At 42.8% G+C, this 69,892-nt stretch overlaps 2 protein-coding genes, 2 long non-coding RNA genes and 2 other non-coding genes across 9 annotated transcripts; 4 read left to right on the top strand and 2 right to left on the bottom strand.

Moving 5' to 3' along the window:
- Positions 1–28,940: 28,940 nt before the first annotated feature.
- On the top strand, positions 28,941–30,081 carry LOC115151455 (uncharacterized). Of its 2 annotated transcripts, XR_003867295.1 has the most exons (6): positions 28,941–28,991; positions 29,070–29,147; positions 29,187–29,281; positions 29,614–29,709; positions 29,800–29,861; positions 30,005–30,081. It is a non-coding gene; the product is annotated as an uncharacterized LOC115151455 (long non-coding RNA). The 2 variants fall into 2 exon arrangements; XR_003867294.1 differs by lacking the exon at positions 28,941–28,991 and having other exon boundaries at positions 29,013–29,147.
- Positions 29,702–46,727, bottom strand: cep63 (centrosomal protein 63). Of its 3 annotated transcripts, XM_029695401.1 has the most exons (15): positions 46,446–46,723; positions 45,904–45,990; positions 45,605–45,782; positions 42,436–42,531; positions 41,754–41,849; positions 41,167–41,289; positions 40,169–40,282; positions 39,686–39,865; positions 38,624–38,868; positions 37,586–37,688; positions 35,531–35,728; positions 33,219–33,305; positions 32,865–33,067; positions 32,364–32,739; positions 29,702–30,391 (listed from the first exon to the last, which is right to left on the bottom strand). In XM_029695401.1, the coding sequence occupies exons 2-15, from the start codon at positions 45,969–45,971 to the stop codon at positions 30,224–30,226; spliced, it is 2,235 nt and encodes a 744-aa protein (XP_029551261.1). In that variant the 5' UTR covers positions 45,972–45,990; positions 46,446–46,723; the 3' UTR covers positions 29,702–30,223. The 3 variants fall into 3 exon arrangements, with proteins under 3 accessions (XP_029551261.1, XP_029551262.1, XP_029551264.1); XM_029695402.1 differs by lacking the exon at positions 42,436–42,531 and having other exon boundaries at positions 46,446–46,721; XM_029695404.1 differs by lacking the exon at positions 29,702–30,391 and having other exon boundaries at positions 32,556–32,756; positions 46,446–46,727.
- Positions 35,995–37,526, bottom strand: LOC115151456 (uncharacterized). The gene is made up of 2 exons (XR_003867296.1): positions 37,166–37,526; positions 35,995–36,870 (listed from the first exon to the last, which is right to left on the bottom strand). It is a non-coding gene; the product is annotated as an uncharacterized LOC115151456 (long non-coding RNA).
- Positions 46,728–47,123: 396 nt separating the features above from the next.
- On the top strand, positions 47,124–47,195 carry trnap-cgg (transfer RNA proline (anticodon CGG)). Its single transcript has one exon. It is a non-coding gene; the product is annotated as a tRNA-Pro (tRNA).
- Positions 47,196–47,362: 167 nt separating this feature from the next.
- On the top strand, positions 47,363–47,434 carry trnap-ugg (transfer RNA proline (anticodon UGG)). The gene has a single exon. It is a non-coding gene; the product is annotated as a tRNA-Pro (tRNA).
- A 654-nt stretch (positions 47,435–48,088) lies between these two features.
- On the top strand, positions 48,089–53,525 carry im:7152348 (E3 ubiquitin-protein ligase RNF186). Its single transcript, XM_029695405.1, has 4 exons — positions 48,089–48,394; positions 48,739–49,593; positions 51,962–52,072; positions 52,793–53,525. The coding sequence occupies exons 2-4, from the start codon at positions 49,208–49,210 to the stop codon at positions 52,836–52,838; spliced, it is 543 nt and encodes a 180-aa protein (XP_029551265.1). The 5' UTR covers positions 48,089–48,394; positions 48,739–49,207; the 3' UTR covers positions 52,839–53,525.
- The last annotated feature ends 16,367 nt before the right edge of the window (positions 53,526–69,892 follow it).

A 69,892-nucleotide genomic window follows, 5' to 3' on the forward strand; every position in this document is an offset into this window, starting at 1 on the left:
CACCATCTCAGGAAAATAAACTACTTTTGTTTGGCCCACAACATCATTCCTTCGTGATTATTTAATGAGATTTGTTGGCAGTTTCTATTCAGATGTTGTTGATCCCTCATCTAGCATCATGTTGTGGAAACAATAGGTAGTACGTGATAAAACATATCAACACTTAAATGAGAAATGTGCTGTTATTCATCCTTCCATTATGTGACATGATCTGAAGTTTAGTCTGAGCTTGTCAATTTGACTAATTTCTGAACATTCACAATAAATTATGAAAAGAAAAACAAAGGAAATTCAAATCTAATTGATCGGTTTTAACTTGCTCGAGGCGGAGGAGGTTGGTGTGTGTGTGTGTGTGTGTGTGTGTGTTTTGCTTTAACAAAGAGAGGCAGCATAATTCTTGGCCCAGGGGCACTGCAGGGCTTTATAGTGGCAGATGCACCTGTCCTGTCTTCAGACCCCCCCCATCACCATATGGCTGGTCTGTCTGTAGAGAGAGATATTACCCCAGAGGTCCATACACGCACACATACAATAGAAACACACACACACACACACACACACACACACACACACACACACACACACACACACACACACACACACACACACACACACACACACACACACACACCCACACACACACTAAATCAGTCTTCTAGACACTAGAAACTAAATCACTATTCTAGACACTGGAAACTAGAAACTAAATCCCTCTTCTGGAAACTAGAAACTAAATCCCTCTTCTAGACACTGGAAACTAGAAACTAAATCCCTCTTCTGGAAACTAGAAACTAAATCCCTCTTCTAGACACTGGAAACTAGAAACTAAATCCCTCTTCTGGAAACTAGAAACTAAATCCCTCTTCTAGACACTGGAAACTAGAAACTAAATCCCTCTTCTACACACTAGAAACTAAATCCCTCTTCTAGACACTGGAAACTAGAAACTAAATCCCTCTTCTACACACTAGAAACTAAATCCCTCTTCTAGACACTGGAAACTAGAAACTAAATCCCTCTTCTACACACTAGAAACTAAATCCCTCTTCTAGACACTGGAAACTAGAAACTAAATACCTCTTCTACACACTAGAAACTAAATCCCTCTTCTAGACACTAGAAACTAAATCACTATTCTAGACACTGGAAACTAGAAACTAAATCCCTCTTCTTGACACTAGAAACTAAATCCCTCTTCTAGACACCAGAAACTAAATCCCTCTTCTAGACACTGGAAACTAAATCACTAGCCTTCTACCATATGACATGCTGCACAATGGAGCTAAGGTCACACGTGTGCGTGCCTGCATATGCGCCCTAATAGCTCTCTTTGTCTCCTCCACCTCACCCCCACCATTCATCCATCCAGCCAAGGGTCCAGTGCTAAGAGCAGATGGCTGGGAAGAACCAAGGCGTTGTCCCAGATAAAGACATCTATCTCCTGGACCATGCTGACCAGATCTGCTCATCAGCCATTGAAATAAGATGCTTGTCTCTGCCTGCAGCCTATTGAAAACAAGAGGGCAGGTGGTGGAGGAAGAAGGGGGGGGTACATACCTCACAAATCCCCAGTCACTGGAAAGAAGGAAAGCTTCATGTAGTATCTATCATGATAGGAAAAACTCATAACAAAGCAACACAGAAGATAACATACACCTTAGCCAAATACAATTGAACTCAGTTTTTCACAATTCCTGACATTTAATCAGAGTAAAAATTCCCTGTCTTAGGTCAGTTAAGATCACCACTTTATTTTAAGAATGTGAAATGTCAGAATAATAGGTAGAGAGAATGATTTATTTCAGCTTTTATTTCTTTCATCACATTCCCAGTGGGTCAGAAGTTTACATACACTCAATTAGTATTTGGTAGCATTGGTTTTAAAATTGTTTAACTTGGGTCAAACGTTTCAGGTAGCCTTCCACAAGCTTCCCACAAAAAGTTGTGTGAATTTTTGCCCATTCCTCCTGACAGAGTTGGTGTAACTGAGTCAGGTTTGTAGGCCTCCTTGCTCGCACACACTTTTTAAGTTCTGCCCACAAACTTTCTATAGGATTGAGGTCAGGGCTTTGTGATGACCACTCCAATGCCTTGACTTTGTTGTCCTTAAGCCATTTTGCCACGACTTTGGAAGTATGTTTGGGGTCATTGTCCACATGGAAGACCCATTTGCCACCAAGCTTTAACTTCCTGACTGATGTCTTGAGATGTTGCTTCAATATAGCTATAAGTCATTGCTAGGTAAAGCCCTGCCCTGCTCACTAGTCATCATAGCAGCACCTACCCGTAAAACGCACTCCAGCAGGTATATTTCACTGGTCACCCCCAAAGCCAATTCCTCCTTCAGCCACCTTTCCTTCCAGTTCTCTGATGCCAATGACTGGAACGAACTGCAAAAATTACTGAAGCTGGAGACTCATATCTCCCTCTCTAACTTTAAGCACCAGCTGTCAGAGCAGCTCACAGATCACTGCACCTGTACATAGCTCACCTGTAAACAGCCCATCCAACTACCGCATCCCCATACTGTTATTTATTTTTATTATTTTGCTCCTTTGCACCCCAGTATCTCTACTTGCACACTCGTCTTCTGCACATCTATCACTCCAGTGTTTAATTGCTATATTGTAATTGTTTCGCCACTATGGCCTACTTATTGCCTTACCTCCCTTATCCTACACATTTGCAAACACTGTATATAGACTTTTTCTACTCTATTATTGACTGTATATTTGTTTATTCCATGTGTAACTCTGTGTTGTTGTTTGTGTTGAACTGCTTTGCTTTATCTTGGCCAACCTATCTGGTTAAATAAAGGTGAAATAAAAAAATTGAAAATATCCACATAATCTTACTCCTCATGATGCCATCTATTTTGTGAAGTGCACCAGCCCTTCCTGCAGCAAAGCACCCCCACAGCATGATGCTGCCACCCCCGTGCTTCACGGTTGGGATGGTGTTCTTCGGCTTGCAAGCCTCCCCCTTTTTCCTCCAAACATAATAATTTTCATTATTACCAAACAGTTATATTTGTGTTTCATCAGACCAGAGGATATTTCTCCAAAAAGTACGATCTTTGTCCCCATGTGCAGTTTCAAACCGTAGTCTGGCTTCTTTATGGCAGTTTTGGAGCAGTGGCTTCTTCCTTGCTGAGCGGCCTTTCAGGTTATGTCGATATAGGACTCGTTTTACTGTGGATATAGATACTTTTGTTCCTGTTTCCTCCAGCATCTTCACAAGGTCATTTGCTGTTGTTCTGGGATTGATTTGCATTTTTCGCACCAAAGTACGTTCATCTCTATGAGACAGAACGCATCTCCTTCCTGAGCGGTATGACGGCTGCGTGGTCCCATGGTGTTTATATTTGCGTACTATTGTTTGTAGAGATGAACATGGTGCCTTCAGGCGTTTGGAAATTGCTCCCAAGGATGAACCAGACTTGTGGAGGTCTACAATTGTTTTCTGAGGTCTTGGCTGATTTCTTTTAATTTTCCCATGATGTCAAGCAAAGAGGCACTGAGTTTGAAGGTAGGCCTTGAAATACATCCACATGTACACCTCCAATTGACTCAAATTATGTCAGTTAGCCTATCAGAAGCTTCTAAAGCCATGACATCATGATCTGGAATTTTCCAAGCTGTTTAAAGGCACAGTCAACTTAGTGTATGTAAACTTCTGACCCACTGGAATTGTGATACAGTGAATTATAAGTGAAATGATCTGTCTGTAAACAATTGTTGGAAAAATGACTTGTATCATGCACAAAGTAGATGCCCCTAACCGACTTACCAAAACTATAGTTTGTTGACATGAAATTTGTGGAGTGGTTGAAAAACGAGTTTTATTAATGACTCATACCTAATTGTATGTAAACTTCCCACTTCAACTGTATATCGAAACAATCAAATGGTGTCAGATCCAAACAATAGATAAAGAGGACTATCTTTAGAGACAATGACCGTGAAAGCCAGCAGATATGGTGGGGAGTGTTTGTGTGTTTAAAAGGAGAGGTTGATGTTTTAGCTCTGGGAGACACAGGATTTCCCCTGAAAAACTGTCTCTCTGTCTCTCTGTGTGTGTTCAGGACAAGCGGGTGGCTAGCTGGAGTCCCAGCATGCAGTATACACTACAGTGTCTTCAGAAAGTGTTCACACCCCTTGACTTTTTTAGTTGCACATTTTGTTGTGTTACAGCCTGGATTTAAAAAAAAAAAAATGAAAAGCTGAAATGTATTGAGTCATTTTTAAGTATCCAACCCCTTTGTTATGGCAAGCCGAGATAAGTTGGGTTTGACACAATTTACCCTTTCTACCCGCCCCAACTCCAAGTGTGTGTTGTGTGTGTGTCTCTCTGTGTGTGTGTCTCTGTGTGTGTGTGTGTGTGTGTGTGTGTGTGTGTGTGTGTGTCTCTGTGTGTGTGTGTGTGTGTGTCTCTGTGGTGTGTGTGTGTGTGTGTGTCTCTGTGTGTGTCTCTGTGTGTGTGTGTGTGTGTGTGTGTGTCTCTGTGTGTGTGTGTGTCTCTGTGTGTGTGTGTGTGTGTGTGTGTGTGTGTGTGGTGTGTGTGTGTGTGTGTGTGTGTGTGTGTGTCGGCTCATTGTCTGACTACATGCTTTTGGCAATCTACTCCCATTGTTGCATACTTCCTGTCCAGCAAGGAGGGTCTCTGTTAGACGGGACTCAGTCAACTGCAAAAGAATGCGGACGGCACTTTCTAATATAACAGATGTTTCCAAGCATTTATGACTCGGACCAATTCCTGCCATTTTCACTGAGGGTGTGTTGGGACTGGATAGAAGTTTTCAGATTTCACATAAAGAGTACAACTTTTATTCCTGCAATGGTGGGATACATAGTTGACGGACGTGACACACACCCGTTTTCAATGGCAACCAGAGAGAGAACATCTAGTCTTACTTTATCACTACAATACTAGTTACCCTGATATACCTGATATCACTACAATACTAGTTACCCTGATATACCTGATACCAATACAATACTAGTTACCCTGATATACCTGATATCACTACAATACTAGTCACCCTGATATACCTGATATCACTACAATACTAGTTACCCTGATATACCTGATATCACTACAATACTAGTTACCCTGATATACCTGCTATCACTACAATACTAGTTACCCTGATATACCTGCTATCACTACAATACTAGTTACCCTGATATACCTGATATCAATACAATACTAGTTACCCTGATATACCTGATATCACTACAATACTAGTTACCCTGATATACCTGATATCACTACAATACTAGTTACCCTGATATACCTGATATCACTACAATACTAGTTACCCTGATATACCTGATATCAATACAATACTAGTTACCCTGATATACCTGATATCACTACAATACTAGTTACCCTGATATACCTGATATCACTACAATACTAGTTACCCTGATATACCTGATATCACTACAATACTAGTTACCCTGATATAACTGATATCATTACAATACTAGTTACCCTGATATACCTGATATCACTACAATACAAAAGGCTCCTTAACAGCTTCTAACCCTAATTCCTGAGACTGCTGAACAATTAATCAAACGGCCACCCGGACTATTTACATTGTCACTACTGCTACTCTCTGTTTATTATCTATGCATAGTCACTTTACCACCTCCTACATGTACAAATTACTTCGACTAACCTGTACCCCTGCACATTGACTCGGTACCGGTGCCCCCTGTATAGAGCCTCATTGTTATTTTTTACTTTAGCTTATTTAGTAAATCTTTTCTAAACTCTATTTCTTGAACTGCATTGTTGGTTAAGGGCTTGTAAGTAAGCATTTCACTGTAAGGTCTACACCTGTTGTATTCAGCATTTCACTATAAGGTCAACTACACCTGTTGTATTCAGCATTTCACTGTGAGGTCTACTACACCTGTTGTATTCAGCATTTCACTGTGAGGTCTACTACACCTGTTGTATTCAGCATTTCACTGTAAGGTCTACTACACCTGTTGTATTCAGCATTTCACTGTAAGGTCTACTACACCTGTTGTGTTCAGCATTTCACTGTGAGGTCTACTACACCTGTTGTATTCAGCATTTCACTGTAAGGTCTACTACACCTGTTGTATTCAGCATTTCACTGTAAGGTCTACACCTGTTGTATTCAGCATTTCACTGTGAGGTCTACTACACCTGTTGTATTCAGCATTCACTGTAAGGTCTACTACACCTGTTGTATTCAGCATTTCACTGTAAGGTCTACACCTGTTGTATTCAGCATTTCACTGTGAGGTCTACTACACCTGTTGTATTCAGCATTTCACTGTAAGGTCTACTACACCTGTTGTATTCAGCATTTCACTGTGAGGTCTACTACACCTGTTGTATTCAGCATTTCACTGTAAGGTCTACTACACCTGTTATATTCAGCATTTCACTGTAAGGTCTACTACACCTGTTGTATTCAGCATTTCACTGTGAGGTCTACTACACCTGTTGTATTCAGCATTTCACTGTGAGGTCTACTACACCTGTTGTATTCAGCATTTCACTGTAAGGTCTACTACACCTGTTGTATTCAGCATTTCACTGTAAGGTCTACTACACCTGTTGTATTCAGCATTTCACTGTGAGGTCTACTACACCTGTTGTATTCAGCATTTCACTGTGAGGTCTACTACACCTGTTGTATTCAGCATTTCACTGTGAGGTCTACTACACCTGTTGTATTCAGCATTTCACTGTAAGGTCTACTACACCTGTTGTATTCAGCATTTCACTGTAAGGTCTACTACACCTGTTGTATTCAGCATTTCACTGTGAGGTCTACTACACCTGTTGTATTCAGCATTTCACTGTGAGGTCTACTACACCTGTTGTATTCAGCATTTCACTGTGAGGTCTACTACACCTGTTGTATTCAGCATTTCACTGTAAGGTCTACTACACCTGTTGTATTCAGCATTTCACTGTAAGGTCTACTACACCTGTTGTATTCAGCATTTCACTGTGAGGTCTACTACACCTGTTGTATTCAGCATTTCACTGTGAGGTCTACTACACCTGTTGTATTCAGCATTTCACTGTAAGGTCTACTACACCTGTTGTATTCAGCATTTCCCTGTGAGGTCTACACCTGTTGTATTCAGCATTTCACTGTAAGGTCTACTACACCTGTTGTATTCAGCATTTCACTGTAAGGTCTACTACACCTGTTGTATTCAGCATTTCACTGTGAGGTCTACTACACCAGTTGTATTCAGCATTTCACTGTGAGGTCTACTACACCTGTTGTATTCGCATTTCACTGTGAGGTCTACTACACCTGTTGTATTCAGCATTTCACTGTGAGGTCTACTACACCTGTTGTATTCAGCATTTCACTGTAAGGTCTACTACACCTGTTGTATTCAGCATTTCACTGTGAGGTCTACTACACCTGTTGTATTCAGTATTTCACTGTGAGGTCTACTACACCAGTTGTATTCAGCATTTCAATGTGAGGTCTACTACACCTGTTGTATTCAGCATTTCACTGTAAGGTCTACTACACCTGTTGTATTCAGCATTTCACTGTAAGGTCTACACCTGTTGTATTCAGCATTTCACTGTGAGGTCTACTACACCTGTTGTATTCAGCATTTCACTGTAAGGTCTACTACACCTGTTATATTCAGCATTTCACTGTAAGGTCTACTACACCTGTTGTATTCAGCATTTCACTGTGAGGTCTACTACACCTGTTGTATTCAGCATTTCACTGTAAGGTCTACTACACCTGTTGTATTCAGCATTTCACTGTAAGGTCTACACCTGTTGTATTCAGCATTTCACTGTGAGGTCTACTACACCTGTTGTATTCAGCATTTCACTGTAAGGTCTACTACACCTGTTATATTCAGCATTTCACTGTAAGGTCTACTACACCTGTTGTATTCAGCATGTCACTGTGAGGTCTACTACACCTGTTGTATTCAGCATTTCACTGTGAGGTCTACTACACCTGTTGTATTCAGCATTTCACTGTAAGGTCTACTACACCTGTTGTATCAGCATTTCACTGTAAGGTCTACTACACCTGTTGTATTCAGCATTTCACTGTGAGGTCTACTACACCTGTTGTATTCAGCATTTCACTGTGAGGTCTACTACACCTGTTGTATTCAGCATTTCACTGTGAGGTCTACTACACCTGTTGTATTCAGCATTTCACTGTAAGGTCTACTACACCTGTTTTATTCAGCATTTCACTGTAAGGTCTACTACACCTGTTGTATTCAGCATTTCACTGTGAGGTCTACTACACCTGTTGTATTCAGCATTTCACTGTGAGGTCTACTACACCTGTTGTATTCAGCATTTCACTGTGAGGTCTACTACACCTGTTGTATTCAGCATTTCACTGTAAGGTCTACTACACCTGTTGTATTCAGCATTTCACTGTAAGGTCTACTACACCTGTTGTATTCAGCATTTCACTGTGAGGTCTACTACACCTGTTGTATTCAGCATTTCACTGTAAGGTCTACTACACCTGTTGTATTCAGCATTTCACTGTAAGGTCTACTACACCTGTTGTATTCAGCATTTCACTGTAAGGTCTACTACACCTGTTGTATTCAGCATTTCACTGTAAGGTCTACACCTGTTGTATTCAGCATTTCACTGTGAGGTCTACTACACCAGTTGTATTCAGCATTTCACTGTGAGGTCTACTACACCTGTTGTATTCAGCATTTCACTGTGAGGTCTACTACACCAGTTGTATTCAGCATTTCAATGTGAGGTCTACTACACCTGTTGTATTCAGCATTTCACTGTAAGGTCTACTACACCTGTTGTATTCAGCATTTCACTGTGAGGTCTACTACACCTGTTGTATTCAGCATTTCACTGTAAGGTCTACTACACCTGTTGTATTCAGCATTTCACTGTGAGGTCTACTACACCAGTTGTATTCAGCATTTCACTGTGAGGTCTACTACACCTGTTGTATTCGGCATTTCACTGTAAAGTCTACTACAACTGTTGTATTCAGCATTTCACTGTAAGGTCTACTACACCTGTTGTATTCGGCATTTCACTGTAAGGTCTACTACACCTGTTGTATTCAGCATTTCACTGTGAGGTCTACTACACCTGTTGTATTCAGCATTTCACTGTGAGGTCTACTACACCTGTTGTATTCAGCATTTCACTGTAAGGTCTACTACACCTGTTGTATTCAGCATTTCACTGTGAGGTCTACTACACCTGTTGTATTCAGCATTTCACTGTGAGGTTTACTACACCTGTTGTATTCAGCATTTCACTGTAAGGTCTACTACACCTGTTGTATTCAGCATTTCACTGTAAGGTCTACTACACCTGTTGTATTCAGTATTTCACTGTAAGGTCTACTACACTTGTTGTATTCAGCATTTCACTGTGAGGTCTACTACACCTTTTGTATTCAGCATTTCACTGTGAGGTCTACTACACCTGTTGTATTCAGCATTTCACTGTGAGGTCTACTACACCTGTTGTATTCAGCATTTCACTGTGAGGTCTACTACACCAGTTGTATTCAGCATTTCACTGTAAGGTCTACACCTGTTGTATTCAGCATTTCACTGTGAGGTCTACTACACCTGTTGTATTCAGCATTTCACTGTGAGGTCTACTACACCTGTTGTATTCAGCATTTCACTGTGAGGTCTACTACACCTGTTGTATTCAGCATTTCACTGTGAGGTCTACACCTGTTGTATTCAGCATTTCACTGTGAGGTCTACTACACCTGTTGTATTCAGCATTTCACTGTAAGGTCTACTACACCTGTTGTATTCAGCATTTCACTGTAAGGTCTACTACACCTGTTGTATTCAGCATTTCACTATAAGGTCTACTACACCTGTTGTATTCAGCATTTCACTGTGAGGTCTACACCTGTTGTATTCAGCATTTCACTGTGAGGTCTACTACACCTGTTGTATTCAGCATTTCACTGTAAGGTCTACTACACCTGTTGTATTCAGCATTTCACTATAAGGTCTACTACACCTGTTGTATTCAGCATTTCACTGTAAGGTCTACTACACCTGTTGTATTCAGCATTTCACTGTGAGGTCTACTACACCTGTTGTATTCAGCATTTCACTGTAAGGTCTACTACACCTGTTGTATTCAGCATTTCACTGTGAGGTCTACTACACCTGTTGTATTCAGCATTTCACTGTAAGGTCTACTACACCTGTTGTATTCGACGCATGTGACAAACCCAACTTGATTTGATGTATTTTATTTCTAAATGATACAACTCACCCTCATATTAGTCCCAGCAATTACTGTTTGACAGAGGAATGAGGAAATTGGTTGTTTTACCCACAGGCTGTTCTAACCTGCTGAAGATGATACCATACTGTGAAATAGGAGGAGGTGTGTGTGTGTGTTGGTGTGTGTGTGTGTGTGTTTTTGTGCGTGTGTATGTATATGTGTGTTGGGGTAGGGGTGGTGTTGGCTTTGACAACATCTTTTGTGTAGTCACCTGAGATGACACTCAGCCCCTCCAGTCTACCCACTTCCTCCCCGAGGAGCTATTTAGGAAGAGCTCTCATGGCAGAGGAGACAAAGAGATGAAACCACAACCCATTTGACTGACACTCACAGTGTGAGTCCTACATGGCAACCTATACCCTTTATAGTGCACTAGTCTTGACCAGGGCCCATAGTGCTTTGGTAAAAAAATGTGTTCAATGTATAGGGAATAGGGTGCCGTTTGGGACTCGGTCAGAACTGCTTCTGTCTACAATTCAACTCTGGTCTCAATACACTCTTAGAAAATGAAATGCAGCCTCCCGAGTGGCGCAGTGGTCTAAAGCTTCGAGTCCAGGCTCTGTCGCAGCCGTCCGAGACCGGGAGACCCATGGGGGCGGCACACAACTGGCCCAGCGTCGTCCGGGTTAGGGGAGGGTTTGGCCGGCAGGGATGTCCTTGTCCCATCGCGCACTAGCGACTCCTGTGGCGGGCCGGGAGCAGTGCACGCTGACACGGTCGTCAGGTGTACGGTGTTTCCTCTGACACATTGGTGCGGCTGGCTTCCGGGTTAAGTGGGTATTGTTTCAAGAAGCAGTGCGGCTTGGTTGGGTTGTGTTTCGGAGGACACACGGCTCTCGACCTTCGCCTCCCCCGAGTCCGTACGGGAGTTGCAACGATGAGACAAGACTGTAACTACCAACTGGAAACCAGGAAAATTGGGGAGAAAAAAAGAACCTAAAAGGGTATAGGATAATTATTTTTGGTTCCAGGTAAAACTATATTTGGTTACAGGTAAAACTATATTTCCTTACAGGTAGAACTATTTTTGGTTCCGTGTAGAAGAGTTCCACCTGTAACCAAAAAGGGTTCACCTATGGGGGACAGACGAAGAACCCTTTTGGAATCGTTGTTTCTAAGAGTGTACCGTAAACCTACTTCCTCCTCTTGTACCCTCGTGCTATGCTGCACAACCTTGGTCAATGACAGGGTTAGATACTTGATGTCAGTTTTGTTGTCCTTGGAGTTAATACAGATGCCTGAATTTGTGGACTTTCAGTATATTTTAAGTGTTTTATCAATGTACAGGCCTTTATTAACGTGTTCAACGTCCATATTCACAGAAAGACAGTGAAACTCCCTCTGTTATGAGCAGAAACCAGAATATCCACATTCCTTTCCACACAAATATTGTGGGAGAGAGAGCGAGAGAAAGAGAGAGAGACAGAGAGAGATAGACAGAGAGACAGAGAGACAGAGAGAGACAGAGAGACAGAGAAAGAGAGAGAGGAGAGATACCAGGAGAGAGAGAGAGAGACAGAGAGACAGAGAGACAGAGAGACAGAGAGAGAGAGAGAGGAGAGAGACAGAGAGAGACAGAGAGACAGAGGAAGAGACCAGAAGAGGACAGAGAGAGACAGAGCAGGACAGAGAGAAAGAGAAAGAAAGAGAGAGAGGGCCAGACTGAGAGAGAGACAGAGGAGACCAGAGAGAGGACAGAGAGCAAGAGAGCGAGAGGAAAGAGAGAGAGACAGAGAGAGAGAAGAGGATGAGAGAGACAGAGAGACAGAGGAAAGAGAGGCGAGACTAGAGGAGAGAGAAAGAGAGAGAGACAGAGAGACAGAGAGAGACAGAGAGACAGAGAGAGACAGAGAGACAGAGAAAGAGAGAGAGAGACAGAGAGACAGAGAAAGAGAGAGAAAGAGAGAGAGACGGACGGACAGACGGACAGGCCATGTGGTTTATCTACAGCTGGTAGCTGTGTCAGTTTGTCATCTGCAAAGTCAAATAAAAGAAAATTGTATTTATCAGTTTAAAGTGAAATGCTTGCTTACGAACCTTTCCTAACGATGCAGAGTTTAAAAACAATAATACAAAATAAAATAGTAACTAACACAAGAGGAATACAATAAAATACACAAGAATGGAACTATAGACAGGAAGTACCAGATCAATGTGGAGCTATATACAGGAAGTACCAGATCAATGTGGAACTATATACAGGGAGTACCAGATCAATGTGGAGCTATATACAGGGAGTACCAGATCAATGTGGAGCTATATACAGGGAGTACCAGGACCAGATCAATGTGGAGCTATATACAGGAAGTACCAGTACCAGATCAATGTGGAGCTATATACAGGGAGTACCAGATCAATGTGGAGCTATATACAGGGAGTACCAGATCACTGTGGAGCTATATACAGGAAGTACCAGATCACTGTGGAGCTATATACAGGAAGTACCAGATCAATATGGAGCTATATACAGGGAGTACCAGATCAATGTGGAGCTATATACAGGGAGTACCAGATCAATGTGGAGCTATATAGAGGGAGTACCAGTACCAGATCACTGTGGAGCTATATACAGGAAGTACCAGATCAATGTGGAGCTATATACAGGGAGTACCAGATCAATGTGGAGCTATATACAGGGAGTACCAGATCAATGTGGAGCTATATACAGGGAGTACCAGATCAATGTGGAGCTATATACAGGGAGTACCAGATCAATGTGGAGCTATATACAGGGAGTACCAGTACCAGATCAATGTGGATCTATATACAGGGAGTACCAGATCAATGTGGACCTATATACAGGGAGTACCAGATCAATGTGGAGCTATATAGAGGGAGTACCAGTACCAGATCAATGTGGAGCTATATACAGGGAGTACCAGGACCAGATCAATGTGGAGCTATATACAGGGAGTACCAGATCAATGTGGAGCTATATACAGGGAGTACCAGATCAATGTGGAGCTATATACAGGAAGTTCCAGATCAATGTGGAGCTATATACAGGGAGTACCAGATCAATGTGGAGCTATATACAGGGAGTACCAGATCAATGTGGAGCTATATACAGGGAGTACCAGTACCAGATCAATGTGGACCTATATACAGGGAGTACCAGTACCAGATCAATGTGGAGCTATATACAGGGAGTACCAGATCAATGTGGAGCTATATACAGGGAGTACCAGATCAATGTGGATCTATATACAGGGAGTACCAGATCAATGTGGAGCTATGTATAGGGAGTACCAGATCAATGTCTAGTGAGTGTATATATAGTGTGTATATATAGTCTAGTGAGTGTGTATATAGTGTGTATATAGTGTGTATATAGAGTCTAGTGAGTGTATATATAGTGTGTATATATAGTCTAGTGTGTGTATATAGTGTGTATATATTGTGTGTATATATATATAGTCTAGTGAGTGTGAATATAGTGTGTATATAGAGTCTAGTGAGTGTGTATATATAGTCTACTGAGTGTGTATATAGTGTGTATATATAGTCTAGTGAGTGTATATATAGTGTGTATATATAGTCTAGTGAGTGTGTATATAGTGTGAATATATAGTCTAGTGAGTGTGTATATATTGTGTACATATAATCCAGTGAGTGTGTATATAGTGTGTATATATAGTCTAGTGAGTGTATATATAGTGTGTATATATAGTCCAGTGAGTGTGTATATAGTGTGTATATATAGTCTAGTGAGTGTGTATATAGTGTGTATATATAGTCCAGTGAGTGTGTATATAGTGTGTATACATAGTCTAGTGAGTGTGTATATATAGTCCAGTGAGTGTGTATATAGTGTGTTTATATAGTCTAGTGAGTGTGTATATAGTGTGTATATATAGTGTGTATATAGTGTGTATATAGTGTGTGTATATAGTGTGTATATATAGTCTAGTGAGTGTGTATATATAGTGTGTATATAGTGTGTATATATAGTCTAGTGAGTGTGTATATAGTGTGTATATAGTGTGTATATATAGTCTAGTGAGTGTATATATAGTGTGTATATATAGTCTAGTGAGTGTATATATAGTGTGTATATAGTGTGTATATATAGTCTAGTGAGTGTATATATAGTGTGTATATATAGTGTGTATATATAGTCCAGTGAGTGTGTATATAGTGTGTATATATAGTGTGTATACATAGTCTAGTGAGTGTGTATATATAGTCCAGTGAGTGTATATATAGTGTGTATATATAGGCCAGTGAGTGTGTATATAGTGTGTATATATAGTGTGTATATAGTGTGAATATAGTGTGTGTATATAGTGTGTATATATAGTCTAGTGAGTGTGTATATAGTGTGTATATAGAGTGTGTATATAGAGTGTGTATATATAGTGTGTATATAGTGTGTATATAGTGTGTATATATAGTGTGTATATATAGTGTGTATATAGTGTGTATATATAGTGTGTATATAGTGTGTATATAGTGTGTATATATAGTGTGTATATATAGTGTGTATATAGTGTGTATATAGAGTGTGTATATATAGTGTGTATATAGTGTGTATATATAGTTTAGTGAGTGTGAGTAGGGTCAGTGCAGATAGTTTGAGTACCATTAGTTGACTATGTAGCAGTCTGGCTATGTAGCAGTCTGGCTATTTAGCAGTCTGGCTATGTAGCAGTCTGGCTATTTAGCAGTCTGGCTATTTAGCAGTCTGGCTATGTAGCAGTCTGGCTATTTAACAGTCTGGCTATTTAGCAGTCTGGCTATTTAGCAGTCTGGCTATGTAGCAGTCTGGTTATTTAGCAGTCTGGCTATGTAGCAGTCTGGCTATTTAGCAGTCTGGCTATTTAGCAATCTGGCTATTTAGCAGTCTGGCTATTTAGCAGTCTGGCTATTTAGCAATCTGGCTATTTAGCAGTCTTACGGCCTGTTGGTCTGAGCGCCGATGCTCCGGTACCATTTGCTGGACGGTAGCAGAGTGAACAGTCTATGGCTCAGGTGGCTGGAGTCTTTGGCAATTTTTCGGGCCTTCCTCTGACACCGCCTGATTTAGAGGTCCTGGATAGCAGGGAACTCAGCCACAGTGATGTACTGGGACAGAGGAAAGAGCAACTACACGGACGTGGACAGAGGAAAGATCAACTACACGGACATGACAGAGGAAAGATCAACTACACAGACATGACAGAGGAAAGATCAACTACACGGACATGACAGAGGAAAGATCAACTACACAGACATGACAGAGGAAAGATCAGCTACACAGACATGACAGAGGAAAGATCAACTACACAGACATGACAGAGGAAAGATCAACTACACAGACATGACAGAGGAAAGATCCACTACACAGACATGACAGAGGAAAGATCAACTACACAGACATGACAGAGGAAAGATCAACTACACGGACATGACAGAGGAAAGATCAACTACACAGACATGACAGAGGAAAGATCAACTACACGGACATGACAGAGGAAAGATCAACTACACAGACATGACAGAGGAAAGATCAACTACACGGACATGACAGAGGAAAGATCAACTACACAGACATGACAGAGGAAAGATCAACTACACAGACATGACAGAGGAAAGATCAACTACACGGACATGACAGAGGAAAAGATCAACTACACGGACATGACAGAGGAAAGATCAACTACACAGACATGACAGAGGAAAGATCAACTACACAGACATGACAGAGGAAAGATCAACTACACGGACATGACAGAGGAAAGATCAACTACACAGACATGACAGAGGAAAGATCAACTACACGGACATGACAGAGGAAAGGAAAGGTAAACGGAATGTAACAGTGCAAAACGTAGGCCAGAAGTTGAAGAAAACGAATTGTTATCGTTATAAATGTACGTGGGTATTACTGATGGTGGCTTCCCGCTAGTAGCTAATATTTAACACGATACAAATGGTAAAATAAAAGAGAGGAAAACGCAGGCACAGGCTATAATGAAACCATTCTACAGCGCATAGATCATCTGGGCAGGTTCAGCCATACTGAAGCCTGTTGCCTGGGGCTCACAATTTCATCAACGCAAATTATGAGGTCACACAGTTAAAATTCAGAATGAAGGCACAGCTATTTATAGCCTATTTCACTGTGGAAAAGAGGATATAATATATAAATATATACTGCTCAAAAAAATAAAGGGAAAAAATAAAGGGAACAACACATCTTAGATCTGAATGAAAGAAATAATCTTATTAAAAACTTTTTTCTTTACATAGTTGAATGTGCTGACAACAAAATCACACAAAAATAATCAATGGAAATCCAATTTATCAACCCATGGAGGTCTGGATTTGGAGTCACACTCAAAATTAAAGTGGAAAACCACACTACAGGCTGATCCAAATTTGATGTAATGTCCTTAAAACAAGTCAAAATGAGGCTCAGTAGTGTGTGTGGCCTCCACGTTCCTGTATGACCTCCCTACAACGCCTGGGCATGCTCCTGATGAGGTGGCGGATGGTCTCCTGAGGGATCTCCTCCCAGACCTGGACTAAAGCATCCGCCAACTCCTGGACAGTCTGTGGTGCAACGTGGCATTGGTGGATGGAGCGAGACATGATGTCCCAGATGTGCTCAATTGGATTCAGGTCTGGGGAACAGGCGGGCCAGTCCATAGCATCAATGCCTTCCTCTTGCAGGAACTGCTGACACACTCCAGCCACATGAGGTCTAGCATTGTCTTGCATTAGGAGGAACCCAGGGCCAACCGCACCAGCATATGTCTCACAAGGGGTCTGAGGATCTCATCTCGGTACCTAATGGCAGTCAGGCTACCTCTGGAGAGCACATGGAGGGCTGTGCGGCCCCCCAAAGAAATGCCACCCCACACCATGACTGACCCACCGCCAAACCGGTCATGCTGGAGGATGTTGCAGGCAGCAGAACGTTCTCCACGGCGTCTCCAGACTCTGTCACGTCTGTCACGTGCTCAGTGTGAACCTGCTTTCATCTGTGAAGAGCACAGGGCGCCAGTGGCGAATTTGCCAATGTTGGTGTTCTCTGGCAAATGCCAAACGTCCTGCACGGTGTTGGGTTGTAAGCACAACCCCCACCTGTGGACGTCGAGCCCTCATACCACCCTCATGGAGTCTGTTTCAGACCGTTTGAGCAGACACATGCACATTTGTGGCCTGCTGGAGGTCATTTTGCAGGGCTCTGGCAGTGCTCCTCCTGCTCCTCCTTGCACAAAGGCGGAGGTAGCGGTCCTGCTGCTGGGTTGTTGCCCTCCTACGGCCTCCTCCACGTCTCCTGATGTACTGGCCTGTCTCCTGGTAGCGCCTCCATGCTCTGGACACTACGCTGACAGACACAGCAAACCTTCTTGCCACAGCTCGCATTGATGTGCCATCCTGGGTGAGCTGCACTACCTGAGCCACTTGTGTGGGTTGTAGACTCCGTCTCATGCTACCACTAGAGTGAAAGCACCGCCAGCATTCAAAGGTGACCAAAACATCAGCCAGGAAGCATAGGAACTGAGAAGTGGTCTGTGGTCACCACCTGCAGAACCACTCCTTTATTGGGGGTGTCTTGCTAATTGCCTATAATTTCCACCTGTGGTCTATTCCATTTGCACAACAGCATGTGAAATTTTTTGTCAATCAGTGTTGCTTCCTAAGTGGACAGTTTGATTTCACAGAAGTGTGATTGACTTGGAGTTACATTGTGTTGTTTAAGCGTTCCCTTTATTTTTTTGAGCAGTGTATATATATATATATATACACACACCTTCATTAATACAGTGTATCTGTAGACACACCTCCTCCACACCTTCATTAATACAGTGTATCTATAGACACACCTCCTCCACGCCTTCATTAATATGGTGTATCTGTAGACACGCCTCCTCCACACCTTCATTAATACAGTGTATCTGTAGACACACCTCCTCCACGCCTTCATTAATACAGTGTATCTGTAGACACACCTCCTCCACGCCTTCATTTATTTAATCTCCACTCCCCCCAAACTGAATAGCGGGTAAATGGCATGCTATTCTCATGCTTAAGTTCAAGGTCCGAAAAAAAAAAGTGCATAAAAAAGGGAATTACGTTTCATTTATGGTCGCTTTACTCGAGTCAGAATCGGGGCCTATCTCAATACACACACATTTGCAGTGTCTTCCTGAGGTACAGGAGGAAGGAGATTATTAAGGTCAACCGCCCTCTTTCTCTCTTGTATTTCCCGGCTAGAAACAGAGGATATAACTGATAGGAATGACAAGGCTGTGGGAACCATACAAGTACATATAGAATCGCTATGGTGGGAACCAGATGGAGGAATGACAGAGAGAGATTGTTGTTTCTCGACACATCCCAAAAATGTTAAAAAGGGAATAACCTTGACAAGACTGAGCTGCTTTTCCTCCCCGGGAAGGCCTTCCAGCTCCAAGACCTCTCCATCACGTTTGACAACTCCATGGTGTCACCCCTCCCAGACTGTAAAGAACCTTGGTGTGATCCTAGACAAAACCACGTCGTTCAACGGAAACATCAAAGCAGTGACTAGCTCCTGTAGGTTCATGCTCTACAACATCCGTAGAGTACAACTCTTCCTCAGACAGGAAGCGGAGCAGGTAGGAATCCCTCCCTACCTTCAGGCTATGCTCAAACCCAACATCCCCAGCCCGAGCACTTCAGTCTGCCACCTCTGGTCTCTTACACCCGCTCAGCCCAGTCAAAGCACCCGCTCAGCCCAGTCAAAGCACCCGCTCAGCCCAGTCAAAGCACCCGCTCAGCCCAGTCAAAGCACCCGCTCAGCCCAGTCAAAGCACCCGCTCAGCCTAGTCAAAGCGCTTCTCTGTCCTGGCACCGCGATGGTAGAATGAGCTTCCCCCCCTAACGTCAGGACAGGACAGCAAAGTCCCTGCCCATCTTCCGAAACCGTCTGATTTGGCAAATTTGGCCATAATTCTATCCTCCTGATTCCTGCTTACAAGCAAAAACTAAAAGGAGAAAGTACCAGTGACTCGCTCAATACGGTAGTGGTCAGATGACGCGGATGCTACACTACAGGACTGTTTTGCTAGCACAGACTGGAATATGTTCCGGGATTCATCCAATGGCATTCAGGAGTACACCACCTCAGTCACCGGCTTCATCAATAAGTGCATCGACGACGTCGTCCCCACAGTGACTGTACGTACATATCCCAACCAGAAGCCATGGATTACAGGCAACATCAGCACCAAGCTAAATGCTAGGAGTGGGATTTTCAAGGAGTGGGACACTAATCCGGATGCTTATAAGAAATCCTGCTACGCCCTCAGATGAACCATCAAATAGACAAAAGTGTCAATACAGGACTAAGATTGAATCCTACTACACCGGCTTTGACGCTCGTCGGATGTGGCAGGGCTTGAAAACTATTACGGACTACAAAGGGAAACCCAGATGCGAGCCTACCAGACGAGCTAAAGGCCTTTTATGCTCACATCGAGGCAAGCAACACTGAAGCATGCATGAGAGCACCAGCTGTTCCAGACGACTGTGTGATCACGCTCTCCGTAGCCGATGTGAACAAGACCTTTAAACAGGTCAACATTCACAAAGCGATAACCAACTGGCAAGTGTCTTCACTGACATTTTCAACCTCTCCCTGTCCGAGTCTGTAATGCCTACACTTTTCTAGCCTCTCTGGATTAAAACCTAATTATGACAAGTGTACCATATTTCGTGTTGGATCATTCAAAAATACTATGTTTACACTATCTTATAGTTTACCAATAAAATGGGCGGATGGTGAAGTAGACATACTTGGTATTCACATCTCAAAATTTCAATAGAAAGTTAGCAAAAATAGATAAGATTCTGCAACCATGGAGAGGTAAACACTTGTCTATTTATGGAAAAATCACATTGATTAACTTTTTGGTCCCATCACAGTTTACTTACTTACTAATGGCACTGCCTAATTCAGATTACTCATTTTTTTAAATCATATGAGCAACATTTAGGACTGGAGAAGGTCCCAGTCAACACAGTAGGACTGGAGAAGGTCCCAGTCAACACAGTAGGACTGGAGAAGGACCCAGTCAACACAGTAGGACTGGAGAAAGACCCAGTCAACACAGGCAGACAGATGAGGTTAGTCACCAGACCAAGTCACTGGTGATGGGGCAGCCAGCCAGCCTATAACAGCAGGTTTAAATAGCTCTGCTGTGATGCTGTGATGACTACACGACAGCTGAACTACATCCTTTGTTAGATGAGAGCGAGAGAGAGGAAAAAGAGAGAGAGGGAGGAAAGAGAGAGAGGAAAGAGAGAGAAAGAGGGAGGAAAGAGAGAGAAAGAGGGAGGAAAGAGAGAGAGGGAGGAAAAGAGAGAGAGGGAGGAAAGAGAGAGAAAGAGGGAGGAAAGAGAGAGAGAGGAAAGAGAGAGAAAGAGGGAGGAAAGAGAGAGAGAGAGGGAGGAAGGAGATAGAGAGGAAAGAGAGAGAGAGAGGGAGGGAGAAAGAAAGAGCACGTTTTTCCTCCTGGCCTGTCTGTCAGTCAGTCTGGCAGCGTTCCACAAGCCCAGTTCCCCGCTGCCCCCCGCTGCACATGCCCCTCTGTCTCTGCAACATTCCAGAGTCCTGTGGCCGGTGTCTGGAGGACCAGAGGAGCACAAGCACCCCCCCCCCCCCCCCCCCCCCCCCCCCAGACATCTACGCCATCAGCCCCATGAACAATGAGACCTTCCCGTCAGACAGATGGTCAGACAGGGGGACATAGGGCTGAAGCTGGAAGTGGGACACGGCGGGACAGAGGCAAGACAGGCATGCTCTCTCTCTCTCCCATTCTCTCTCTCTCTTTTTCTCTCTCCTCTCTCTCTCTACTTCTCTCTCTACCTCTCTCAGAGGCCCCCCAGGGAATGTATGATAAAGAATGAATGCAGGCAGACAGCAACAATCGTGGGAAAGTCAGTCTCTCTCTCTCTTCGTATCTCTTAAAGGAATTTCAGCCATTTGACTCAAAAACATACCATCGTATTTGATGGAGGTAGAATAAGTCAGGATAGGTGGAGGGGCTTGTGTTTCATGTATAAGGGGTATTGTTATGTTGTATACTGTACAGGAAAACAACTATGGTCAATGAGAAAACCGTTTTAAATAGGAATATCCCTGTAGTCAGGAAGGGTACAACTTCTAAACCATACCATTATACAGCGCCTTCAGAAAGTATTTACACCCCTTTTCCCACCTTTTGTTGTGTTACATCTTGAATTTAAAATGGATTAAATACAGATGTTGTGTCACTGATCTACACACAATTCCCCATAACGTCAAAGTGGAATTACGTTTTTAGAAATGTTAACAAAATTAATTAACAAAAAAATTAAAATCTGAAATGTCTTAAGTCAATAAGTATTCAACCCCTTTGTTATGTCAAACCTAAATAAGTTCAGGAGTAAAAATGTGCTTAACAAGTCACATAATAAGTTGCATGGACTCACTCTGTTCAATAATAGTGTTTAACAGGATTTATGAATGACTTCCTCATCTCTGTACCCCACACATACAATTATCTGTAAGGTCCTTCAGTCCAGCAGTGAACTTCAAACACGGATTCAACCACATTCAGCCTCACAAAGGGCACCTGTTGGTAGATGGGTAAAAAAAAAAGCAGACATTGAATATCCCTTTGAGCATGGGGAAGTTATTAATTACACTTTGGATGGTGTATCAATACACCCAGTCACTACAAAGATACAGGCGCCCTTCCTAACTCAGTTGCCAGAGAGGAAGGAAACCACTCAGCTATTTCACCATGAAGCCAATGATGACTTTAAAACAGTTACAGAGTTTAATGGCTGTGATAGGAGAAAACTGAGGATGGATCAACAACATTGTAGTTACTCCACAATACTAACCTAAATGACAGAGTGAAAAGAAGGAAGCCTGTATAGAATGAAAAACATTCCAAAACATGCATCCTGTTTGCAATAAGGCACATAAAATAAATCGGCAAAAAATCCGGCAAAGAAATTAACTTTATGTGCTGAATACAAAGCGCTATGTTTGGGGGCAAATCAGTGAGTACCACTCTTCACATTTTCAACCATGGCAGTGGCTGCATCATGTTATGGGTATGTTTGACATTGGCAAAGACTAGGGGTGTTTTTTTAGGATAAAAAGAAACGGAATAGAGCAAAGCACAGGTAAAATCCAGGAGGAAAACCTGGTTCAGTCTGCTTCCCAACAGACACTGGAAGAGAAATTCACCTTTCAGCAGGTCAATAACCTAAACACAAGGCTAAATATTCACTGGAGTTGTTTACCAAGACAACACTGCATTTTCCTGAGTGGCCGAGTTACCGTTTTGACTTAAATTCGTTTGAAAATCTATGGCAAGACTTGAAAATGTCTGTCTAGCAATGATCAACAACCAATTTTGTCAGAGCTTGAAGATTTTTAAAAAATAAAATGGGTAAATGCAACCCTACAGCATATTGTCTTAGGTGTGTGAATTCTTAAGTAAATGAGATTTTTCAGTATTTCATTTTCAATAATTTTTCAAAAATGTCTAAAACATGTTTTCACTTTCTCATAACGGGATATTGTGTGTAGATAGGTAAGAGAAAACCAAATATATTTAATCCATTTTGAATTCAGGCTGTAACAAAATTAAATGTGGAATAGATCAAGGGGTATGAATCATTTCTCAAGGCACTGTAAATCCCACAAGAACGTATGGCTCACAGAAGGACCTGAGGACGTCTCAAAGCTCTCATTAAACTAGAGATTAAAGTAGGATCTGAGGACGTCTCAAAACTCTCATTAAACTAGAGATTCAAGTAGGATCTGAGGACGTCTCAAAACTCTCATTAAACTAGAGATTCAAGTAGGATCTGAGGACGTCTCAAAACTCTCATTAAACTAGAGATTAAAGTAGGATCTGAGGACGTCTCAAAACTCTCAAACTAGAGATTAAAGTAGAATCTGAGGACGTCTCAAAACTCTCAAACTAGAGATTAAAGTAGGATCTGAGGACGTCTCAAAACTCTCATTAAACTAGAGATTAAAGTAGGATCTGAGGACGTCTCAAAACTCTCATTAAACTAGAGATTAAAGTAGGATCTGAGGACGTCTCAAAACTCTCAAACTAGAGATTAAAGTAGGATCTGAGGACGTCTCAAAACTCTCATTAAACTAGAGATTAAAGTAGGATCTGAGGACGTCTCAAAACTCTCATTAAACTAGAGATCAAAGAATACAAGTAGGGTTGCAAAATTCCATGAACTTTCCCAGAATGCAGTTTTTCCAGAAGTTCTGGTGGCCAGATTCCCATACTTCCTGCTCATTCCCACGTAAATAAATTCCAAGAACCAGGATTTCTGGAACACTGGGGAATTTTGGGAAAGTTAGCGGGAATTCGCAACCATTAATAAAAGACATGAGATAAGAGGTAGGGCTGTAGTAAGGCTGTAGTAGGGCTGTAGTAGGGCTGTAGTAGGACTGTAGTAAAGCTGACTAGAGAGGTAAGACTGTAGTAGGGCCGTAGTAGGGCTAACCAGAGAGGTAAGACTGTAGTAGGGCTGACCAGAGAGGTAAGACTGTAGTAGGGCTGTAGTAGGGCTGTACTAAGGCTGTAGTAGGGCTGACCAGAGAGCTGCGGTGGTTTGCCACGGGATACCAGGGCATGGGAAGGGAAGAGTTCTCTGATGCTCAGAGGGAAACATATGGGCTCAGGACTCAAACCAGCTGTTAGCAGGCAGCATGTTGTACAGCACATTTTTACAGACAGGAGATTTTACCATATTTTCATGGCAGTTGTGCTACGTTGTGTCGGTCTTCATAAGTCTTTTGAAGTGGAATATATCTTAGCCAGAGTAGTAATTGACAGTTTATTTGCAAAGTATCTACAGTATCTTGAATCTGACTACTATTCTACATGACTGGCTGTGATCAGGAAGATTACGAGGAGTACTGTTACCAACATACCACAGAGCCTCTCTCTCTCAGCATGAAACAACAGCTCCACTTCGCTGATCCTCAACACAGGGGCCCCACAAGGGTGTGTGCTCAGCCCCCTCCTGTACTTCCTGTTCACCCACGACTGGGTGGCCATGCACGCATCCAACTCAATCATCAAGTTTGCAGACGACACAACAGTAGTGGGCCTGATTACCATCAATGACGAGACAGCCTACAGGGAGGAGGTGAGAGTCCTGGGAGAGTGGTGCTAGGAAAATAACCTCTCCCTCAATGTCAACAAAACAAAGGAGCTGATCGTGTGCTTCAGGAAACAGCAGAGGGGGCACGCCTCCTATCCACATCAATAGGACCGAAGTGGAGATGTGTCACGCCCTGATCTGAGAGAGACGTTTTTCTCTGTTTGGTTAGGTCAGGGTGTGACATTCTATGTGTCATATTTCTGTTTTCTTCTTTGATTGGCCTAGTATGGTTTCCAATCAGAGGCAGCTGTCTATCGTTGTCTCTGATTGGGAATCATACTTAGGAAGCCCTTTTTCCCTCCTTCAATGTGGGATCTTGTTTTTGTACAGCTCTGTAAAGCCTGTAGAACGTGACGGTTTTTTTTTTCTTTGTTTGTTGTTTTGATTTCGTGTTCTGAGTTTAATAAAAAATAGAAATATGAACACGTACCACGCTGCACCTTGGTCTAATCCTTTTGACGTTCGTCACAGGAAGGTGGAAAGTTCCTCGGCGTACACATCACTGACGATCTGAAATGGTCCGTCCCCACAGACAGTGTGGTGAAGAAGGCGTAACAGCGCCTCTTCAACCTCAGGAGGCTGAAGAAATTCGGCTTGTCACCAAAAACCCTCACAAACGTTTACAGATACACAATTGAGAGCATCCTGTCGGGCTGAATCACCGACTGGTACGGCAACTGTACTGCCCATAACCGTAATGTTCTCCAGAGGGTGGTGTGGTCTGCCCAACGCAGCACCGGGGGCAAACTACCTGCCCTCCAGGACACCTACACCACCCGATGTCACAGGAAGGCCAAAGAGATCATCAAGGACAACAACCACCCGAGCCACTGCCTGTTCACCCCGCTATCATCCAGAAGGCGAGGTCAGTACAGGTGCATCAAAGCTGGGACTGAGAGACTGAAAAACAGCTTCTATCTCAGGGCCATCAGACTGTTAAACAGTCATCACTAGCCAGCCTCCACCCAGTACCCTGAACCTTAGTCACTGTCACTAGCTGGCTACCACCCAGTTACTCATCCCTACACCTTAGAGGCTGCTACCCCATATACATAGACATAGAATCACTGGCCACTTTAATAATGTTTACATACTGCTTTACTCATCTCATATGTATATACTGTATTCTATTCTACTGTATTTTAGTCAATGTCACTCAGACATTGCTCGTCCTAATATTTATATATTTCTTAATTCCATTATTTTACTTTTAGATTTTGTGTGTATTGTTGTGAATTGTTAGATATTAATGCATTGTTGGAGCTAGAAACACTACAGCAATATCCTTACACCTGCAATAACATCTGCTAACCATGTGACCAATAACATCTGCTAACCATGTGACCAATAACATCTGCTAACCATGTGACCAATAACATCTGCTAACCATGTGACCAATAACATCTGATAAACATGTGTATATATATATATATATATATATATACACACACTCTGGACTCCGACATATTTATTATTACATTTTACATATTTAATATTTATATATTCCTTAATTCCATTATTTTACTTTTAGATTTTGTGTGTATTGTTGTGAATTGTTAGATATTAATGCACTGTTGGAGCTAGAAACACAAGCATTTCGCTACTCTCGCAATAACATCTGCTAAATATGCGTATGTGACCAATAACATCTGCTAAATATGCGTATGTGACCAATACAATTTAGATTTTGATTTGATGAGTGGTTATTTTCTTATCCAGTTGTCAGTAAACTCAACTGATCAACTGTGTCACTCTGTACGCATGTCTGTGTCTGTCCTATGCTGGTTCAGACCTCACTATGTTACAAACAGCTGTGAGAGGAGAGTGTTTTACCGGACTCCATTCTCATCCTGACTGAGAGAAATGTACTCACTAGAACACTGAATAAGTTCCAGACTTCATTGACGTCAGGAATCTCAGCTATGACTGAGGCAGCAGTCCAGAAACAGCTATGGTATGGTACGGGAAGCAGTGTGTAATAACATTTAGCAGCTCTGTACTTTATGGGCCCTATTTAGATTTGACATAAATTGACTTTATAAAGACTAAAGTAAAAAAACAAAAATGGACTTAAAAGTCCATGTTTTATTTCTTTAAGTCAGTGTGGAGTCTACTTACTTCCAATCTGAATCTGGCCTTAAATGTCTAAACAAATAAGCAATTTAACATTTTCAAATTTCAACCCCCCCCCCAAAAATCAACGGAAGTCATTGAGGAATAATGGAAAGTGTGATGCAATGGAAGTCACTCAGTAATGCTGTTAGTAACTGGAGCAGAGACCAACGACGGCAGAGACTTGAAAACGGCACGAAAGCTGATGTTACAAGGGAAACCTGTAGCTTCAAATGACCTGTCAACATCTATGTGTAGATACAGCAGGTTACTGTATCCCTGTAGCAAACCGTATGTAGCCGTCTGTCATCATAGCAATGGCATCGCTCTTCCCTGGGGAATCCTGACCTGGCATGAGTTCTAAAGACCACAGCGCCCTATGCTGGTTGCTTTCAGAAGGACAGTTCAGTTTACCGCGGTCCAATGACTTGCTGCTTATTGTTATACAGCAAGAACACTATCCCAGTCTGTAGTACCCCAGCTAGCACTAACATAACAAAGTTGAATGAACAATATTTTTGATTTACTCTATTGTAGCCTGAGTGCCTGTCTATTTCTGTTCCCTTGACAACTCCTTATGGACAGCTTGGCATGGCAATGAATGACTGTCTGTCAATGACAAGGGAGTAGAAACAGACCGGCATACAGGCTCATTCTATTGCATCTTTAGTCACGTTCAAGCCATATCACATTCTTCTCATGGAACTACTGAAATGTTGAAGCTAAATCCTATCTTCCTTAGGTAGCTAGGTCATGGAACTACTGAAACGTTGAAGCTAAATCCTATCTTCCTTAGGTAGCTAGGTCATGGAAGTACTGAAACGTTGAAGCTAAATCCTATCTTCCTTAGGTAGCTAGGTCATGGAAGTACTGAAACGTTGAAGCTAAATCCTATCTTCCTTAGGTAGCTAGGTCATGGAACTACTGAAACGTTGAAGCTAAATCCTATCTTCCTTAGGTAGCTAGGTCATGGAACTACTGAAACGTTGAAGCTAAATCCTATCTTCCTTAGGTAGCTAGGTCATGGAACTACTGAAACGTTGAAGCTAAATCCTATCTTCCTTAGGTAGCTAGGTCATGGAAGTACTGAAACGTTGAAGCTAAATCCTATCTTCCTTAGGTAGCTAGGTCATGGAACTACTGAAACGTTGAAGCTAAATCCTATCTTCCTTAGGTAGCTAGGTCATGGAAGTACTGAAACGTTGAAGCTAAATTCTATCTCCCTTAGGTAGCTAGGTCATGGAAGTACTGTGATCTGCGTCTTTATCTTTTGTATCTTAACCAGCAATTCGTAGGCAGGTCGTAAAAATTAGGCTTAGCTAATTCTTCCCTTACTCCAGGCCCCTTGACAGAATCCTCATCCGTCAAAACCCTTTGTGCGTCCAACATGGAACCCTATTCCCTGTATAGGGCACTACTTTTGACCCTACGGAACTAAAATAGGGAATAGGGTGCAATTTGGGACGTAGGCCCTCGCTCTCCTCTGCTTCAGCATAGAGAGTAGCTAGCAAGAGGTTTGCTCTGCCAAATTCCACTCTCCAGTTTGTTGGGGCTAACAGGTCTGTTAGGCCTGGTAACCACAGTTACTGAATACCAATATGAAAAACCTCTGGAATGAAGACTGGAGACTGAAGCAATACATATTTTCTTAACACACACACACACAAAGGATGGAACAGAAAACACATTCCTCAAAACATTTTACATTTATTTGGTATATTAATATTTTGTCATTATTTCATTCCCACAAACACCTGGGTACGTCTCTCTCTCTCTCTCTCTGATGAGAGAGACGATGTTCCTTGTTCTCGTCAACAAGTGAGGACAGCATCTGAGCCATTGGAGAATGATGTTTTGAATATTTGTAAAAATATACATATTTCTATGTTTACAAACATAGTTACATTCCATCTTGAGTATATGGATGATGTCACAGGAGGCAAACTGTCATTAAAAACAATGACTGCTACTGCACCGCAAAAATACTTTCCACATCCAGAAACAAAAACAGACGTTCAAACGGGTACAAAAAGGAAAGAGATTGTCAAGGAGGAATCTAAGCACCACTAACTCGGCATAGCAATACAGTACGTTTCTAAAGTGCTTTACAGGCGCTAACTCACACGACGACACTGTAGACCACACCTAAACTATCCCTGACTAATCACACACATGAACTCTCCAACAGACTGTCAACAGTCACATTTACACTGTATCTTTCCAACACGTCCATCTGTAGAGACACACAAAGCCAGACAACTGCCACACTAATACTCCTAGAACTAGAGAAACCTGGACTCTGTTGGTGCTCAGTCAGTCAGTCAGTCAGTCAGTCAGTCAGTCAGTCAGTCAGTCAGTCAGTCAGTCAGTCAGTCAGTGGCACATATCTGGTGACGACTCCAGAGGTGAGCTGTCTGTCTGGTCAGTCACTGATCGCACCAGAGGTGAGCTGTCTGTCTGGTCAGTCACTGACCGCTCCAGAGGTGAGCTGTCTGTCTGGTCAGTCACTGATCGCACCAGAGGTGAGCTGTCTGTCTGGTCAGTCACTGATCGCACCAGAGGTGAGCTGTCTGTCTGGTCAGTCACTGATCGCACCAGAGGTGAGCTTGAGTTATGGTTAGGAGGGTTAGGAGGTGTCTGGATGTTCAGGAGGGTTAGGAAGTGTCTGGATGACCAGGAGGGTTAAGGTTAGGAGGTGTCTGGATGACCAGGAGGGTTAAGTTTAGGAGGTGTCTGGATGGTCAGGAGGGTTAGGAGGTGTCTGGATGGTCAGGAGGGTTAGGAGGTGTCTGGATGACCAGGAGGGTTAAGGTTAGGAGGTGTCTGGATGGTCAGGAGGGTTAGGAGGTGTCTGGATGGTCAGGAGGGTTAAGGTTAGGAGGTGTCTGGATGACCAGGAGGGTTAGGAGGTGTCTGGATGGACAGGAGGGTTAGGAGGTGTCTGGTTGACCAGGAGGGTTAGGAGGTGTCTGGATGGACAGGAGGGTTAAGGTTAGGAGGTGTCTGGATGGTCAGGAGGGTTATGAGGTGTCTGGATGACCAGGAGGGTTAAGGTTAGGAGGTGTCTGGATGGACAGGAGGGTTAGGAGGTGTCTGGATGGACAGGAGGGTTAAGGTTAGGAGGTGTCTGGATGGTCAGGAGGGTTATGAGGTGTCTGGATGACCAGGAGGGTTAGGAGGTGTCTGGATGGACAGGAGGGTTAAGGTTAGGAGGAGTCTGGATGGTCAGGAGGGTTAGGAGGTGTCTGGATGACCAGGAGGGTTAAGGTTAGGAGGTGTCTGGATGGTCAGGAGGTGTCTGGATGACCAGGAGGGTTAGGAAGTGTCTGGATGGACAGGAGGGTTAAGGTTAGGAGGTGTCTGGATGGTCAGGAGGGTTAAGGTTAGGAGGTGTCTGGATGGTCAGGAGGGTTACGAGGTGTCTGGATGACCAGGAGGGTTAAGGTTAGGAGGTGTCTGGATGACCAGGAGGGTTAAGGTTAGGAGGTGTCTGGATGACCAGGAGGGTTAAGGTTAGGAGGTGTCTGGATGACCAGGAGGGCTAAGGCTAGGAGGTGTCTGGATGGTCAGGAGGGTTAGGAGGTGTCTGGATGACCAGGAGGGCTAAGGCTAGGAGGTGTCTGGATGGTCAGGAGGGTTAGGAGGTGTCTGTATGGCCCAGGTATTTAGAAACGGTCCTGACGTTGTCCTGTCTCATGCCCTGGATGTGAGCGTCTAGTCTCTGGAGTAGCTCCTGGGATCGCAGGTTCTCCTCCTCCAGGTACCGGGCCGCCACCGAGCCAGCAGGGGAAGCCACACAGCGCTCCTGGAGAACAGGAGGTATTAGATACTATAGGTTGCACAATTACGGTAACTTTCCCCAAATTACCAAGTTTTTTTTTTATACAAATCACGGTTGGAAGATTCCAGGAATCTGGAGTGAATAAGCAGGAAATCCAGAATCCTCCAACTGGGATTTCTGGGAAAACTGGGAATTTGGAGAAAGTTAGTGGAGATTTGAAACCCTAGACACAGTTTTATATTGCCGTACTAACTGAAGACCGAAAAGGAGACTGGTCCTCAGAAAGGCCTTGTTCTGAAACAATTATATCCTGTTTTTTTACCCCAATACTCAAAATCTGCCTGTTATTATCATGATCAACTTTGACTAACATCACATTATATTTTACTCCTCACTATACCTGCATTATTCTCCTAGGTCGCTTAACGTTAGTCTCTTAACATTATTCTCCTAGTCGCTTAACGTTAGTCTCTTAGTCGCTTAACGTTAGTCTCTTAGTCGCTTAACGTTAGTCTCTTAGTCGCTTAACGTTAGTCTCTTAGTCGCTTAACGTTAGTCTCTTAGTCGCTTAACGTTAGTCTCCTAGTCGCTTAACGTTAGTCTCCTAGTCGCTTAACGTTAGTCTCTTAGTCGCTTAACGTTAGTCTCTTAGTCGCTTAACGTTATTCTCCTAGTCGCTTAACGTTAGTCTCTTAGTCGCTTAACGTTAGTCTCTTAGTCGCTTAACGTTATTCTCCTAGTCGCTTAACGTTAGTCTCCTAGTCGCTTAACGTTAGTCTCTTAGTCGCTTAACGTTAGTCTCCTAGTCGCTTAACGTTAGTCTCCTAGTCGCTTAACGTTAGTCTCCTAGTCGCTTAACGTTAGTCTCCTAGTCGCTTAACGTTAGTCTCCTAGTCGCTTAACGTTAGTCTCCTAGTCGCTTAACGTTAGTCTCCTAGTCGCTTAACGTTAGTCTCCTAGTCGCTTAACGTTAGTCTCCTAGTCGCTTAACGTTAGTCTCCTAGTCGCTTAACGTTAGTCTCCTAGTCGCTTAACGTTAGTCTCCTAGTCGCTTAACGTTAGTCTCCTAGTCGCTTAACGTTAGTCTCTTAGTCGCTTAACGTTAGTCTCCTAGTCGCTTAACGTTAGTCTCCTAGTCGCTTAACGTTAGTCTCCTAGTCGCTTAACGTTAGTCTCTTAGTCGCTTAACGTTAGTCTCCTAGTCGCTTAACGTTAGTCTCCTAGTCGCTTAACGTTAGTCTCCTAGTCGCTTAACGTTAGTCTACTAGTCGCTTAACGTTAGTCTCCTAGTCGCTTAACGTTAGTCTCTTGGTCGCTTAACGTTAGTCTCCTAGTCGCTTAACGTTAGTCTCCTAGTCGCTTAACGTTAGTCTACTAGTCGCTTAACGTTAGTCTCCTAGTCGCTTAACATTATTCTCCTAGCCGCTTAACGTTAGTCTCCTAGCCGCTTAACGTTATTCTCTTGGTCGCTTAACGTTAGTCTCCTAGTCGCTTAACGTTAGTCTCTTAGTCGCTTAACGTTAGTCTCCTAGCCGCTTAACGTTATTCTCTTGGTCGCTTAACGTTAGTCTCCTAGTCGCTTAACGTTAGTCTCCTAGTCGCTTAACGTTAGTCTCCTAGTCGCTTAACGTTAGTCTCCTAGTCGCTTAACGTTAGTCTCCTAGTCGCTTAACGTTAGTCTCCTAGTCGCTTAACGTTAGTCTCCTAGTCGCTTAACGTTAGTCTCCTAGTCGCTTAACGTTAGTCTCCTAGTCGCTTAACGTTAGTCTCCTAGTCGCTTAACGTTAGTCTCTTGGTCGCTTAACAACCACACTTGTCTTTTCTTACGGACTTTGTTGACAGCTGCTTTACTGAGGAAAAGTCTGTAAGTGTCTCTGGATAAGAGCGTCTGCTAAATGACTAACGTACATGTTTCTTAACAGAGCAGCTGTATATAGTAACCACATTAGTCTGGCAGAGTGAATGTACCTAAATCGTCACTGACAGGTAGCCTCACCATGTTTAGTATGTCTTGACTGGCCTGCAGGTGTAGAACCTCCTCTGAATTGGACAACTGGCCCTCAGCACCAACAGGTACAGAGACAGGTAGAGGGGCAGGTCCATTAGGAACACAGACGAGGGCTGAGGCTGTCCCCCGGGCTAGTCTGCTTTCTCTACAGGACGAGGAGGAGGAGGAGGAAGAGGAGGCTGAGATGGGCCTGTGGTCCAGGGTCTGGCCGTGGTGTCTGTGAGGGGAGGAGGAGGAGGAGAGGGCCTCTAGCTGTTGGAGGAGGCGCTGGATCTCCTCATTGTAGTGCGAGGTGTTCTCCTGCATCCTGGCCTCCATGGCTAACATCTCCTCTCTGTGTCTCTGCTGCAGTTCCTCTTCACTCCTATAGCAGGAACAACACTGAGGTAGCAGAGATCACAAATCATATTCACCAGGCTTTGTGTGACCTGAGTGAGACTGCAGCGTGTGTGTGTGTGTGTATATGTTTGTCTGTCTACTCTAGCCTACCCGTCCTGTGCTTGTCGTGGACCGGCCCTGGACTGGTTGTGTAGCAGGGATCTGTCTAGCTTGTCCTGCCAGGTCTGTGTAGAGGCCTCCAGGCGAGCTCTCACCTCCGCTAGCTCATGTCTTATCTGCCTGTTCTCCTGCTCCAAGCTACTCAGAGATGATACATAGCTCTCTCTCAGAGAGGCCAGGCAGGGATCCCCTTTCTGTAGGGGGGACAGAGGGAGAGAAAGATGGAGGGGTGAAGGAAAGAGAGAGATTGAAAAAGAGAGAGTCAATGAAAGATATATTAGGACAAAGGGAAAATATACTGTAGATTTGGACAACATTCCAAAGAGGTATAAAATCAGTCCAGACCATAGTAGGCCTCGACTCCACTCTCTCCAGCAGTTCATTGAGATGTTGGTTCTCAATCTTCAGAGTTTCCAGCTGCACCTGAGTCACCTGGATGGAACAGAGTAACAGAGCCACTGGCATAAGTAGGGCTTGGCGATATGGCCAAAATATCACGTCACAATATTTTTTTCACATTTTTGGATGGTATTTGTTAATAACATTTCTAGTCTTCCCGTGTGGCTCAGTTGGTAGAGCATGGTGTTTGCACCGTCAGGGTTGTGGGTTCGATTCCCACGGGGGGCCAGTACAAAAAAAAAAAACATTAAAAAAATGCATGAAATGAAATGTATGCATTCACTACTGTAAGTCGCTCTGGATAAGAAAAATGCAATTTATGAGTAGTGCATTACCTCACGGTGGCAACACATATATTCTGAGTGATTTCAATGCGTCTTTCTCCAATTCAGATTGTTTTCTGCTGTTCAATTCAACTTCAACCTAAAATCTCTTCCATCCATTTCCTGCACTCATTTGAGATAATTTCCACACTGCCGGGTGCCTGCACGATATGGACGCTGCGGTATTAGCTAGCTACGTTTTGTGCCGACTCAGTACATTTATTAGCTAGCTAGCCAGCTAACTAGAGATTAGCATTAGCGGCTAACATGATTTAGCTAAAACTTGCTATAAGAAAAGACAAACTAGCTGTTTGCAGATGTAATAAAGACAAAACTAATAGTGTAATTATATAACGCTTGTGGATTGTTGCATGTGCTGTATTGACCATGCAGACTGAACGCAAGTGGTCTCTTTGGTCGAGCAACAACAACATGCGCTCGTTGAGTGACAGGCGGCGGGGCTAGGTCTGTGTGGAAAGCAGAATGGAGAGAAAGAGAGATTTCAAAAAAGCTTTTGATTTAATTTGGCATGAGGGTCTGCTATACAAATTGATGGAAAGCGGTGTTGAAAAACATATGACATTATAAAATCCATGTACACAAACAACAAGTGAGCGGTTCAAATTGGCAAAAAAAACACACATTTCTTTCCACAGGGCCGTGGGGTGAGACAGGGATGCAGCTTAAGCCCTACCCTCTTCAACATATATATCAACAAATTGACGAGGGCACTAGAAGAGTCTGCAGCACCTGGCCTCACCCTACTAGAATCTGAAGTCAAATGTCTACTGTTTGCTGATGATCTGGTGCTTCTGTCCCCAACCAAGGAGGGCCTATAGCAGCACCTAGATCTTGGTGTTCCAAAAAAGGTCCAGTCGCCAGGACCACAAATACAAATTTCATCTAGACACCGTTGCCCTAGAGCACACAAAAACTATACCTACCTCGGCCTAAACATCAGCGCCACAGGTAACTTCTACAAAGCCGTGAACGATGTGAGAGACAAGACGAGAAGGAGCTTCTACGCCATCAAAAGGAACATAAAATGTGTCATCCCAAAAAGGATCTGGCTAAAAATACTTCAGTTATAGAACCCATTGCCCTTTATGGTTGTGAAGTCTGGGGTTCGCTCACCAACCAAGAATTCACAAAATGGGACAAACACCAAACTGAGACTCTGCATGCAGAACTCTACAAAAACATCTGTGTACAATTTTGCCCTCAAAAGAGAGTACACAGTGGCAGAATACCTAACCACTGTGACTGACTCAAAATTAAGGAAAGCTTTGACTATGTACAGACTCAGTGAGCATAGCCTTGCTATTGAGAAAGGCCGCCATAGCCTGTCTTCTCTTGAGAGCCAGGTCTGCCTATGTGCACACTGCCTACAAAATGAGGTGGAAACTGAGGTGCACTTCCTACCCAAGAAGACTCGAGTCTGTAATCACTGCAATAGGTGCTTCAACAAAGTACTGAGTTAAAGGGTCTGAATACTATTTCAGTTTATGATTTTTTTAAATTTGCTAACATTTCTAAAAACCTGTTTTTGCTTTGCCATTATGGAGTATTGTGATGTCATTACGGGGTATTGTGTGTAGATTGATGAGGATTTTTTTTTTTTTAATAAGGCTGTAACATAACAAAATGTGGAAAAAGTCAAGGGGTCTGAATACCTTCCGAATGCACTGTATACATGTACAGTAGCTCCATCATTTTCTCAGATGCTATCACTTCTGCCACCTTATGGACTGAAATGAAGTTAGTTAAGAGTGTAACCAGAGATCACTAGTCCACAATAGCTTGCAATTTACAGGCTAATGATTTCTACAGACAGCCCCCCTTGGTAGACCGTTTAAGAGGAATGTTACTATTTTGTAATTGTATGTAATCTTTCCTTTAAGACTCCTGTCGCCTTCCTGCCCTGGTGGACCTCACCTTGAGCTCAGCTGCCCGGCGCTCTGCCCTCTCCACCTCGCCACTTAGCTGGCGCTCCACGCTGGAGGCGGAGCCACTGAGGGTGGCGATGGTGATGTCACGCTGGTGCAGTTCATTGGTCATCTGGGACACCTCCTTCCTCATGCCCTCCACCTCCCAGCAGCGTGTCTGCTCTGCTCTCGCCAGCTCCTCACGCAGCTATAATAGAATGGAATGTAAAATAGGGCTGTCCTGTCGTTATGTACTCATTAAAACATCCTGGGTATTTCCCATCTATTGGCCAACCACTGAAAACGACCACCGCGGAGAAGAAATGCATTCATTCACTACTGTAAGTCGCTCTGGATAAGAGCGTCTGCTAAATGATGTAAATGTAAAAATGTAAATGCATGCTACAACTGGACGAATCAAGACTTAAGATAATGTTATTGAAAGCCTCGACAGAGGCTAAGTACAGGTAAATATTTTTTTAATACTCCTTTGTGGTGGAGATTCAGAACGGAACAGGGTTGAGTTTGTTTGGTGGAGCTTCAGAACAGGGCTGAGTTTGTTTTGGTGGAGCTTCAGAACAGGGTCGAGTTTGTTTTGGTGGAGCTTCAGCACCGAACAGGTTGAGTTTGTTTTGGTGGAGCTTCAGAACAGGGTTGAGTTTGTTTGGTGGAGCTTCAGAACAGGGCTGAGTTTGTTTGGTGGAGCTTCAGCACCGAACAGGATTGAGTTTGTTTTGGTGGTGCTTCAGAACGGAACAGGGTCGAGTTTGTTTTGGTGGAGCTTCAGAACGGAACAGGGTTGAGTTTGTTTTGGTGGAGCTTCAGAACGGAACAGGGTTGAGTTTGTTTTGGTGGAGCTTCAGAACGGAACAATGCTCTTTGTAGTGTGCAATGTACAACGACAAGTGTTGAGAACAGTGATCAGCCATTGAGATGATGACCTTGTATCACGTCACCCAGAAGCTGTAGACTTGGAGGAGTCAGGACTACTGGTATGTGTTTGTACAAAAAATGTATTGGACTTGATATTTACACTCTGTATGGCAAGAGTGAATGTCTGCCTGAAAACATTTATGAGGCTGCTTTTTGCTACAGCTCGTGTTGTATCTACGTTAACAATGTAATCACATCATTGTTTTAGAGAGACAGCGTGTTGGCATGGAGAATCCTCACGACCAAGTGAAGAATCTTGTAGTGTGTGACCTTCCGTCTCTGCCAAATCATTTAGTATACGCACCCACTACGTTGGCAAGACGACAACAACAAAAACTACAGGAAAGACGTTGTTTCATGTGAGAGGCTAAGCAACGTTAGGACTTTAAAAGTCATGTAGCGTACGCTCGGCATTACCTGTTTCACCTCAGAGCCTCCTCTGACCCCACTGTGGGACCCTGGTCCATGTCACTTACCTGTTTCACCTCAGATACTCCTCTGACCCCACTGTGGGACCCTGGTCCATGTCACTTACCTGTTTCACCTCAGATACTCCTCTGACCCCACTGTGGGACCCTGGTCCATGTCACTTACCTGTTTCACCTCAGAGCCTCCTCTGACCCCACTGTGGGACCCTGGTCCATGTCACTTACCTGTTTCACCTCAGAGCCTCCTCTGACCCCACTGTGGGACCCTGGTCCATGTCACTTACCCGTTTCACCTCAGTTTACAGAGCCTCCTCTGACCCCACTGTGGGACCCTGGTCCATGTCACTTACCTGTTTCACCTCAGATACTCCTCTGACCCCACTGTGGGACCCTGGTCCATGTCACTTACCTGTTTCACCTCAGAGCCTCCTCTGACCCCACTGTGGGACCCTGGTCCATGTCACTTACCTGTTTCACCTCAGATACTCCTCTGACCCCACTGTGGGACCCTGGTCCATGTCACTTACCTGTTTCACCTCAGATACTCCTCTGACCCCACTGTGGGACCCTGGTCCATGTCACTTACCTGTTTCACCTCAGATACTCCTCTGACCCCACTGTGGGACCCTGGTCCATGTCACTTACCCGTTTCACCTCAGAGCCTCCTCTGACCCCACTGTGGGACCCTGGTCCATGTCACTTACCCGTTTCACCTCAGATACAGAGCGACTCCTCTCTTCCTTGATATGCTTCAGCTCCGTTTCTCTCTTGACCAACTCTCCTCTCTGTCTGCTCATAGTCTCCAGTCTGAGGAGAGAAGACACGTTTCACTATGGGCACTATCGTTTAGTAAAAACATCAAATTGTGATGCATATAAACTGATACCAGGTTGCAGTATGATGACAAGCAGATTTTGTTCCTTCATCAACCAAACAGTCACACAGATGGATGCAAAATTTACTACATGATAAACAGAGGACCAACAATTCAACAAAGTTTAGTTGGAATACTTTTCACAATTCATTGTAAACTTTTCACCTTAACAAAACTAAATCAACACAACTGTAAAATGAAAGATAACTTGTTGTTGTTGTTAAATTGAATCAATTCACATATGGTACTCCTAGACTTTACTCAGACAATTTAAAAATGAAGTGGGAAACAGTGTGACATAGGGCAGTCAATCAGTCAGCCAATCAGACAGTCAGCCAGTCAGCCAACCAGTCAGTCAGTCAGCCAATCAGACAGTCAGCCAGTCAGCCAACCAGTCAGTCAGTCAATCAGACAGTCAGCCAATCAGACAGTCAGCCAATCAGACAGTCAGCCAAACAGACAGTCAGCCAATCAGACAGTCAGCCAACCAGTCAGTCAGCCAACCAGTCAGCCAATCAGACAGTCAGCCAATCAGTCAGTCAGTCAGTCAGCCAATCAGCTAGTCAGTCAGCCAACCAGTCAGTCAGTCAGCCAATCAGACAGTCAGCCAGTCGGTCGGTCAGTCATTTAGACAGTCCGTTAGCCAGTCAACCATTCAGCCATTTAGTCAAACAGTTAACCAGACAGCCAGTCAGTCAGTCAACCAACCAGTCAGACAGTCAGCCAACCAGTTAACCAGACAGCCAGTCAGTCAACCAACCAGTCAGTCAGTCAACCAACCAGTCAGACAGTCAGCCAACCAGTTAACCAGACAGCCAGTCAGTCAACCAACCAGTCAGTCAGTCAACCAACCAGTCAGTCAGATCACCTGTCTCTGAGTCTGGCCAGTTCAGTCTTCAGGTGGCCCTCACAGGCCTGGGCAGAGTGTAGCTTGGTAGTAGTCATCTCTAAGTCCTGTCTGAGGAGCTGTAGTCCTGAGCCACCTGTCCCCTGGGCTCCTAGACACTCCTCTAGAGACTGGATGACTTCTTCTTTAGCTTGAAGGGCCCTGGTCAGCTTGGACAGGTCATTACAGAACTGCTGCTTCTGCCCCTCCTTCTCCTCTGTCAGCACCTGCAGGGGGAGCAGAGTGAACCCACTGTCTATGAATTAGTCTATAACACAAAACCCACTGTCTATAAGCAGGTCTATGAATCAGTCTATAAGCCGGTCTATGAATCAGTCTATAACACCAATCCCACTGTCTATAAGCCAGTCTATGAATCAGTCTATAAGCCGGTCTATGAACCAGTCAACAACACAAAACCCACTGCCTATAAGCCAGTCTATGAATCAGTCTATAACACCAATCCCACTGTCTATAAGCCAGTCTATGAATCAGTCTATAACACAAAACCCACTGTCTATAAGCCAGTCTATGAATTAGTCTATAACACAAAACCCACTGTCTATAAGCCAGTCTATGAATCAGTCTATAACACAAAACCCACTGTCTATAAGCCAGTCTATAAGCAGGTCTATGAATCAGTCTATAAGCAGGTCTATGAATCAGTCTATAAGCCATGGTCTAATACCATGTTTTTTTCATTCACACCAATCTGCAGTGTCTTTGGTTTAGAACAACCGTGCATTTCACACCACTGTCTCACCTCGTCGTCTATTCCTGACCGTAACATCAACTCTGCCAATCACAGAGACCTGTACCTGGCTGGCACTGACTGTCTATTCCAAGAAAACGGTCCGTCTCCCAACAGGCACCGGGTTCTCCCTCTCCCTCCCTCCCTCTACGTTCCTACATGCTGTCCCCTCCTGGGCTCCCTCCCTCCCTCCCTCCCTCCCACTCTCCCTCCCTACCTCCTCCAGGTTCCTACATGCTGTGCCCTCCTGGGCTCTCCCCTCCCTCCCTCCCTCCCTCCCTCCAGGTTCCTACATGCTGTCCCCTCCTGGGTTCTCCCCTCAGCTGCTCCTGGAGGTGTCTGAGTCGTTCCAGCTCCAGTTCCTGAGAGTGCAGTGTATCCTGGGCCCTCTCTAACTGACCCTTCAGCCTCTGCAGATCTGCCTGCCCGGCACGCCCTACTCCTGCGTCCTGTAGCCACGCTGCTCCCTGGGACTGGAGGAGGAGGAGGTACAGCAGAGTTATCACATGACTGTGGAGCTCATTTCAGGATATTTTGAAAGTGGGAGGAAGGTCATTTTCCTATAAAGTCCTAAGGCTCTTTAATTCTAATGTCAACAGTCTTCAGTGTTCATATATGTAGAATAAAAGTAAAAATGTCTCGATGAGACAGGTGATGATAGAAGACTAGAGGGGAATCAGCATCAAGGTCACGATCCTGTAAATTGTGATATAAAACTATTTGTACAACACAACATATAGTAAATACGTAGTAAAGTCCCTGGTTGCTATAGTAACCTTCATATTAGTGAACTGCTCTGCCAGACTCTTCCTCTGGATCTCCAGCGAAGACACCTGCTTCTGGTACTGCGTCCTCTGGTTCTCCCACTCTGCTGACCGCTGACGGAACTCCTGATCAACACAACACGGAGGTCAGGGGTCAACACAACACAGAGGTCAGGGGTGAACAACACAACACAGAGGTCAGGGGTGAACAACACAACACGGAGGTCAGGGGTCAACACAACACAGAGGTCAGGGGTGAACACAACACGGAGGTCAGGGGTCAACACAACAGAGGTCAGGGGTGAACAACACAACACGGAGGTCAGGGGTCAACAACACAACACGGAGGTCAGGGGTGAACAACACAACACGGAGGTCAGGGGTGAACAACACAACACGGAGGTCAGGGGTCAACACAACACGGAGGTCAGGGGTGAACACAACACGGAGGTCAGGGGTCAAGACAACACAGAGGTCAGGGATGAACACAACACAGAGGTCAGGGATGAACACAACACGGAGGTCAGGGGTCAACACAACACAGAGGTCAGGGATGAACACACAGCTAGGGACCAGCAGAGGGCGCCAAAAGGCACATCCGGGGCAATACATTTACATTTTAGTCATTTAGCAGACGCTCTTATCCAGAGCGACTTACAGTAGTGAATGCATACATTTCATTTTCATGCATTTTTTTTTTTTTTTTTTTGTACTGGCCCCCCGTGGGAATCGAACCCACAACCCTGGCGTTGCACACACCATGCTGGCGTTGCAAACACCATGCTCTACCAACTGAGCCACAGGGAAGCTGTGATGTATCAACCACCTCAAAGTAGTGCTGATCTGGAATCAGGTCCTTCTTGTCCAATATAATGTTATTCATTAGGATCTAAAAAAAAGGTCAAACTGATGAGCACTCCTACTCTGACAAAATGTCTACATACTGTACGTCCCCAGGAGGTGTCCGGGAACACTGGTCCATAACTTCTGAGAGAAGAACCACACCGTACCTCTATCTTTTCATTGAGGCGGGTCACCTCTGTCCGGTCCTCCTGTCGGCTCTTGGCTCCTTCACGAGACTCCTTCAGCTGTTTACTCTGAAGCTTCTGGTAGCTGTGCTTCAGCTTAGACAACTGGAGGGAGGGAGGGAGGGAGGGAGGAAGGGGAGGGAGGGAGAGGAGGGAGGGAGGGACATGGGAATGGTGTGGCTTGATTCATGTAGCTCTCTGTACACATTAGACTAGACTGGGTTTCCCCTTTACTATGTAAGCACCTTGAGCATACGGAAAATGGCTATTATTGATGCTCTAATCTAGTGTAAAGACAGACGGACAGATACAGTGAGGGGAAAAAAGTATTTGATCCCCTGCTGATTTTGTATGTTTGCCCACTGACAAAGAAATGTTCAGTCTGTAATTTTAATGATGGTCGGTTTATTTGAACAGTGAGAGACAGAATAACAACAAAAAAATCCAGAAAAACGCATGTCAAAAATGTTATAAAATGATTTGCGTTTTAATGAGGGAAATATAGACAGACAGACAGACTGACAGACCGACACCGTCTTTGTGTTGCACTAAAGCGCTCACTAACGTACCTCATCTTTGACACGCTGCAGTTGTTCCTCATATTTAATGACCAGCTCTTGCTTCCCTGTCTGGACCTCATTTAGCTGCTTGCGGAGCAACCCCACCTGTGGGAAGATAAACAGGCAATAAGGGCAAGTGTCAAGAGAACCCGGTAGGTAGGCTGCATTCATAGCTACAAAACACACTTCAGGGAACAAACACTGTCATGCAGAAATGCATGTTAAATTAAAACAAACTTTTTTGGAGTCATAGAATTGTTCCAATGCTGTGTCTGATGTATCGGACCCATCTCTAGTGTAAGTTCTCACCGATAACATAACAGCCTTTGCAGTTCATTCCATTAGCGTGTTCCTTTTGGAAGGTTAGCATTCAAGCTCAGTTTTAGGCCCCGCATTTTTAGTTGATTGAGACTGATGGAAAGCTGAATGATAACATTACATGCAGCAGAAATGCTTGCCTCACACATAGGGTTGCAAAAAATCTGATAACTTTCCTCAAATTTGCAGGTTTTCCAGAAATCCTGGCTGAAGGATTCCAATGTATTTAAAAAAAAAAAAAAATGTTTTTGCTTATTCCTTCCTGATTCCAATAATCTTCTAACCAGGATTTCTAGAAAACTGGAGAATTTGGGGAAAGTTATTAAGAAAGTTTTGCAATCCTACTTCCACATTGCTTCTCAGACTAGTTCACCTGCATCAGCTCTTTCTCCACTACCACTTTCAACATCCGACAGCCAGTGTTCTGCAGGTCTAACAGTGAAACTATAGCCACTGTCACTTTGTACATCTTCCACAGGGTATAAAAGACAAGGAGTGAGACATCAGGAGTTAAAACAGAGATTATATATATATATATATATACTGCCTTCAGGAAGTGTTCACACCCCTTGACTTTTTTCCCCCACATTTTGTTGTGTTACATCCTGAATTTAAAATACATTAAATTGAGATGTTGTAACTGATCTACACACAATACCCAATAACGTCAAAGTGGGATTATGTTTTTTATATATATTTTTTTACAAAATAATAAAAAAATGCAACGCTGAAATGTCTTGAGTCAATAAGTATTCAACCCCTTTGTTATGTCAAACCTAAATAAGTTCAGGAGTAAAAATGTGCTTAACAAGTCACATAATAAGTTGTATGGACAATAATAGTCTTTGCCTAATTATTATTAAACCCAGGGTCTTACAAACCTCGGGGATTGGTCAAAGCTTAACTGATTGTTAGTTATTATCATTGGGATTGAAAATTCTCGTGACAGCTTGGTCCTTCGAAGCCGGATCTCAATATCTTTTTCTGTTGTTCCATGGAGACACCGAAACCGTGCACGGGCGGATGAAATATCCGTAGATTAAAGACCTGGCCCCTTGCTGAGGGTTCTTTACTCTGGGTGTTAGACGCTAAAATATCCTAAGGAGTTTATATCTGGTGACCTGTCTTTAGAATTTTGTGTGGAGAAAAATGTTTTAAAGGGAACCGAGTATTCTATGCAAATGGAAGATGGGAATTCGTTGTAAATTCAACAATGAAGAAGGGTCCGTAATGACCCTAGACATCTGTGGCCACTGCCAATTTAAACCAGCTAACGGTGAAACCTAAAACGTATACTAGGATCAAAAGACGTAGGCAGAAAAACGTAAAATTGGAAGGTGAAATATAATAATAGAATTATGAGAGAGAGGAGGTCAGAGACATGATTGTATTGATATAGATCGCCTGTCTAAATACGCCTAGAAAGGGATGGTCAGATCTTCCAGAGGTGCAACCTAGGTCTGATTATCCAGTGAAGGAGGGAAGCCTAATATAGCGGGGTGAGATATGAGATATTAACGAGTCAAAAAAAAATCACAAGGAACAACGGAAAAATGGGCTGCTAACTAGGACCTTACACACCCTGGGATATAGCTTATAGTTGTATACGTGTGAGACCTAATGTCCAATCGAAAGACACCTCTACAGATAAAAGTTTCAAGAAAGGAAAAGCACACACACACACATCGATTGTGAGAAGAGATACACAAAGAAGTAATTGAATTAGAGTTTAAAAAGCACACACATAGAAAGTTTTGAACGAGGATAAGAAGATAATTATTAGCGTGTGAGATAGATATATTGATCAGTCAAAAGTCATAAGGAATAACAAGAATAACAAAAAATAAGTAGAACTTGTGGTTTTATACATGTGAGACCTAAATAATATATCAGGATTCATACAAATAATGATTCTAAAAACACAATCTTATGGAACAATCCTTGAATAACTATTCAGAATTCACATGGAAAACTAAAGGCATAGAAACCGTAAATTACTTTGTAATAGGAAATAAATATATTTCCATTACAGAATTAAAAATACATTTTGGACTGACCAATGTAGATATTTTCAAATATATTTTTATTTAACTAGGCAAGCCAGTAAAGAACACATTCTTATTTACAATGACGGCCTACCCCCCGGCCAAACCCGGACGACGCTGGGCCAGTTGTGCGACGCCCTATGGGACTCCCAATCACGGCCGGTTGTGATACAGCCTGGAATCAAACCAGGGTCTGCAGTGATGCCTCTAGCACTGAGATGCAGTGCCTTAGGCCGCTGCGCCACTCGGGAGACCCAAAATGCATGCAACTTAAACGCTTCATATCACATGATGTATATTTGAAATCTTTTAGACATCAGAGCAACCTTGAGGGAATCCTATTTTAGTCAGAAAATGATGTTCATATTATAAGGAAGATGTACAAAACCTTGCAAAGAGCTTATCCAACTGACAACCTCTTAAAAAATATATATAAACTATTGGAACCAAGATTGATATTGAGGGAAGGTGGAGGGAATGATGGAACATAACTAATGAAATTACAGTTATCAAAAATGTACACTTAATCCAATATAAACTAATGTAAGTCTTGAGACAATTGAGCCACAGATTGTGTATGTGTGCCATTCAGAGGGTGAATGGGAAAGACAAAAGATTTAAGTGCCTTTGAACGGGGTATGGTAGTAGGTGCCAGGCGCAACGGTTTGTGTCAAGAACTGCAACATTGCTGGGTTTTTCATGCTCAACAGTTTCCCGTGTGTATCAAGAATGGTCCACCACCCAAAGGACATCCAGCCAACTTGACACAACTGTGGAAAGCATTGGAGTCAACATGGGCCAGCATTCCTGTGGAACGCTTTCGATATCTTGTAAAGTCCACGACCCAACGAATTGAGGCTGTTTTGAGGGCAAAAGGGGGGTGCAACTAAATATTAGGAAGGTGTTCCTAATGTTTAGTAAACTCAGTGTATTATACAAGAGACCAAATTCACAAATTCAACAGCACAACGGTAGAGTCATGTCTTTAGTGTAAAACTAACAATGACTCAATAGTCCATGCCTTCTGGGAACGCTATAATGTCCAAAAGTTACTGGCGGATTTAGAAAATTGGCTGTCAGAAGTATTACAATGTAAATTCACTTTGAATCCGTCTGTTTGAATATTTATCAAGACATGGCCTATGAGGGTGCAGTGAGATACCCGATGGGTTGGGCAATACTTTTCTTGCCAATCCTCTTGAAAAAAGGTATACTTAAAACTGGAAATGAACCAATCCTCCATTGTTAACAAAATGGAAAGGTCAAATGCTTTATTATCTTACAATTGAAAGTGCGTGGGCGACAGAGAGAAACAAGATGGTGCAGTTTGTGGCAATGTGGCGAAGAGTGATGCGGCGCTGGAGATGGGGGTGTGAGCAGGGGGAGTCTGGGGATGGGTGATGCCTTTGTATAATGTTGTTTGTATGTGTTTTGTATTGTTTGAACATAAATACAATCGTACAATAACAACAACAATATATCTATGCACAACTGTACCTCTGAGTTCCTTTGGTCTATGAGGTTTCTGGCTGAGAGGAGCTCCTCTTCTCCGCTGTGCAGACGCAGCTCCATGGCATGGATCTCTGCCTCCCACTCCGTCCTCTTATGGTTCACCATGATGTCTATCTGTCTCATCAGCTCCTGCAGCTCGGGCTCACAGGACGTCAGGACAGAGCTGGAAGGGTGGAGCAGGACAACATTTATTTTCTGAAATGCTGAGGTCTTTAAAAAAATATATATATGTATATATATATATCTTCAATGCATAGAACTAAAGGTAGCTGCTCTGCTCTCACCTCACGTCATGGTCTTGCAGAGATCCTAAAAAGGCATCCATCTCGAGTAATTGGCTTCTTATCGGCATCCACTTAGCTACATGGTCTCTGTAAATAAAACAATGAATGTATGACTCATGATTAGGACTGGAAAGCTACTTTGAAATTCACTAACATAAGCGAAAGTTAGATAGCTAACAGTTAGCTAGTAAGCAGTACATCATCGGTACTGTCTGCAGAGTGTTTTGATCATGCCAGATTGTATCTACATTTATTGACTGTCAGCTAGCTAGCTTGCCAGACAATGCAGTTTTTTATTTGTACTAGTTAACGTTAGCTAGCTAAGTAATCAAGGACAGGACAACATTACATTCGCTTGTTAGCTACTAACGAGCTAGCGACTTGGTTAGCTAGCTATAACGGTTGATGACAAAGCTAGTAGAGACACTTAACTAGCTATGAATTTAACGTGTGTGCGTAGTCAAACATCCATGTAAATAAGATATTAGATGAATTTGCTGAAACGTACACGTGAACAATGAGATAATCAACATTATACTCACGGGAATAGCAAGGCCTCGTAACGTTAACAGCTAGTTAGCTAACAACTGTTGTGTTTACAGTTCGTTTCCCCGCAGTGCATTCTGGGATATAACAACTTTTTCTTCCTAGCCGAAATAGCTAACATTTTTCCACCAAATAAAAGTCCCCCCTTTACCAATAATTACGTTAGCTAGCTATCTCTGGTAGGCAAGTTAGCTAGCTACAGTAGCTAGCTACGGATACGTTACGGTTAGCTTTTACATGCTAGCATAGCTACAACTCACAACTTGGCTAGCTAGTTAGCTGTAGCCAGCATAGCTACAACTCACAACTTGGCTAGTTAGCTAGCAACAGTTAGCTAGCTACAGTTAGCTAGCCAAGTTGTGAGTTGTAGCTATGCTGGCTACAGCTAGCTAGCTAGCTAGCCAAGTTGTGAGTTGTAGCTATGCTGGCATGTAAAAGCTAACCGTAACGTATGTGATAACGTTAGCTAAGTTAGCTAGCTAGCCAGCAAAGGAAGGCGCAAACGTTGCGGTATAACACATTAGTCCGTCCTCAAACAAGCAATGAAACGTGTAATTTGCTAATTACCCGGCGTATTAGAAAAACGCTTTATATACTCAGAATTGTGAGTTTAGAAGAATAGTTTGTTGTGTTGTAGTGATTTATAACGTAAAATGTCACCTGCCAGTGCACGTGGCTCGTTGGTCTAGGGGTATGATTCTCGCTTCGGGTGCGAGAGGTCCCGGGTTCAAATCCCGGACGAGCCCTGCTTTTTTTACTTTGATGTTTGCTAAATCGAAATGACGTTAACTATGCGTTAGCCGTGACATCTGCAGATGTTGTTTAATAATGCCATATGTGGTATCCAATCGGTCTTAAAAATGACGGTATTTGCTATCTATATGTTGTAAAAATGTTCTAACTGTTATATCGTGGCTCGTTGGTCTAGGGGTATGATTCTCGCTTTGGGTGCGAGAGGTCCCGGGTTCAAATCCCGGACGAGCCCTGCTTTTTCAGTCCCGATACGACATAAATCGCGTTCATCTCAAACGATATAATGACTGTATCGGAATATTTTTAACCACAGAGAGAAGAACTGCAAAACAAAATAAACAAGCTGGGACACAATCATTATCAGCCCAATTTCTGCTGCAGATAGAGAAAGAGGTATTTGGATTTAGGCTTACATTATTTTTGCTTTTATGTTTGACAGTAATTTTTTATTTTTTTATTTCACCTTTATTTAACCAGGTAGTCCAGTTGAGAACAAGTTCTCATTTACAACTGCCACTTGGCCAAGATAAAGCAAAGCAGTGCGACACAAACAACACAGAGTTACACATGGCATAAACAAACGTACAGTCAATAACACAATAAAAAAATCTATATACAGTGTGTGTAAATGTAGTAAGATTAGGGAGTTAAGGCAATAAATAGGCCATAGTGGCGAAAATCTCTCTCTTTCAATTGAAATGGTCTTTATTGGAATGGGAAACATATGTTTACATTCCCCAAAGCAAGACAAATAAACAATTTTGTTAAAAAGTGAGAAGACAAAACAAAAACAACAAAATTCTATTAGAATTTAACAGTAAATATTGCACTGAAAAAGGTTTCCCTCCCCCTCCACCACCCACTGTCAGGCAACCTAAACAAAGGGAGTGAGCTCCCAGCCAGTCAGACAGCTTAGAGCCCAGTCACCCCTCCTCCCCTCCAGGCTGCTAGTAAACCTTCACACAGGCAGGCAGGCAGGCAGGCCGGCAGGCCATCCCCTGGCTGCCACAGCTGCTGTGCCGGTTGGGCCTGCCCTTAGAAAAGAGACAACCCAAAACTGCCCCCTACAACACACAGACACTCTGAAAAGGAGGTAGACAGTAGAGTCTGTCTTTCTGTTTCTATCTCTCTATCGTATAACAACTACAGGACCATCACTTTTAACTTCCTGGAATATTCCTCCATATTTACTGTAAGTATATTTTATTTTAAAAGTAACCTTTTTTTATTGATTTAGAAGTTTAATCTTAGCGTGATGTTCATTTTGAACAGAAATGGTCATGATATGTTTTTTTGTAACAATTAATTAGCTAATTAAATTTTGAAGATTAAACCTTTAAAACTTATTAGCGAGAACTTGTAAATAACTAACGTTTTATGTGACAGTGACAACCTCTTAAACCAGTTAACCTAAAAGTTTTTGTGACTGTTTATGGACATACAACACTTTTCATTTATGTCACTCATTTTGTATATCTCTGCATGTAAAGGATTAAATGACTGGTTCAGCTGTATTGGAATATTTTTTAACCACAGAGAGAAGAACAGAGAAGAACTGCAAAACAAAATAAACAAGCTGGGACACAATAATCATTAGCCCAATTTCTGCTGGCCCAGCAGTACCTCCATCTCCCCAGTGACTCCTCTTCCTCTTACACAAACAGACAGACAGGTAATCTGGCTTCTCCCCACCTAGTTTAATGCCTGCCTAGTTAGGTGTACAGTATCTAGTTAGGTGTCCAGTATCTAGTTAGATTTCCAGTGTCTCGTGGTCTAGCCCTATTACCCAGTGCTCCAGTCTCTGCAGCCTATACCCAGGCCCCTCCAGACCAGGCTTTCTCAGGTCCAGGTATCCTTGTCAGGCCTACTGCCCAGTCACCTCCAGACTAGCCTTCGTAGCCTCCACTCCTCCAGCCAGGTAGGCCTGCCAGCCCAGTTCTACAGTCTTTCTGCACCACCCAGGCTCTTCCAGTCCAGGTCCAGCTATCGCTGTCCAGCCCGGGCCATGGTTCTGTGTGAGGACATGGAGTGTGGGGTGTGTTATCAGCCCTACTCTCGTCAGGACCGGATCCCCCGGGTGCTCCACTGTAGACACACCTTCTGTGCCACCTGCTTAGAGACCATGTCCCAGCCCAAGAGTGACATGATCACCGTGTGCTGCCCGCTGTGCCGCCAGACCACTTGTGTAGGGCGCGGCCTCAGCCTTCAGGAGGCGCTGTGGGTCAACTCACGCCTCTGGGACTACATACCTGAGAGCAAAGAAGAGGAGGAGGAGGAGGTGAAGGAAGAAGAGGAGGAGGGGGTGAAGGAAGAAGAAGAGCAGGAGGAGGAAGAGGAGGAGGAGAGAGTGGAGGCTAACAGACAGACGCAGGCCTCATCACAGGCAGAATGGTGAGCCTTCTTCACTTGACCCACATGAAAAAATACAACAGTTTACTATAGAATACTACAGTGCTTACTATAGAATACTACAGTGCTTACTATAGAATACTACAGTACTTACTATAAAATACTACAGTTTACTATAGAATACTACAGTACTTACTATAGAATACTACAGTACTTACTATAGAATACTACAGTACTTACTATAGAATACTACAGTTTATTATAGAATACTACAGTTTACTATAGAATACTACAGTACTTACTATAGAATACTACAGTACTTACTATAGAATACTACAGTTTATTATAGAATACTACAGTTTACTATAGAATACTACAGTACTTACTATAGAATACTACAGTACTTACTATAGAATACTACAGTTTATTATAGAATACTACAGTTTACTATAGAATACTACAGTACTTACTATAGAATACTACAGTACTTACTATAGAATACTACAGTACTTACTATAGAATACTACAGTGCTTACTATAGAATACTACAGTGCTTACTATAGAATACTACAGTACTTACTATAGAATACTACAGTACTTACTATAGAATAATACAGTACTTACTATAGAATACTACAGTGCTTACTATAGAATACTACAGTACTTACTATAGAATACTACAGTGCTTACTATAGAATACTACAGTACTTACTATAGAATATTACAGTACTTACTATAGAATACTACAGTGCTTACTATAGAATACTACAGTACTTACTATAGAATAATACAGTGCTTACTATAGAATACTACAGTACTTACTATAGAATACTACAGTACTTACTATAGAATACTACAGTGCTTACTATAGAATACTACAGTACTTACTATAGAATACCACAGTACTTACTATAGAATAATACAGTGCTTACTATAGGATACTACAGTGCTTACTATAGAATACTACAGTACTTACTATAGAATACTACAGTACTTACTATAGAATACTACAGTTTACTATAGAATACTACAGTTTACTATAGAATACTACAGTTTACCATAGAATACTACAGTACTTACTATAGAATACTACAGTACTAAATATAGAATACTATAGTTTACTATAGAATACTACAGTTTACTATAGAATACTACAGTACTTACTATAGAATACTACAGTTTACTATAGAATACTACAGTTTACAATAGAATACTACAGTACTTACTATAGGATACTATAGTTTACTATAGAATACTACAGTTTATTATAGAATACTACAGTACTTACTATAGAATACTACAGTACTAAATATAGAATACTATAGTTTACTATAGAATAATACAGTTTACTATAGAATACTACAGTACTTACTATAGGATACTATAGTTTACTATAGAATACTACAGTTTATTATAGAATACTAAAGTACTTACTATAGAATACTACAGTATTAAATATAGAATACTATAGTTTACTATACCATACTATAGTTTACTATAGAATACTATAGTTTACTATAGAATACTACAGTACTTACTATAGAATACTACAGTACTTACTATAGGATACTATAGTTTACTATAGAATACTACAGTTTACTATAGAATACTATAGTTTACTATAGAATACTATAGTTTACTATAGAATACTACAGTTCTTACTATAGAATACCACAGTTTACTATAGAATACTACAGTACTTACTATAGAATACCACAGTTTACTATAGAATACTACAGTTTACTATAGAAGACAACAGTACTTACTATAGAATACTACAGTTTATTATAGAATACTACAATGCTTACCATAGAATACTACAGTACTTACTATAGAATACTACAGTTTACTATAGAATACCACAGAATTTACTATATAATTCTGTAGTAAACTAGTGAACTGTAGATTAGTATTATCCTCAAAAACATAAACGCTCACACACACACACACACACACACACACACACACACACACACACACACACACACACACACACACACACACACACACACACACACACACACACACACACACACACACACACACACACACACACACACACACACACACCTCTGTTCACTTAAATCTTGAAATTCCTCTGTCTTAGCCTCCGTACCAATATGCCCCTATCCTCAGTGTCATAATAGAGGAGTCTGGATATTTAGAAACACATTTGTTTAGCCCATAGATGGTGACCAGTATCTAGGCTGCAAACAGTACCGTGATGACACAATAATAGACACTGCATAACAATAATACTGCTTCAACCACAAACAATGTCCTAACGGCAAATACCTAACATGACTACACTTCCTTCACTGTCTTTGGCCTGTTCCTGTTACTCACCAAATCTCTCTCTCTCTCTCTCTCTCTCTCTCTCTCTCTCTCTCTCTCTCTCTCTCTCTCTCAGCCCTACGTCGAAGCGCTCTAGAAAAATGCTGAAATTTCCGGCCTTCCTCAGGAAATTCAGTCTGACAAAACCACAGCATCAAGAGAGGATTGTGCCTAGTTGTGCCAACGTGTAAGTAATCCTCACCTTGTGTTGGATCATCTGCTTTATCGTTAGATTCCGCATCCCAAATGGCACCCTATTCCTTATGTAACGAACTACTTTAGACCAGGAGCTCTGGTCTACAGATGTAGGATCTTGATTTGATCACCCTTTTGTTGCTGATAATTTTCCTGCACTGCAGGAAATGTAAACTTTTCGTCTATTCAAGCTTTAAAAAGGCTTCTAAAGTTTGTAATTTACACTTTAAAATGTCAGACTTGATTTGCACCAAACAAAAAAATGTATCAACTCCTACAAAAAAATATCCATTAATTTTCAATTCACAAAATAATTCACCTTTCCTGTTGCTGCATGATTATTTTCCTAGCAAACTAGCTCAAATTAAAATCTGTATATGGAAGGCCAGCTGATGTTGCGTACTATAGTACAAAACATTTCAACATCCACACATAAATCCTACTAACTCCCCTCTGTGATCAAAACATGTTGAGATATCCTAAACGTGATTTAGAAGGAATTTCTCCTATATAATCAAGGTAGAGCAATTTCTATACTTATCTTCTGTTCCAGCCATATTAACCTTGTGTTTATTACATTTATGATGATTGAAAGCAAAAGTGAAACTATGACATTTTGAATATATTAATTTGAGCTTCACTTGGAATATTAATTTATTTGTGAGCATGGCTATGTGCACTAATGTTATGTATTTTGATGTTTCCCCAACAGGGAGATGAAATCCTGGCGCAGGCTTCCAGCTGCTGACACTTTTTAGGTCTCTCACGCGCTGGACGCAGGGAGATATACGTGTACTGTATCAACAGTGGAGTGTTTACACTTCCTCTCTGATATAATCATTTGCATCTTTTGAACAATGAGGTGTAGATTACCAGTTGACGACCCCCCCCCCCCCCCCCCTCCCCACAGTCAACAGGCAACACTGTTAAGAACAGCTCAGAGACAGTTGGTCACTATCCAATATGGCACCCTAGTCCCTATAGGTCTCTGGTTAAAAGTAATGCACTATATAGGGAATAGGGTGGCATTTAGGACATACGTTTTTTGGAGAACCCAGTATGCGTCCATGTGTGTCTGACTGTGACAAGACAGCCTTTATTGTTGAGAAACAGTGAAACTGCCCCAGTGGTCCTGTCTTCTTCTCCATTGGTTACTCTAGTCTTAATTCCCCACAGCTGGTGCAGTGGGATTTGGTTCAGCTGTCTCTAGGACAGACGTCCCAATGGAAACCAGGGTACCCCCTCCAACCACTCCCTCCTGCTGGCCCCCCTCCCCCCCCTCTCTTAACAGATGGCCTCCTGAGGATGACCCCCCCCCCTCCTCCTCCTCCTCCTTCCCAAGTGTCTGCAAACAGAGCGTTTAATTTATTATCAGCTTTTGCATTCACAACAATTTTTTTTATATATATTATCTTTAATAAAAAAATAAAATCTATTTGAAAATATGAAAGTTTATGTGTTGTTCTGTGTTCATGGGGTTCAGAAGTAATTTGACCTTTACACTGTGGTTAATCAGTGGTCCTTCAGTTGATAATGAGTTTAGTTTCACCATGTGGTTTTATTCAGATGGTCTGAGCACAGTCATCTGCATAGTTTCCTACACAACATGCATCCCCGGGCCATCCCAGAGCCTTTCGTTTAAATCCCCTCATAATAAGACGCAACATTCGTGCTGCAGTAACTTGTGTGTTTTGTTTTGAATGTTACAGTCACTCAGTAAAAGACATATAACCTTACCACAATGAACCAATTTATATCCTCACCCTCTATCAGAAACTCTCTGAACAGATGGTCGGTAGTTACGTTCGCAATGGAAATATGGTGCAGTTGAATAGTGTCAACTCAGCTGTGAGTACAATAGAGGGAGAGTATTCACAATTATAAACTGTGTGGGTCAAGCCCTGAATGCTGATTGGCTGACAGCCATGGTATATCAGACCGTATACCACGGCTATGACAAAACATTTTATTTTTACTGCTCTAATTACATTGGTAACCAGTTTATAATAGCAATAAGGCACCTCGGGGGGGTTTGTGGTATATGGCCAATATACCAGGGCTAAGGGCAGTGTCCAGGCACTCCACGTTGCGTCGTGCTTAAAACATCCCTTAGCCGTGGTATATTGGCGATATACCACACCTCCTCGGGCCTTATTGCTTAATTAGGCAACTCCTAGTCAGCGTTCCAAATGCCTCCCTATAACCCAATATAGTGCACTACTTTTGACTGTAGCCCTATGGGCCATGGTCTTCAGTAGCGCACTAAGGGGCCGATTCCGACCCGGGTTAAGGGCAAGTATATGGAACGTAGCTCTTTTCTCTCTATGCGTATTCTGACCTTGAACTTAAGCATGAGAATAGAATGCTATTGACCTGCTATTCGGTTTGGGGGGAGTGGAGATTAAATAAATGAAGGCGTGGAGGAGGTGTGTCTACAGATACACCGTATTAATGAAGGCGTGGAGGAGGCGTGTCTATAGATACACTGTATTAATGAAGGCGTGGAGGAGGTGTGTCTACAGATACACTGTATTAATGAAGGTGTGGAGGAGGCGTGTCTACAGATACACTGTATTAATGAAGGTGTGGAGGAGGTGTGTCTACAGATACACCGTATTAATGAAGGCGTGGAGGAGGTGTGTCTATAGATACACTGTATTAATGAAGGCGTGGAGGAGGCGTGTCTATAGATACACTGTATTAATGAAGGCGTGGAGGAGGTGTGTCTATAGATACACTGTATTAATGAAGGTGTGGAGGAGGCGTGTCTACAGATACACCGTATTAATGAAGGCGTGGAGGAGGCGTGTCTACAGATACACTGTATTAATGAAGGTGTGGAGGAGGCGTGTCTATAGATACACTGTATTAATGAAGGCGTGGAGGAGGTGTGTCTATAGATACACTGTATTAATGAAGGCGTGGAGGAGGCGTGTCTACAGATACACTGTATTAATGAAGGTGTGGAGGAGGCGTGTCTACAGATACACCGTATTAATGAAGGTGTGGAGGAGGCGTGTCTACAGATACACTGTATTAATGAAGGTGTGGAGGAGGTGTGTCTACATATCATTAATACGGTGTATCTGTAGACACAAGGCTTGTGTAGGAAAGGCTTGTGTAGGAAAGGCTTGTGTAGGAAAGGCTTGTGTAGGAAAGGCTTGTGTAGGAAAGGCTTGTGTAGGAAAGGCTTGTGTAGGAAAGGCTTGTGTAGGAAAGGCTTGTGTAGGAAAGGCTTGTGTAGGAAAGGCTTGTGTAGGAAAGGCTTGTGTAGGAAAGGCTTGTGTAGGAAAGGTATCAATATCTAAATTAGAATCGGGCCCTAAGTAGGGAAAAAGTTGGATGTAATGAGACACAGCCCTATTGTTCTGAAACAGGTACTAGTGGTTACTTCTCCATGGGGGCAATCATAGAAGTATAATCTGAGAGTGTACCCATGAGGTTACCGGTCATATTACCAGGGTTAGAGCTTCCAAGCCTGTTCTATTCATTGTATTTCTATGCTCCTATAGTTGTGAAAGAGGTACTAGAATAGCGACTACTTCCCTCACCTAGTTTCTCCTTTCCACATCATCGACCCATGACACATACCGGTATACCACTTAATAAAGGACTGGGAAAACAAGTGGGAGATTTGTCAATGCTAAAATACTGTCTTACTCTGAGGGCTGTACGACAGAACGATAACAGAAAACACTCACTCAGCTATGGAAGTTAATTTTATGCCTTCTTTTCTTTATATTGAGCATCTGTGATGATTTCAACGTTTTATGAGTCCAGAACATAGGATCATCATCCCTGTTTTGTAGATCAAATCAAAGTTTATTGGTCGCGTAACACAGATTTGCAGGTGTTACAGCAGGTGCAGCGAAATGCTTATGTTACTAGCGAAGATGGGCTTTCTCTCGTTGGCTATATATGCCTCGTGCATATTTACCAGTGTTACTCGTTTTGTTTTTGTATGCGGGAGCCACTTTGGGTTGTGACAATCATTCAGTGGGCCTCACAGATCTTCAAATTTGTAGTAGTTTTCCTTCCAATATTATTAATTTGAGAGCAAATTCAGAGCAACAGAGCACATGCAATTGATTTGATGTACAGCACATCACAAATATATACATACACACCTCAAATCGGCTACATCGCATTAAATAAGACCCCGTATTAAGGGTTACCTCATGAGTTGGATGAGCGAAATATAATTCATTCTAAATGTTTAGTTTGTTGTTGCTATCCTTGTGAGGCAATCCAGGTGCATTAGTCAGTCTGTTTCTCTGTTTTTGTTTCACAATGTTCATTGTTGTGCTCCCGAGTGGCACAGCGGTCTAAGGCACTGCATCGCAGTGCTAGAGGTGTCACTACACACCCTAGTTTAACCCCAGGCTGTATCACAACCGGCCTTGATCGGGAGTCCCATAGGGAGCTTGAACAATTAGCCCAGTGTTGTCTGGGTTAGGGGAAGGTTTGGTCAGGGTAGGCCGTCATTTTAAATAAGAATTTGTTCTTAATTTACTTACCTGGTTAAAAAAAAGATAATGTTTCTTCACATGAATAAGTGCTGACAAAAAAATGATGTCACCTTTTGCGCACACTGCTCCAGAAATGGGTAACACCTGATCTTAGTTCACCTTGCAATGTATCGTTTGTCCGCAGCTCCACTATCTCACTCTCAGAGGTGACACTGGCACATGAAAGGGGTTCTCAATGAAGTTGAAAAACTCTTTGTACTCCATGATATCCTTGAATCTTGACTCAAAAACTCCAACTTCAACTCTTCCAACACACACACACACACACAAATGCATCACAGTTAAAATGTTGCAGTATGTCTGGGTTGTATGTGGTGAGTGCTCTGAGTTTTAGTAAATTAACAAACTGTCTGTCAGGTATGAACAGAGTGTGGATTTTATTTTGAAGCTATTTTAAAGCATTGAATTGAAATTGTATCGTTGTTATTGTATCACTGCGAGCCGGAATTTAAGGACTTGCGGACCGCATACAGCCTGCGGGCCGCGCGATGAGTACCACCGACATACACTGTATGGACCTACACACTTAAATACACAGACAAACACTCTTAAGCCGTCACACAATTAACATGGCCTTTATACTGGCACTGTGAAAGGCTGTTGCAGTTATATTGAGGACAAACGAGCTGAAAGACAGAGGTCAGTTTACTTTTAGACATATGCTGATATTGGTGAACTAGAGAACCAACAAATAGGCCAAATGCTTACTCAGTGTTGACTTACTGTGGTAGCAGGATTAATTTCTTGTCATTCTGGTTTGGAGGTGAACAGGCTGTGGCAGGTTATGCCTCAGCTAATCTCATCTCAAATCTCAAACATCCAGAGAAAACTACCCTGATTGATTTGATATTGACAAATGTTCCACATAAATATTCTGCGGTTGGTGTTTTTTGTAATGATTTAAGTGACCATTGTGCTGTTGTTGCTGTTAAAAATACTAAGGTTCCTAAGACAAACCCACGCTTTATTCGTAAGAGAAATGTTCATAGTTTTAATGAGCAGTCTTTCTTTCATGATTTGTTTAATTTTGACTGGAGCAAGATTGATCTTATTCCTGATGTGGAAACTGCCTGGAAATTCTTTCATGATGTTTTTTCTCCAAATAGTAAACAAACATGCCCCATTCCACAGGTTCAGAGTTAATGGGAGGGATAATCCATGGTTTTCTCTAAATAGTAAACAAACATGCCCCATTCCACAGGTTCAGAGTTAAAGGGAGGGATGCCCCATTCCACAGGTTCAGGGTTGAAGGGAGGGATATTCCATGGTTTTCTTCTGAGCTGTCTTGTATTATTCACGACCGTAATCTAGCCTGGGCAAAAGCAAGGAAATCGTGTTCTGATGCTGATTGGCTTGTTTTTATACAGCTACAAAACAAGTGTTCTTCTCTTCTCAGGAAGACCAAGTCTGAATATTTTATGTCTGTTACCACTGATAACCTGAATGACCCTAGAAAGTTTTGGAAGGCTATTAAGTCTATGTTTGGTAACAGTAATGTTAATGAAATCCTTAGATCAGAGAAAGCCTGCAGGTCCTGATCATTTGCATCCCTGCTTTTTAAATCTGGTAGCTGATTTCATAGCTGAACCACTTACATATCTGTTCAATCTAACCCTGAAATGCAATGAAATTCCAAAGATCTGGAAATCAGCACTTTTAAAAGGGGGAGATCCAACTCTATTAAATAATTATAGTCCAATCTCAAAGCTGTCACCCCTGGCGAAAATACTTGAAACCATTGTTAGTGAACAGCTAAAAGAGTTTTTACATACTAACTCTATTTTATCAATGTACCAGTCAGGCTTCAGGAAGAAGCATAGCACAATTACAGCAGCCATGAAGGTTTTAAATTATATCACTGAAGCCCTTGACAAAAAACAGCACTGTGTCTCACTTTGTATTGATCTCTCTAAGGCTTTTGATCCAGTTGATCATGTTATACTGAGGCAGAGATTGTTGAGTGTAGGTCTTTCAGAGCATGCAGTTGTATGGTTTGCTAACTATCTGTCTGATCGAACTCAGTGCATTCAATGTGATGGGCTCATGTCTGTTAAATTGTCTGTCTGTAATGGTGTGCCCCAGGGCTCTGTACTTGGTCCCCTCTTATTCACTATTTATATAAATAATTTAGACAACAATGTGCAAAATGCTCAACTTCACTTTCATGCTGATGATACTGTTATTTATTGTTGTGCCTCGTCTCTCACAAAAGCTTTCCAGAACATGAAAACTGCTTTTTATACTGTTCAACAATTGAAGCTTTTCTTCAATGTTGACAAAACTAATCTAAAGCAAGAAATAGACATCTGAACCTTTCACCTATTACTACCTGTCAGGGCAAAGAGATTGAGACCTCATATAAATATCTTGGAATTTTAATTGAGGACAGCCTCTCTTTTAAATTGCATATTCAACAACTTACAAAAGAATTGAAGCTGAAATTGGGATTTTATTTTAGGAATAAGGCCTGTTTTTCTTTTGAACCCAGAAGGAGGCTAGTATCAGCTACATTTATGCCTTTACTAGACTATGGGGATATTTTATATATGAATGCTTCCGCTCAGTGTTTGAGATCAATTGACACCCTTTACCATGGAGCATTGAGATGTATTTTAAACTGCACAAACCTTACGCACCACTGCACTTTATATACCAGGGTTGGCTGGCCTTCTCTAGTCACTCGTAGACTCAGTCACTGGTGCACTTTTATTTATAAAGCCATTTGGGGTTTACTACCATTTTATTTGGGCATTTTTATTGTTCAGAAATGTGGAGGGTACTCTCTTCGTTCTCAGGACTTTATCCTGCTAACTGTTCCAAATGTCCGAACTGAATTTGGTAAAAGGGCTTTTATGTACTCTGCGCCATTGTCTTGGAACGCCTTACAAAATACTTTAAACTGGAAGAACTTGTCCCGATTGGTGTTTTTGAGGCTGATTCCCTGACCTGTCATTGTTTTTAATTAGCTGTTTTATGATTTTGTTATACTCTTGTGAATTCAGTTTTTTTTTACTAGGTTATCTGTAGTTGTTGATGTTGTCTGTCTGTAATTGTGTAATGACTTGGTGCTGCCTATCTTCACCAGGACACTCTTGAAAAAGAGATTTCAAATCTCAATCAACCCTTCCGGGTTAAATAAATAAAAATAAATAAAATCCACCAGCCATCTCGCTCTGAGCCTGGGGACGAGGTCATGTATCACCTGGTTCACGTCTCACCTGGTTCACGTCTCACCTGGTTCACGTCTCACCTGGTTCTATCAGCATATGTATGGCTGGGCAGGAATAACATTACAGATTCAACAGAGGCCATCAGTAATGCTTCAATGACATGGCGCTGGTAGGTTATAGCTCACCAGATAGATACCATGACTAGACAGGTAGGTTATAGCTCACCTGACAGATACCATGACTAGACAGGTAGGTTATAGTTCACCAGATAGATACCATGACTAGACAGGTAGGTTATAGTTCACCAGACAGGTACCATGACTAGACAGGTAGGTTATAGTTCACCAGACAGGTACCATGACTAGACAGGTAGGTTATAGTTCACCAGATAGATACCATGACTAGACAGGTAGGTTATAGTTCACCAGACAGGTACCATGACTAGACAGGTAGGTTATAGCTCACCAGATAGATACCATGGCTAGACAGGTAGGTTATAGTTCACCAGACAGGTACCATGACTAGACAGGTAGGTTATAGTTCACCAGACAGGTACCATGACTAGACAGGTAGGTTATAGTTCACCAGACAGGTACCATGACTAGACAGGTAGGTTATAGTTCACCAGATAGATACCATGACTAGACAGGTAGGTTATAGTTCACCAGACAGGTACCATGACTAGACAGGTAGGTTATAGCTCACCAGATAGATACCATGACTAGACAGGTAGGTTACTGTGGTCAATCAACACAGAGTGTTACAGTGTCACAACTTGCAGACTTGTTTACATGCTGCTGTGCGTTTTGTTGCCGATCTTACTTTGCTACCTGACTACTTCTCGGTTTTTACTTTTTCATTACCGTATATTTTTAGTTTTTTCCCTCACTCAACTTTTTTTATTCAACTTTTTCACCCCGGAGGTTTTATCTGGACATGGTTCGTCAGGACTTCAAACAGCCGAAGCTAAGTAACATTAACATGATGCCTTCTAATTGCAGTCGTTGTACTCATAATATACAGGAGAACGATCGCCTTACGGCGAGGATAGCTGTGCTGCAAGCCCAGCTTCAGACGCAATCGTTAGGCAAGGGTCATTTCAGTGTAGGAAAGGATGAAACAGCGTCTGTGCCACCAGTAAGTACAGATATTAACGTTAGAATAAACCCCCTCGCACGGTCCCCGCAGCCGGACAACTTTCTCATGGCTTCTGGAGGGAAACGCTGTAGGAATTCTCAACCGGTGTCGCTTATTCAGCCGACAGAAACTTTCAACCGGTTCTCCCCATTAAGCGAGTCGGAGTCGGAGGCCGAGACTTCTCTGGTCTCTGCTCCTCCCGTTGTGGGGTCTGAGACGCCGAAGGCTCCCACCATTAGCTCTGACACATTGAAAACCCTAGTCATTGGTGACTCCATTACCTGCAGTATTAGACTAAAAACAAATCATCCAGTGATCATACACTGTTCACCAGGGGGCATTGCTACCGATGTTAAGGCTAATCTGAAGATGGTGCTGGCTAAAGCTAAAACTGGCGAGTGTAGAGAGTATAGAGATATTGTTATCCACGTCGGCACCAACGATGTTAGGATGAAACAGTCAGAGGTCACCAAGCGCAACATAGCTTCAGCGTGTAAATCAGCTAGAAAGATGTGTCGGCATCGATTAATTGTCTCTGGCCCCCTCCCAGTTAGGGGGAGTGATGAGCTCTACAGCAGTCTCACAACTCAATCGCTGGTTGAAAACTGTTTTCTGCCCCTCCCAAAAGATAGAATTTGTAGATAATTGGCCCTCTTTCTGGGACTCACCCACAAACAGGACCAAGCCTGGCCTGTTGAGGAGTGACGGACTCCATCCTAGCTGGAGGGGTGCTCTCATCTTATCTACGAACATAGACAGGGCTCTAACTCCCTTAGCTCCACAATGAAATAGTGTGCAGGCCAGGCAGCAGGCTGTTAACCAGCCTGCCAGCTTAGTGGAGTCTGCCACTAGCACAGTCAGTGTAGTCAGCTCAGCTATCCCCATTGAGACCGTGTCTGTGCCTCGATCTAGGTTGGGCAAAATTAAAGATGGCGGTGTTCGCTTTAGCAATCTCACTAGAATAAAGACCTCCTCCATTCCTGTCATTATTGAAAGAGATTGTGATACCTCACATCTCAAAATAGGACTACTTAATGTTAGATCCCTCACTTCAAAGGCAGTTATAGTCAATGAACTAATCACTGATCATAATCTTGATGTGATTGGCCTGACTGAAACATGGCTTAAGCCTGATGAATTTACTGTGTTAAATGAGGCCTCACCCCCTGGTTACACTAGTGACCATATCCCCCGCGCATCCCGCAAAGGCGGAGGTGTTGCTAACATTTACGATAGCAAATTTAAATTTACCCCAAAAAAAACAACAATGACGTTTTCGTCTTTTGATCTTCTAGTCATGAAATCTATGCAGCCTACTCAATCACTTTTTATAGCTACTGTTTACAGGCCTCCTGGGCCATATGCAGCGTTCCTCACTGAGTTCCCTGAATTCCTATCGGACCTTGTAGTCATCGCCGATAATATTCACATTTTTGGTGACTTTAATATTCACATGGAAAAGTCCACAGACCCACTCCAAAAGACTTTCGGAGCCATCATCGACTCAGTGGGTTTTGTCTAACATGTCTCTGGACCTACTCACTGCCACAGTCATACTCTGGACCTAGTTGTGTCCCATGGAATAAATGTTGTGGATCTTAATGTTTTTCCTCATAATCCTGGACTATCGGCCACCATTTTATTACGTTCGCAATCGCAACAAACAATCTGCTCAGATCCCAACCAAGAAGCATTAAAAGCCGTGCTATAAATTCTCAGACAACCCAAAGATTCCTTGATGCCCTTCCAGACTCCCTCTGCCTACCCAAGGACGTCAGAGGACAAAAATCAGTTAACCACCTAACCGAGGAACTCAATTTAACCTTGCGCAATACCCTAGATGCAGTTGCACCCCTAAAAATTAAAAACATCTGTCATAAGAAACTAGCTCCCTGGTATACAGAAAATACACGAGCTCTGAAGCAAGCTTCCAGAAAATTGGAACGGAAATGGCGCCACACCAAACTGGAAGTCTTCCGACTAGCTTGGAAAGACAGTACCGTGCAGTATCGAAGAGCCCTCACTGCTGCTCGATCATCCTATTTTTCCAACTTAATTGAGGAAAATAAGAACATCCGAAATTTCTTTTTGATACTGTCGCAAAGTTAACTAAAAAGCAGCATTCCCCAGGAGAGGATGGCTCTCACTTCAGCAGTGATGAATTCATAAACTTCTTTGAGGAAAAGATCATGATCATTAGAAAGCAAATTACGGACTCCTCTTTAAATCTGCGTATTCCTCCAAAGCTCCGTTGTCCTGAGTCTGCACAACCCTGGCAGGACCTAGGATCAAGGGAGACACTAAAGTGTTTTAGTACTATATCTCTTGACACAATGATGAAAATAATCATGGCCTCTAAACCTTCAAGCTGCATACTGGACCCTATTCCAACTAAACTACTGAAAGAGCTGCTTTCTGTGCTTGGCCCTCCTATGTTGAACATAATAAACGGCTCTTTATCCACCGGATGTGTACCAAACTCACTAAAAGTGGCAGTAATAAAGCCTCTCTTGAAAAAGCCAAATCTTGACCCAGAAATTATAAAAAACTATCGGCCTATATCGAATCTTCCATTCCTCTCAAAAAATGTTGAAAAAGCTGTTGCGTAGCTACTCACTGCCTTCCTGAAGACAAACATTGTACACGAAACGCATCAGTCTGGTTTTAGACCCCATCATAGCAGTGAGACTGCACTTGTGAAGGTGGTAAATGACCTTTTAATGGCGTCAGACCGAGGCTCTGCATCTGTCCTCGTGCTCCTAGATCTTAGTGCTGCTTTTGATACCATCGATCACCACATTCTTTTGGAGAGATTGGAAACCCAAATTGGTCTACATGGACAAGTTCTGGCCTGGTTTAGGTCTTATCTGTCGGAAAGATATCAGTTTGTCTCTGTGAATGGTTTGTCCTCTGACAAATCAACTGTAAATTTCAGTGTTCCTCAAGGTTCCGTTTTAGGACCACTATTGTTTTCACTATATATTTTACCTCTTGGGGATGTCATTCGAAAACATAATGTTAAATTTCACTGCTATGCGGATGACACACAGCTGTACATTTCAATGAAACATGGTGAAGCCCCAAAATTGCCCTCGCTAGAAGCCTGTGTTTCAGACATAAGGAAGTGGATGGCTGCAAACGTTCTACTCTTAAACTCGGACAAAACAGAGATGCTTGTTCTAGGTCCCAAGAAACAAAGAGATCTTCTGTTGAATCTGACAATTAATCTGGATGGTTGTACAGTCGTCTCAAATAAAACTGTGAAGGACCTCGGCGTTACTCTGGACCCTGATCTCTCTTTTGAAGAACATATCAAGACTGTTTCAAGGACAGCTTTTTTCCATCTACGTAACATTGCAAAAATCTGAAACTTTCTGTCCAAAAATGACGCAGAAAAATTAATCCATGCCTTTGTTACTTCTAGGTTGGACTACTGCAATGCTCTACTTTTCGGCTAGCCGGATAAAGCACTAAATAAACTTCAGTTAGTGCTAAATACGGCTGCTTGAATCCTGACTAGAACCCAAAAATTTGATCATATTACTCCAGTGCTAGCCTCCCTACACTGGCTTACTGTTAAGGCAAGGGCTGATTTCAAGGTTTTACTGCTAACCTACAAAGCATTACATGGGCTTGCTCCTACCTATCTTTCCGATTTGGTCCTGCCGTACATACCTACACGTACGCTATGGTCAAAAGACGCAGGCCTCCTAATTGTCCCTAGAGTTTTAGAGCAAACAGCTGGAGGCAGGGCTTTCTCCTATAGAGCTCCATTTTTATGGAATAGTCTGCCTACCCATGTGAGAGACGCAGACTCAGTCTCAACCTTTAAGTCTTTACTGAAGACATATATCTCTTCAGTAGGTCCTATGATTAAGTGTAGTCTGACCCAGGGGTGTGAAGGTGAACGGAAAGGCTGGAGCAACGAACCGCCCTTGCTGTCTCTGCCTGGCCGGTTTCCCCTCTTTCCACTGGGATTCTCTGTCTCTACCCCTATTACGGGGGCTGAGTCACTGGCTTACTGGTGTTCTTCCATGCCGTCCCTGGGAGGGGTGCGTCACTTGAGTGGGTTGAGTCACTGACGTGGTCTTCCTGTCTGGGTTGGCGCCCCCCCTTGAGCTGTGCCGTGGCGGAGATCTTTGTGGGCTATACTCGGCCTTGTCTCAGGATGGTAAGTTGGTGTTTGGAGATATCCCTCCAGTGGTGTGGGGGCTGTGCTTTGGCAAAGTGGGTGGGGTTATATCCTACCTGTTTGGCCCTGTTCGGGGGTTTCATCGGATGGGGCCACAGTGTCTCCTGACCCCTCCTGTCTCAGCCTCCAGTATTTATGCTGCAGTAGTTTATGTGTCGGGGGCTAGGGTCAGTCTGTCACATCTGGAGTATTTCTCTTGTCTTTTCCGGTGTCCTGTGTGAATTTAAATATGCTCTCTCTAATTCTCTCTTTCTCTTTCTTTCTTTCTCTCTCTCGGAGGACCTGAGCCCTAGGACCATGCCTCAGGACTACCTGGCTTGATGACTCCTTGCTGTCCCCAGTTCACCTGGCCGTGCTGCTGCTCCAGTTCCAACTGTTCTGCCTGCAGCTATGGAACCCTGACCTGTTCACCGGACGTGCTACCTGTCCCAGACCTGTTGTTTTCAACTCTCTAGAGACAGCAGGAGCGGTAGAGATACTCTCAAAGATCGGCTATGAAAAAGCCAACTGACACTTACTCTTGTGTTACTGACTTGTTGCACCCTCGACAACTACTATGATTATTATTATTTGACAATGCTGGTCATTTATGAACATTTGAACATCTAGGCCATGTGCTGTTATAATCTCCACCCGGCACAGCCAGAAGAGGACTGGCCACCCCTCATAGCCTGGTTCCTCTCTAGGTTTCTTCCTAGGTTTTGGCCTTTCTAGGGAGTTTTTCCTAACCACCGTGCTTCTACACCTGCATTGCTTGCTGTTTGGGGGTTTTAGGCTGGGTTTTCTGTACAGCACTTTGTGATATCAGCTGATGTAAGAAGGGCTATATAAATACATTTGATTTGATAGTTCACCTGGAACATGCATCAGAATAGCATGCATAGTCTGCATGACCAGTCAAGAACTAGACTTCAGGACCTTCAATAGATCAGTCACTTGGGATGTTGTCTCACCTGATTCTGGAGAAAATGTAAAGTATCTAAAATGTAAACCAAAACGAACAACAACAACAACAATAAAATATGTAAGAAGGCAAAATGCAAAGTATCATCAAAGCCAGGACTAGGCAGCGACAAACTGACAGGCATATATCTTCATGAGGAAATGCATGAAATGAAAGGTATGAATTCACTACTGTAAGTCGCTCTGGATAAGAGCGTCTGCTAAATTACTATAATGTAAATGTCTAAATGATCACCAGGAATTGTTATCTTCTTGGAACCTATTGAGACTCCTACTGTAATGTCAATCAGATCAGGGAGTTATAACTCATTGTCTAATTCAATAACAAAGGTCAGTGGGGGGGGGGGGGGGGGGGGGGGCGACCGCTGTAATCTGTTATGTTTATAATTAATGGATTTTTTTTTAAAGAGAGTATTGTTAGTTGAGTTTATCATAATTGCGTTGGAAGTAAGCTGATCTGATCTGTAACACCAAAACCGCCACCATCTGTCTATGAGACATCAGTAATCTCTGTTTGCTGACAGTGACCTCTTTAAAGACAATGTATTCATTGAGGTGGGGGTGGGAAAAGTGGACCCAAAGCGTGGGCATGCACTGGACCATGTACAAAAAGGTTTCTTTTAGAAAGTAGGTTGTGAGTATACGAGGAAGGGTCATTCAGGGTTAAAAGGTCAATCTGTGAGGACCGGGGGGTAAGGTCAAAGGTTGTCTGTGAGATCAGATCTTTAAAAGTATGTTTCCATGCAGGCTCATTTGATAAGAGGTTGAATCTATCTTGTACAATGAACTTTGCGGGGACAAAATTCAGTCCCATTCAAAATATTATTTTCCTTAACCCTTAACCCTAACCCTAACTTTAACCCGAAAACCTAACCTTAACCCTAGCTCCTAACCCTAACCCTAAGACCAACTCTAGCTCCTAACCCTAAAACTAACTCTAACCCTAAACCTTAACCTAAACCTAGCTCCTAACCCTAAACCTAATCCTAGCTCCTAACCCTAACCATAAACCTTAACCTAACCCTAGCTCCTAACCCTAACCATAAACCTTAACCTAACCCTAGCTCCTAACCCTAACCCTAACCTAATCCTAGCTCCTAACCCTAACCCTAGCCCCTAACACTAATTCTAACCTTAACCCTAAACCCCCTAGAAATAGAATTTGACCTTGTGGGGACCAACAAAATGTCCCCAGTTGTGTGTTTACTATTCTTGTGTGGACTTCTAGTCTAGTCCCCAAAAGTATAGTTAAATACATCTACACACACACACACACACACACACACAAACGCATGCACGCACACACACACACACACACACACACACACACACACACACACACACACACACACACACACACACACACACACACACACACACACGCACACATGCACACATGCACACTTATGCAATTGTATTATTCTTTCGGTCTGAGATATGCAGCTCTGTAGACAGAAACCCTTTAGCAGAAGCACAGCAATAGAACACATTGTCTCTTCCCCTATAGAACACATGGTCTCTTCCCCCATAGAACACATGGTCTCTTCCCCTATAGAACACATGGTCTCTTCCCCTATAGAACACATGGTCTCTTCCCCTATAGAACACATGGTCTCTTCCCCTATAGAACACATGGTCTCTTCCCCTAGAGAACACATGGTCTCTTCCCCTATAGAACACATGGTCTCCTCCCCTATAGAACACATGGTCTTTTCCCCTATAGAACACATGGTCTCTTCCCTTATAGAACACATGGTCTCTTCCCCTATAGAACACATGGTCTCTTCCCCTATAGAACACATGGTCTCTTCCCCTATAGAACACATGGTCTCTTCCCTTATAGAACACATGGTCTCTTCCCCTATAGAACACATGGCCTCTTCCCCTATAGAACACATGGTCTCTTCCCCTATAGAACACATGGTCTCTTCCCCTAGAGAACACATGGTCTCCTCCCCTATAGAACACATGGTCTCCTCCCCTATAGAACACATGGTCTCTTCCCCTATAGAACACATGGTCTCTTCCCCTATAGAACACATGGTCTCTTCCCCTATGGAACACATGGTCTCTTCCCCTATAGAACACATGGTCTCTTCCCCAATAGAACACATGGTCTCTTCCCCTATAGAACACATGGTCTCTTCCCCTATAGAACACATGGTCTCTTCCCCTATAGAACACATGGTCTCTTCCCCTATAGAACACATGGTCTCTTCCCCTGTAGAACACATGGTCTCTTCCCCTATAGAACACATGGTCTCTTCTCCAATAGAACACATGGTCTCTTCCCCTAGAGAACACATGGTCTCTTCCCCTATAGAACACATGGTCTCTTCCCTTATAGAACACATGGTCTCTTCCCCTGTAGAACACATGGTCTCTTCCCCTATAGAACACATGGTCTCTTCCCTTATAGAACACATGGTCTCTTCCCCTATAGAACACATGGTCTCTTCCTCTATAGAACACATGGTCTCTTCCCCTATAGAACACATGGTCTCTTCCCTTATAGAACACATGGTCTCTTCCCCTATAGAACACATGGTCTCTTCCCTTATAGAACACATGGTCTCTTCCCCTATAGAACACATGGTCTCTTCGCTTATAGAACACATGGTCTCCTCCCCTGTAGAACACATGGTCTCTTCCCCTATAGAACACATGGTCTCTTCCCCTATAGAACACATGGTCTCTTCCCCTATAGAACACATGGTCTCTTCCCCTATAGAACACATGGTCTCTTCCCCTATAGAACACATGGTCTCTTCCCCTATAGAACACATGGTCTCTTCCCCTATAGAACACATGGTCTCTTCCCCTATAGAACACATGGTCTCTTCCCCTATAGAACACATGGTCTCTTCCCCTGTAGAACACATGGTCTCTTCCCTTATAGAACACATGGTCTCTTCCCCTATAGAACACATGGTCTCTTCCCCTATAGAACACATGGTCTCTTCCCCTGTAGAACACATGGTCTCTTCCCTTATAGAACACATGGTCTCTTCCCCTATAGAACACATGGTCTCTTCCCCTATAGAACACATGGTCTCTTCCCCTATAGAACACATGGTCTCTTCCCCTATAGAACACATGATCTCTTCCCCTATAGAACACATGGTCTCTTCCCCTGTAGAACACATGGTCTCTTCCCTTATAGAACACATGGTCTCTTCCCCTATAGAACACATGGTCTCTTCCCCTATAGAACACATGGTCTCTTCCCCTATAGAACACATGGTCTCTTCCCCTATAGAACACATGATCTCTTCCCCTATAGAACACATGGTCTCTTCCCCTATAGAACACATGGTCTCTTCCCCTGTAGAACACATGGTCTCTTCCCTTATAGAACACATGGTCTCTTCCCCTGTAGAACACATGGTCTCTTCCCTTATAGAACACATGGTCTCTTCCCCTATAGAACACATGGTCTCTTCCCCTATAGAACACATGGTCTCTTCCCCTATAGAACACATGGTCTCTTCCCCTATAGAACACATGGTCTCTTCCCCTATAGAACACATGGTCTCTTCCCCTATAGAACACATGGTCTCTTCCCCTAGAGAACACATGGTCTCTTCCCTTATAGAACACATGGTCTCTTCCCCTATAGAACACATGGTCTCTTCCCCTATAGAACACATGGTCTCTTCCCCTATAGAACACATGGTCTCTTCCCCTATAGAACACATGGCAAGCAGCATCCCATATCAACTTTGCTGTCCTCCTCCTAGTCGTCACAACAGCCAGCCATATTATTAGAATAATAGATGCTACGGTAGATTAGAGGCATGGAGGTTCCCATCATAACAACA

Source organism: Salmo trutta, chromosome 17 (assembly GCF_901001165.1).
Source record: "Salmo trutta chromosome 17, fSalTru1.1, whole genome shotgun sequence".
In the NCBI taxonomy this organism is placed as follows: domain Eukaryota; kingdom Metazoa; phylum Chordata; class Actinopteri; order Salmoniformes; family Salmonidae; genus Salmo; species Salmo trutta.

What these genes read in the sequence shown, in the direction of transcription:
- cep63 (XM_029695401.1), bottom strand. Translation starts at nt 45,971, where the DNA reads ATGCCGATAAGAAGCCAATTACTCGAGATGGATGCCTTTTTAGGATCT. An exon ending in TAGACCAAAGGAACTCAGAG is followed by an intron (nt 42,532 to 45,604) that starts GTACAGTTGTGC and finishes ACCCTGTGGAAG; the next exon opens with ATGTACAAAGTGACAGTGGC. An exon ending in TGGAGTCGAGGCCTACTATG is followed by an intron (nt 33,068 to 33,218) that starts GTCTGGACTGAT and finishes TCCCCCCTACAG; the next exon opens with AAAGGGGATCCCTGCCTGGC.
- im:7152348 (XM_029695405.1), top strand. Translation starts at nt 49,208, where the DNA reads ATGGTTCTGTGTGAGGACATGGAGTGTGGGGTGTGTTATCAGCCCTAC. An exon ending in GCCTCATCACAGGCAGAATG is followed by an intron (nt 49,594 to 51,961) that starts GTGAGCCTTCTT and finishes TCTCTCTCTCAG; the next exon opens with CCCTACGTCGAAGCGCTCTA. An exon ending in GTGCCTAGTTGTGCCAACGT is followed by an intron (nt 52,073 to 52,792) that starts GTAAGTAATCCT and finishes TTTCCCCAACAG; the next exon opens with GGAGATGAAATCCTGGCGCA.